The following is a 72,089-nucleotide window of genomic DNA, read 5'->3' as shown; positions in this document are numbered from 1 at the left end:
CTGAGACTGTTCATCTGAGAAAGAGACTAAGGGGGGATTTTATAGAAGGTCTACAAAATCATGACTGTTGTGGAGAAATTGAATAAGGAACTGTTATTTACCCCTTCACATAGCACAAGAACCAGGGGTCACCTAATGAAATTAATAGGCACTAGGTTTAAAACAAAAGGAAGTACTTCTTCACACAACATAGAGTCAACATGAGGCTGTTACCAGGGAGGTTGTGAAGGCCAAAAGTATAACTAGGTAAAAAAAGAATTAGATAAGTTCATGGAGGCTAGGTCCATCAATGACTAGCCAAGATGGTCAGGGACACAACCCCATACTTTTGGTGTCCCAAAACCTCTGACTGCCAGAAGCTGGGACTGGAAGACAGGGCATGGATCACTCGCTAATTACTCAGTTCTGTTCATTCCCTCTGAAGCATCTGGCATGGGCATCACAAGACAGAATTCTGGGCTAGATGGACTATTGATCTGGGCTAGATGGACTACTGATGGACTATTCTTATATACTTAAGGTTCTGGACTTTCTGATTTAAGCTTTCACAAAATGTGTACGTGTTCAAATCTGGGGGGTTAGCTCTCTTCTAAAGATTTTACCACTGTATACATTGCATGGAATGTAAGTTATCTGAGAAACTGAGCTGATCCTGCTAGTATTTGAGCCTTCAGGGTCTAGATTACTGCAATGCAAACCTGAAGTTTAGGTTTCTAAGCCACAAACACATGTTAGAAAGACACATGCAAAATGATATAGTAGAACTCGTTAAGTGGGCGGTGGAAAGTGAAATTTTTAGATAACCCTAGATGGGTCTGTTGCATACCTGACTTTGAGTTTTTCAAGTTCTGCTACCAGTTTATCTATCTCCGTCTGTTTTATTTCATTCATTTTTACTTCTGCTTGGTATTTCTGGAGTGCACGCCTCCTCTTCACATTACTTTCTGTAAGAAACTTGTCAAATTTAAGAGCTTGATTCCTGCTCTGGCAAAAAAAAAAAAAAAGGACATATTTAATAAACCAGTGCAACACCCCATTCAGGGAAGAGACTTTTTGTAAAATCAATTAAATATGTGCATGCTCTGCTTGCTTATCCTTGTTAAACTAAAGTTTTACAAATCTACAAAGCCCCAGGTTTGTTTCCATTTATATTCCTGTAGGATGAAGAATCAGGTTCACACTAGGTACCTGACACCAACATTTATGTCACTGCTGAATTTAGCCCTACATGTTTTACTGCATAAGCAAAGGGGAGCAGTGTCAGTCTATAGAGGCTTTCAGGATCAACCCAATGCTGATGGAGCAATCTGAAAGCCATTCTTATCACTGTGAGTATGATCAGACAGAGAGCGAAGGAGAGCACATTGCTTTCACTTGGGAAAAAAGCATACCAGGCTGCAGCTCTTGCCTGCTCCAACATGACTCTGCCAAGCACTCAAATACACCATTGACTGCACCAAGCCCAGAAGCAAGTATGCAGATAGAGAAACCACCATAGCAGAGTCCTGGGAATGTGAAAAGACTGGACTAACTCCTCAGGGACCCTGAATGCTCTCTTCTCATAACACAGATGGGAAATGATGCTTACATCCTGCTGCTTTTTGGCAAATTGTGCTCTCCGCTGAGCCACAGCTTCCATCCGCTCTTTAAATTCCTGTCTCTTAGCAATCAGCTCTGCCGTGACACGATCAGCTTCAACCTCTTTCTTCAGAACCAAGGTTTTTTGCAAAGAGTTTGCATCAGTCTCAAGAATCTTGCTGGGGGCCTACAAGTGGAATTGGGTTTTCAAATCAATAGAGGCACATAACAAATTCCTGTGAAGTTCCCTTGGGTCTTGCATAAAATCAAATGCATCATTACTTTTTGTCTTAAAGTATTAACCAAAATAATTATTTTTATCCCCTTGCCCTCAAGGTACGGATTAAAATAAGAAAACAAGGATTCAAACAAGAACATGAATGCCACAGTTTTAAGGCCAAGTCCTGATCCTATTAAGGCAAATGACAGAGCTCCCCTTGACTGCACTGAGAGCAGACAGTGGCCCAGAGCTCCCAACCTGCCAAATGTGACCACAGTGTGGGAAAATAATTCATATAGAGGGACATAAACTGTACATCAGTGCAGGGGCTTAATATCAGCTGGGCTGTATTTATTTCCTAACAGACAACATTTTCTAGAATCCAGTCTTGATGGTGATACAATGCACACAGGACCTGATTCTCTACTGGTGTAAGTAAAAAATAACTCCATTTTGGTTAATGGAATTAGACTGGGGTAAATGAGAGAAGAATCAGAATTTACCGTGTTGGATAAGATACTTCAGAAGATGGTGTTAAGATGTGACAGGACATCCCAACTACAAAGAAGTGATTAGCTGAGGTACAGTGTCAGGTGTCACAAAAGCCTCAGAAGTTTGTCATTGACTTCTTCTTAGCCCAATCCTGAAACCCTTACTAAAAGCCTGCTCTACTTTCTAGTGAAGTCCACAGCAAAGTTCCCATTCAGGTCGGTGGGAGTCTTCCTAACTAAAGACGTCAGGATTGGGCCCATGGTTCTTGGAAGCTTGAAGCTGAAATTTCCTTACCAGAATATTTTTTTCCTGCTTGGTGCCCACAATGGTTTGTTAATGCTCTTTGCTAATTGGCCTCTCGTATTTGTGTGTTCATGAAAAAAAAGCACTGAGATGTTTTTGCAAAAGAAATCCCCCATATAAAGAATGACGTGGCTTGGTGAGGGGTGAGAGGCCCATGTTTGAACAGAGCTCTTGTAGGAGCTGACTGCAGCATCCTTTCAGCTGCAACTGTCATCACATCACCTCAGCAACTGATACATGGCGCTGAGGTAATTTTCCTGAGGAAAAGGGTTCCACGGCCTCACCTACAGGGTCGTCTTTAGGATTTATGGGGCCCTATGCAGTATTATTAAACTGGTGGCCCTATGCTGGTGCAACTGGTGCCCCTGCACCGGCACATTCGGCTCTGTGAATATGGCCCCTGCCTTCTGTCTAGGAAGGGGACTGCGGTGCGCACTGGGTGTGTGGGAGCCAACCTGCTCTTACCTGCTGTCCCAGTCATAGGCGCAGACTCCGTGGATGTCATGGGGAAAATTTAGTGGGTGCAGAGCACCCACCAGCCCCAAACTCCACCCCTCAGCCCTCCTCCCCCCACGCCTCTTGCGCACCGGCAGCCCCGCGCTTACCAACTCCTCCCCCTCCCTCCCAGCGCTTCCAGAGTGCTGCGAACAGCTGATTTGCTGCGTTCAAGCTCCAGAACGGATGGGGAGGAGCAGGGATGGGGCGTGCTCGGGGAAGGATGCAGGGCAGGGATGGAGCAGGGGCGGGAAGAGGTGGGGCAGAGGCGTGGGGGAAGGGTGAAGTTGGGGGCTTGGAGTGGAGCGTGCGGTCCACCATCGCCCGGCAAGATAAGAAGTCGGTGCCTACGGTCCTGCTGGTGCCCCAAATTTTTAGGTGCCCTATACAGCTGCATATGTCCCTGCTCATCTATCCAGCCACCAAACTCAGATCCTACAGCAATGAGGGCCATACAATTCCCATATAGACAGACACAGATGAGCTGATTCTTGATGACACATACACAGCACCCTGTTGAAGGGGAAGCTCTTGAAATATGTTCCCTGTGACACACACACAAAAGAAGGAGGCATAAAAAAAAACACATCTAACCTCGTTGATGATGGGGATATGAGTAACATCTTTATCCTCTTCTTCCCTGGGAAAACAAATGAGAGTCACCTTTACATGGGGAGAATTAAGGACACTTTGACAAGCCAGATCAGAGTGATAGAGTTTAAGGCCAGAAGGGACCACACTCGATTGTTGAGTCTGATCTCCTGTATATCACAGGCCACCAACACCACCCAGCACCCACACACTAAACCCAATGAAGAAAATGAGACCAAGGTAAATAAGACCCACAGGAGATCAGACTATTGTGTGCCACAGGCTGAGAATAGGAGGAACTGATGCACCAATGCCCAAGGCTCCAGCAATGGCAGGGAACTGATTAAGTGAGATGGACCCTGGTGTAGTTGGCAAGTGACCCACTGTAGAGGAAAGCAAAAACCTCCCAAGGTCACTGCCAGTCTGACCTGGGGGAAAATTCCTTCCCAACCTCACACATGGTGATCAGTTAGACTCTGAGCATGTGAGCAAGAATCAGCCAGCCAAGCACCTGAGAGAGAGAATGCTCGGTGCCCCCTCAGAGCCCTGGCCCACCCCACCATTGTACCATCTCCAGTCATGGCCATCCCTGATGCTTCAGATGAAAGAGATAAAAATACCCTCCCAGAATATATTCAGGGGAAAATATGCCTTCCTGACCTCTACTGGTGACTGCCTGAAACCCTGAGGGATGTGCTTTTAGTAATATAAACTGGCAGTGAGTCCCAGGGCTGTTGAGCCCTCCCCACCCTCACCATCACAAGCACCTCCATCATACAATTGTACTCAAATTTGTCCAGCTCTCTCAAAGAGAATTAAGTTGTTTGCCCCCACAATTCCTACTGGGAGACTGTTCCAGAACCTCCCTGCTCAGATGTTTAGAAACCTTCTTCTAATTTCCAGCCTGAATTTTTTCATGGCCAGTTTATAGCCACTTGTTCTTTGACAGTATTATCCATTAGCCTAAATAGCACTTCATATTCCCTGGTATTTACCCCAATGTAATTATAGAGAACACTCATAACCCCTCTGAACCTTCTTTTTGCTAGGCTAAACAAGCCAAGCTCTTCCAGCCTCTTCTCATAAGATAGGCCCTCCATTCCCCTAATCAGCACCTGGTCCACTTTAAATTCATCTTTCTTGAACATGGGTGGCAAGAACTGTACACAGTATTCCAGATGAGGTCCTATAAATGCCTTGCACAATGGCATTAATACTTCCCTATCTCTACTGGAAATGTCTTCCCTAATACATCCTAGGATTGCATTTACCTTTTTCACAGCTGCCTCACACTGATGGCTCAGTTATTCTATAATTGACCCCCACATCCAGGTCTCTTCCCTTTTTTTTTTTTTCCAACTGATGAGCTCTTAGCTCGTAGCAGAAATTCTTATTATTAGATCGTAAGTGCATGACCTTGCACTTTGTACTATTGACTTTCATCCCATTTCTGTTATTACAGTCTTCAAGGTCATCCAAATCTTCCTGTATAATATTCCAATCCTCCTCTGTATTGACGATGTCTCTCAACTTTGTATCTTCAGCAAATTTCATTTGCACACTTCTACTTTTTGTGCCAAGATCATTAATAAAACTTAAATCCACATGATCAAATCCCAATAAGGTAGACTCACTTCACCTTTCTATAGCCAATAAATTGAGTTCAATGCTCTTTACAGTGTGAGCGACTCCTGAAAGAGATCTCTTGTGTCCACATTACAGGTTTCCTGGCACTTCTCTTAAAACTAGAAGTTTGCCCTGGTGTCCTTAGTTAAAAAACTGTATAAAAGTTTAATTTAGTGCTCTCACAACACGCAAGGACATACAGAAGTATTATCAAATGTTCAGATAAGTACCTGGAGAGATGAATATTATTTTTGTTTTACAAATACGAAAAGTGAAACATTGGCAGTTGGTGACCTGCCCCTGGGCAAAGAGTCAGGCAGAACTGGAACAAGAATTTAGGTTTCCATTACAAGATTAATCCCACTGCAAAGTGTCTCAAGTTATCATTTTCCACTTTGGTTTGTTTGTGTTCATGAGGGTTGTCATACTGGAGATTGAAATCCTTGAGTCCAGGGTGGTATAAAACTCTAGATATGACCCTTAAATGTGCATAATTAGAACTAATGGGCATGTCTGGTATGTTACCTATTCTTTTGAAAAGATGTTCTATAAAAAAAAGAAATGGCTGCCAAAATACATGAGGACTGTGCATCCTTGACCTCTCATGACTTTTTAGACAACCAGCAAGTCAGCCAGATATGGTAGATTCATACGTGTGTCACAACTTCAGTATGTTGGCAAGCGGAAACCACAGTGATGACCACATTACAAACAGCAAACTAGACAGATTAACAGGGCACACATATGCAGCAGCTGCACATATTCAGTTTCCCAGATTTGTCCTGGACTTTTCCAGGCCTGAGTTTGCCAATTGTGCATGTGTGTCACATTATGCATGGTGGGTGTTTTTTTTAGAGACTCCATACTATCTTCTATAACTTGTAAGTTTAAATGATTCACTGCCTTGCTGTCTTCTACGCTACTCCGGGTTTGCAAGATGGATTCAGTTACAATAAATGGACACGTTCAGATGTTGCAAGCAATAATTTTATAGTAGAAATTGAGAAGGTTTCAATCTCACTAAATTGTCCAGCCTAAGAGCATCATCCTAGATAGCTCAGCCTCTGAGAGGTAAACTCCACAGTCAACACAGATCCCCGGGGGAGGGAGCTATTTTTATATGTCTACCATAAAGGCTACTACAATACTAATCAATCTGTTCTTATTCTAAATGCCCTAGAAACACACAGGGAAAGGGGAGATCGATTTCAGAAACTCAGATCTCACAGGCACATTCACTTTAACACTCCCCTTTTAGACTTTAGATTCCAAGAAATAAAACGTGAGTGCAAGTGACATCACCTACCTGTGTTCCCCTAACTGGGTCACAAAAACGTTCCTCCTCCTGTTTTCCAGCTGCAGTGAATACCTAGGATCATCGTTCCTTGGCACTGCCAGGGACTCCATGTAACTCATGATGAGCTCGGGAATCTAGCAGGCGACTTTCCCTACCTGCAATACTTCATACACAAGCCATGTGCGTTGCAGTGTCGTTCTCCTTCTGCAGAGGGGAAAGAGTTTGCAACAGACGTCTAACTACAACAAAGCAATTAGAAGCGTATCGTTTTAACTGCACGAGAGATGCAGAGCAGTCTATCTTAGTTGCAACTTCAGAATTTTGTATTGCAAATCTCCGGCAGAGCTCACTCACAAGAGTCGGGGGAATGCGAGCGGGTGAGCGTCTGGCGGGGGGGGGGGGGGGAGAGGGAGGAGGTGAGTTTGCTGTTGCTACAGTTACCTTTCAGTAGCCGTCCTCTTCTGGCGTTCCCCTAGCAACCCTGGGCCGCGTTCTAAAAGAGAACGCGGGACACAAGTGGATCAGGGCCTCAGTACCGGGAGAGTGTCTTCTCTGAGGGTGACTGGCTGGGCTTTGCTTGCCCAGGGGATAACTCCGCTGCATAGCTATGCACAGCAATCTCATTAAAACACCCTCTTTTTAACGCAATTCGAAAAGGAAATCACCCCCTCCCCCGCCTGACATCTGCAGTAAAAGAGCCCGGTCCAGATGCACTGAAATAAAGGAAAAATAAAAGCAAATCCTGAATACTTTAAGGATACAAACATTAAAAATGGCAGTTTGGGGTAAGATTTGTTTGAGCTTTCGGAAGCTGTTTGGCTTGCCTAATTCTGTCCCTTCCCCACAGTTCCCAATCTTTTTGCAGCATATCCCTTTTTAAAACCTCTCAAACTTCTAATGAGTTGATAGTGGACTAAGAGACTTGGGCACTGAGGTTCCCTTTCTGCAGAGCAGGTTGTGGCTATGCAAGTTTGGGAACCACCCTGGCTCCTGCCCCCACACACTGGGACCCCATCTAGGGGTAAGGAGGTTCAGTCAACATGATTTTTTTTTTTTTGAGGCAGCAGGCGGGGATCTTTCTGAGATGCTTACAGTGGTTCTCATCTGGATGATGATTTTTGTCAAGAGGACACCTGTACAATTCACACTAGACTGTGACCCACCAACTCATGACATCATGACCACACACAGCCTTAAGATCATATATTTTGCACAATATCAATCAACCTTTGTTGAATTCAAACCGTCAACCTCTGTGGTTAAAGGCTCCTTCTCCTATTCCCTTGACCCCCTGCACAATTCTTTTTAAAATAACGAGTAGCCTGGAATCTTCTGTGGTTTTTCTTTAACTAGATAGAGTTTGTAATCCAGATTTTTTAAAAAAAAAAAGTACAGAAAATGTCACTAGAACATCACATGACTAGTCAGTGTATGTCATTTGTATGTTATGTTATTTAAGATTTAAAATATAGTTTCCAAAGCCCTTTGAAAGAACCCTTGAGACTCTCTCAAATACTTTCTGGGTCCAAAGACACTGGGCTAGATCTTCAGCTGGGATAAATGGGAATAGTTGAATTGAAATGAATGGAGATGAGCTCTTTTAAATCAACATTGGAACTGGCCCAATAATTCTGACAAACACTTCTCATGATAAAGGGACACATCCTCTGGTCCACTCCATACACTTTACACCATGTAAGTGCACATAGTGCAAAATTGACTAAAAGCATCTGGAAATAGATAGTGACAAATTCTACCTGGGCAGGGGAATTCTTCACCAACAGAAAGCTGGCAGAGGTGGCTCCTGGGCCAGTTGCCATCCCAATGTTACTACTCTTCTGCCACTTTAACTTGTGCTGGGCAGCTCAGGATCATGGAACCAACATCCTCCACTGCATCCAAGCAGAACTCAGGTGCGGTGAAGAATCTGTTCCACGAATCTGTGGGGGGAAGGGAGATCTAAAAGTAGAATACACCTATTTCCTTCATCACTTTTGTCACATAGCCAGGAAAAACTGTCAGCGGTTAGGGGACTATTCTTATTTTGAGTATTTATGTATGTAGCTTCTAGTTAATCAAAAGGGGACTGTATTTGTGTTTCCATTGATCTTCTATGCAATCTGTAGACCAAATGTTGTTCTCAGTTACTCTAGTGCAACCCCACTAATTTCACAGGATCTGCCCTAATGTAACGGAAAGCAAAATTTGGCCCTAATGGCCTGTAACACAAGAGTGAAACCCAGCAGCACTGGACTGATCTTTAGTACTGACACCAAGCATGTGGGATGGGTTAAGGTTACAAAAGGCAATGCTCATGTCACATGCCAGGTTCCGTATCCTCCAAAGGCTCCAGTGGTTTCTGTTACATCTTTTTGGTTGCTTGTTTTTTTCTTTTAAATCAAAAGCAAATAGACATGATTATGAAACACTCCAGCTCACCTAAACACTGAACCAATAACCACAGACATGTTTTTATCCTGATTTAAAATATCTAGAGATTTTCTTTTTATAACGTAAGAGCTTTGGTTCTGATTATACACTGCAAAATGAAAAACATGGATAAGGAGGTGCTGCTGTAACATTAGTGGGTCTCTGTCCAGGCTGCCTTTCTGAGATATTGTTAGGGTATTCATTGGCCGGCAACGGTGAACAGCAGCCACTGGGAGCTATGGGAGGGCGGGGCGGGGGGGGACTGCCTGCAGATGGTCAACGTAAACAAAATGTCTCGCAGCCTGCCTTCAGATTACCCTAATGGGCAGCGTACCAAAGGTTGCCAACCCCTGCTCAAAATATTAGGTTAAAGAGGAGACATTCCTGGGGCAGGGGGATCAGATTTATCCCACATCTGCCTAATGTGTGGTTTCTTGCACCTTCCTCTGAAGCATCTGGTGTTGGCCAGTGTCAGAGACAGGATACCAGACTAGATGGACCTTGGGTTTGATCCAATCTGGCAATTCCTATGTAACTGAAAAACAGGTAATTAAACTAGGCAAGAGATTAATATCTATCTATACACACACGCACACGCAGTGCGAACATGACTAGAGTACTTAAGTTATAACAAAAACAAAAGCCATTTTTGCATGATTTAAGTGCTCATGAAATGTGCTGTCCTCACAGCCCCAAAAAGCAAAGTCTTCTAGTATCTATAAAACAGGCACAGCATGGACAATATAAACATCCTAGCAGTGACTTGGTAACTTCAGCTCTGACCTTGAAGGATCCACTCTACATATGAGGCAGGCCTTTCTGCTGAGCTCACCCAAAAGGGTCCAATTCGTGCAGTTGTGACGGTTTTTGTGATGTGAGCATCTATCCATTGCTATCTGGATTGGGACCTCCAAATGTATCTCTCATAGGCTACTGTACAGCTTTCAGATGGCAGCAACGTCTGATCAGTGCTAGGCTGGATTTGGCCTGGGAACCTAGAGAGTCCCTATATCCAGTTTCTAATCCCTTGAAACAAAAACCTTTCCTTTCTCAGCAGCCACGTGGAAGCTACTAAATTCCACACACTCCGTCACCACATTCTCTGATGTTCTTATAGCACCTCACATGCTGCTTATACCCATAATATGTCCCGAGCATACACCATCCAGAAGCACTATTAGATGCTGAGCTTAGACTCGTATATAGATACCACTGTGATGGGTGCCTGGGAAATACCTGGCGTAAACAGATGTACTAGGACCACTTTATACACTATTGAAACGGAGCCTTCTTTGGGACAGAGCATAGCAGCCATTCTTTACCAACCGTGCTGTAGGTCACAACTGGGTTTTAGTTAGTGAAGAAAAATGCATTTATCACACGCTGCCGAGGGAATGTTGGCAAGCAGAATTTATTCATCCACATTATTTATCTCTAGTCCTCCAAAAGGGCCACAGGCTGCTTAAAGGCAACAAGCGGCCAGAGATTTCAGCTTTCTTCTAAAGATCGTGGGGCAGATCCTCAGCTGGTATCAATTTCAATGAAACCAAGACAATTTACACCCGCTGTGGATCTACCCCAGTACTTGTAGGAGCAAAAGGACCCTCAGCATGAAGCAGGGCCATTGGCTAAATATTGACTTAGAAGGAACAATTTTTAAGTACCAAGATGATAGGAGTAGGTGCCTTAAAAATACCACAAATGGATAGACGGATAGTGGATGATAGAAATGTGTCACCAGTACTACTGTCTGTGGCATCTATTGTTGTCTAGCCAAGGCCAGATGAAGTCCCGATCTTGCTTACCTCATGTGTTTGGACAAGACACAGTGGTCTGTTGGCAGCTCAAATGGAAAAAAGACCCTGAGTTTATTAAAATATTAAGAGTATGACACAAGTCAAGACATTTCAGGGTTGATACTTCAGCATTAGTGTATGTTTTTGTGCCTGTTTTACTCTTGTCCATAACATGGTTTGGGTACTTTTGCCATTTGTGCAACAATCTTTTCTGTTTTTGAGTTTTCCCTGGAGGGCTAAGAGGACTCTAAATACAACTAAAACAAAGCTGGGGGCCAGTTGTAAATGTATTTGGTGAGCAGATTCTACTACCTTCAGTCAGACCATGTAGTACCTTACTCCACAGCTAGTCACACAGAAATTAAGGGAACCACATGTGTAATAATCTGCTATACAGTATGAGCAAGGGCAGAAGAATCTGGCTATTTACAGAATAGGGATAGGAATTAAACTAAATCAAATTAAGGCCACTTGAATTCTGTATGAGGGTGTTCACACATGAATTTAATGCAGTTTAACTAACCCACTTCAAGAAAAAATAATCCAAATTAACTAAAGGTGTGAATTTGATGTCCCTGAGTAGGCAAGCACTCAAACAGTCTCCCTGCTTGCCCCTTCTCCCTACCCAGTCATTCCACAGATAGGTTTGGAGAGGTCAGCTGGCAGGCAGGCTTCTCTAGGAGCTCCTCTTTTCAAATGAGCTCTGGTAGCCTTTCAAGTCCAGGTACTCATTAGTCAATCACCAAGGTAGTTACTCAGAGGTGGCTGAGATGGGCCTATTCTCTTTGAGCAAGCCCATCTCCCCTTAAAGGGGCCAAGCCCCACTGTGACAATACAAATATGTTTAAAAGAGTCCGCCTGCTTCTAAAGAAATGACTATGGAATGATATTTAGTATTTATCTAAACAGGGAGACTGAATTAATATAGGAAAGAAAAGGGGGAGGTTATGTTTTCTTGAGTTTATTAATCAATCTTGTCCCCTTGCATATTTGTGTCTCATTATTGTACCGTCTGTTGATCATTGCAGTGGATAAAATCCAGGAGCCTGCCAAATTACGAGGTAAGCATACAGTTATTTTTAACTAAATTAAATTTTACTCGTTCCATGGCACGTTGTGCAACAGACATACACTAGTGTCAGATGACATTCTGTCCAGACACTTATGCTAAATTTAACTCCTCTTGAGAGATATAGGGCAAACAATTAAATGTCAGCCCTGCAAAACAAACCTGTTGCATTATGATTTGCATTTAGAAGAGAAATAAAATCCTTCTTACCTTCTCATCCATAAACAAAGTAGTTGGAGGAGGATGTCTAAGCTTTCTCAGTGGTTGTAATTAGACTTCATTTGGACTGGACTTTAAATGATGAAATTAGACACATTTCAATTTGGCTGTACAGCAGTGAGTAAATAGAGATGACAGTGCATTGTCCTTCAGCATATGCTGTTCTATTCCTTTTACAGCTCTCTTCACCATAGTATGAGAGTGCCTTCTAGAAGTGCATTAAGTGACATGACTACACAACTGTCCTGCATGGTTCTCCTTTTTCTCCCCATATTATACATACAGAGGGCCCAGTTCTGCCCTCAATGAGGCCCCAATCCAAAAAAGCCCTTCATCATATGCTTAGTCTGAGCATGTGAGTAGTTCCAATTGAATTCCATGAAGCTACTCACATGCTTACGGTTAAGGACATGCTTATCAGCTTTGCTGGATTGTGACTTTAGGTGGATGTCTCTCCTATTGACCAGGCTGGCCCACAACATTTTGGCACCTGAGGCGGGGAGCTCAAATGGTGCCCCCATACCCTCTCGCTTGGGAGAAAACTTTGAAACTCTGGGTCCTAGTGGCATCCCTCCCCCCCCACACACACACAGTCTGGCACCTGAGGCGGGCGCCTCAGTTCGCCTCATAGTAAGGCCAGCCCTGCTATTGACTTCAGCAATAATTTTTTCTGACCCTTAGGAATTTGAAGGAAAGCAGATCTGGTATGCAGCAGACCTATTTTCATGTCATTGAAGGAAGGGGAAGGCAAGATTGACAGTAAAAAGTCACACATAGTCCTACTATACACAGTGGATGGAACAGTTGAAAACAGAACTTCCAAATCACAGCCCTAAAGAATGAGGTTTCTGTAGGATTTTTAAAACTTGTCTATAGAAATCTAGAGCAGGGGAATTGTTATACTCATAGCCTATAAACAGAAACGTTAAATAACATCAAATACTCTTGCTGGAAGGTTGCAATGTAAAACTAATTCATTTCTTAGAATCCAGAACAATAACACACAGTAACCAATAATAGAGAGACAAAGCAGGCTGCTCCTTAAGGCAGAAAGGCAAAGCTCAGCCCACCTTTTTCTGAATTGGCTCCTTCCTGACTGAGATCCCCAGATCACACACTTCACTTTCACAACAGAGAACTCACCCACACTCTTAAAGGGATAGCTTGCAATTCCAACAGTTTTCAATATACCACAGGTGAGATTCTCTATTAAATTCTACAGCTTGAGTTAAAAAGACTACTGAAAGGATACTTTTTGACCTGCCTCCAGGTAGCCACGCTAGTCACTAGCATGGATAGGGGCCACTAAGGGCCAGAGTTAGCTCCCATTCCCACCACTCAGTATAGGCAATTAGGGATAAATATCTCCTTATAAGATCAAAGGTACACCTACATTTTGGTTCTCAGGACCTCTGAAAACTGACTCTGTAGGGTCAGCTGCCTTATTCTTTTAGGGAAACGTCCTATAAAAATTAATAAAGAGTAAACCAACAGAATTCTATAGAAATTCTACAGGGTACCATATAAATATCTCAACAAACTATAAAATTTAGTAGAGACTGATATCCTTTCTGTCAAATTTTAAGCCAGCCTATTGGGGTTTAATAGAGAAGCACATTCCTACTATAGCTTTCTGTAGACTGGTTTAAAATTTGATCAAAAAATCATTTTCTGTCACATTCTGTAGGATATCTCCATTAGGGCAGCGATTCAGAAACAGTGGCTTTGGCCATTATGTTCATTGTATGTAGTAGAATGATGTGGAACATATTGCCATTCTTGCCCTCATCCTTCCCTCTAATAATGGGTCTTCAGCTTCTGTTTCTGAAAGGTCAAGGAAAAGAACAAACCTTTCACTAGAACTCCTGATAAATCTCATTATAAAATATAAATGATATTTGCCCAACAAAGAATAGCAGAAAGGTGATGTTTACCCAAGTAAAAGGAACCTGTCTTTGTTTACATAGTCATGGAGGTTTTATTCATTGTGCATTATGATTACATATTCTCCTGTACTTTAGTCCCTTTTCATTTTGAATCTGTGTACTTGACCTTCTGATGATATTTGCAGAGAGAGGCTGAGACTGTAATAACTGCAGATTCCTCCAAGGTTTATTGGCTGTCAGGTCCAGCCTGAGTCAGCAAGCAGCTAAAATGGTGCTGAAGAGCTTATATATTTGTTGTTCCCCTTGGTGCTAATATGCTATCTCCAAAGAAGTGAGGACTCCCTCTGGACTGTAACTGAGATTCAGAAAGAAGTCCCTATGCAAAAGTGGATATAGCACGCTCAGCCACTATGCTGAATCTCTGAGGCAGTGGGCTCTAAAACACACCAAAATAAATCAGAAGCCATTCCACTCAAATCATAGGACGTACACTGATTTCACATTAAGGTGAGAGGAAACTTGAGTCTTAAAACTAATATAGTCTGAGAAACTTTTTTTTTTGGGGGGGGGGGGGAAGCAGATTCAGCAACACCAAAGCATTTTGCAAATTCATGGCAATTCCACCAAATTGCTGCTGTTGAAAAATATTTCTGAAAAAAAAAATCAAAACATTTCATTGACATTTTGGAAATAAAACATTTGTTTTTTCATTCAAAATGACTGTTTTTTTAAAAAAAAATGTAGCAACAAATCAAAAATGGTTTACATCAAAATGAAACGTTTCCGTTTTGTCAATATAAAACATTTCATTCAACCAGAAATGAATATTTTTTTCAATTTTTTTGAAATTCCCAGTGAACTGAAAAATCACCAGCTCTAATTCTGAGTTGATTGGGGTTGGAAGGACTTTGCAGCATCAGGGTCTTAGATAGCAGAGCCACCAAGAAATAATATATTCTGTAGACATCACACCTTAGCAATTACCCAGACCTTGGCATATTCGATATCTCACATCTTTTTTATTAGAAGTGTCATAGAATTTCAGGCCAGAAGGGACCATCAGATAATTTAGTCTGACCTGTATATCACAGCTACCAACATCACCCAGTACCCACATACTAAAGTGCTGCTGGCTTATTGTCACCATCATATAAGCATGGCCAAAGCAATCACTTCTCAGCCCATTCTTGCTATGGGAAGAAATTGAAACCTTCATCTATTGAAATTCTTGTCCCCTTGCTAGTTGGATGGAGTTTTAGTAGCAGCATGTGTGTGTGTGGAGAGAAGAATGGTCTGTTCTACAGAAATTGAAGCTAGGAGCTCCTGAGATCTAGTCCTAGCTCTAACACTGACTCCTTCTGCAGCTCTGCCCTTCACCCTTCCGCCTTCCTTTCCCCCAGCTACAATGTTGAGCTAATAATAGTCTCCTTTCCCTGTTGTTAGGGTCCGTCAATGCAAAGCACTGCATAAACACTGAGTGTACGCGTTTCTCCTCTTTCACAAGTGCACTTCAGTGTATTTTATTGGTTGGCATTTTTTGCTACTATAACTCTAAATGTGAAAATTGAAATGTATGGTGTAAACAATGTTTTTAAATTAAGAATTTGGTTACAGGGTGTGTAAGTGCTGAGGAATCAAATAGAAGGCAGGTATTTGCCAGATGGTATAAAATAAAAAGCCATCTAAAACAAAATGTAGGGTCTATTGAAAATCATTTGCTTTTTCTTTGAAAGGGATCAGGATTGGGGGGTGAGTGTGGGGTAGGAGAGATGCACTGGAGTTTGCTGGTTATCTCTGAGAGTGTGCGATGGTAGTGAAATATAGCAGGCACACCAAATATCAGTTAATAGCGGAATCCCTCTCCCCATCGAAACCAATGGGAGTTGTGACATTGACATCAATGGAAGCAGGAATTGGCACCAGATTTTGATAAAGATGACTGTAAAATATGAGAATGCATGCATTGCACATTTTCTCAATGAACTACAACACCCATAATGCATTGCACCTAAAGACTAAGCCAAAGTTTAGAAGAGCTCTATGTTACCCATGAACAGTGTCACGCTCCAGGTAACCAATAGAATATCACCATGGACTATAGCTTAGAAGATATTGTGGTAAATGCTGTGACTAAATCTGCCATAAGAAATTCAGGTCAGGCAGAAAACCTAATTAAACAGCTGCTCTGCAAATGCATAATGTAAGAGATCCCATTAACTGGATCTTCTTGCATCTCATATTCCATGTGTCTTTTCAGCGCCCACTTTCTGCATTTGCTAGAGAACTACCATGTCTGAATGGCCAGCTGAAATGAAGTGGTTAGGTTGCCTATTGGAATTACAGTATCCATCAGACACAGTTAGTCTGTTGCATCTATTCAATATGTTCTTGCTTTCTTGATGGTGTCTGAATTCATCTGATCCAAACTCTCGAGTTTAGGCATCATTAATACCATTCCACTACTGAAAGGATAGCATACATGATGCGTTCATACTCATTTGCACATGAAGATTTCTAATCATAAGACAGCAAAAATGTTTCTATTTTCTGACTCCAAACGTAGAATCAGTTTCTAGTCTCACTGGCTTGCATGCACAAATTTGGTTTCTAGACTAGTCTTAGCTGCATCCACAGTAGAGGATCCTGCTGAGAAACAAGGCCTAAGGGAACTGAAGAGCTGATTAGTTAAAACAAAGGGAAGGTGAGCTTGCAAGCAAATGTAAAGCTGAAGCAAAGGTTAAAGAGGCATTTAGAAACTTCTGCTGGCTACTTTTGAGGAAGTAGGAAAAGGAACCTGCTTTTTTTTTATTTACCAAGTTTTCACAGGGTCTCCTCTCTTCCTCTTTCCTCAAACTCAGTTTTCCCTTTATGTGACCCATTCATGAGACCCTAATCCACTTCCCATAGCCACAGTGAGCTGGTTTATGATAGTGTTTTTCAGAGTAAAGAGAAAACAGATATTAATGTGCAGCATCCGAGTCTGAAAGCATTCCCAGAAAATGACATCGCATTTTATATTTATTTTTGCTGGTGACATTTTGTAATCTCTTGGAATTAAGTATTAAATTAAGATGCACAACTGGATGCGTCTTTGGGAAAAATATAAACACTTCTTCTACAATCATGATTGTTACTATGCTTTGGATGTGTTGTAGCAGACTTACAGCTTTGCTTTATTGAAAAATAAATAAAATGTATTTCTGTACATTAGTACTTCAGCAACTAATACTTCAAACTTCCAGAGGAGCTCCATCCAAGGATACAAAAACAGTTTTCCCTCAGGTAAATAGTCCTATTGGCTTCACATCAGTGAGATGTCAGGACTGAGCCCTACACATCCTTATGAGGTAAGTTAGAGCCATTATTTCCATTTGGAAGTGGGGAAACTGAGGCACAGAGAACTTAAGTTGCTGCACAAGGCTTCAAAGAGAGTCAGTGGTATCTGGGAATAGAACCCAGATCTCCTGATGCCCAGTCCTAAGCTTTAGTTATAAAATCATGCTTCATTATGGGAAAACTCTAAGGAACTACCATACCAGATCAAACAAATGGTACACATACTCCAGTATCCTGCCCTCAGCAATCAGCTGTACTGGATGCTTTTAAGTAAAACAAATACCCTTTATACAACTGTGAATATCTGCACAGGCTGCAGAGTTCTCTCTTTTATGAGTATTTATCCAGGATGCAAAATGGGGGCTCCTAACTTGTGTACAGGGTGGTTCTAGTGATAGCAGGAAAGGTCACTGCTGACAAACTGCAGAAAAATTGCATTACTCAATGTATGCTGGTCAAAGGAGCCTAACAGGAAGACATAAATGCTACATTAAAAAAATAACCTAAAGGTGAATACATTTTTACATACTAGTAGACACATTTTCAAAGCCATTATTCCTACCACTGTTCTGCAAGAGGGTTCTCTCAGAAAGTTCTAACTGCTGCCAGTTTTGGCCCGTCTCTTGGGCAATGGATCTATGAGTCCACTGTCCTGTCCCTCATGAACCCACCTGGGAGGAAGCTAAGTGTTCTTTACAATAGTGCCATTGGCCAACAAGCTCCACAGGTCCTCTGGGATCTGCATGGATCAAAGGGAATCTGTGGCAGTCCACAACCAGCTGTTGAGAGGCCCTGTACCTCTGCACCAGCTCTGTATCCCTTATGGGTCATCCTTCCTGCATTCCAAGGCAGCACAGCTCTGATGGGGGATGATACATGTCCTAACCTGCCTTGCTCCACCCCTATCCCTTTCCCACTGCCTCACCCCTCACAGACCCCAGGACCCATAGTGCATCTTCCACAAGGTGCATGGGGGAAGGTAGGACAGTGCCATGGAGGCAGTGCTGCCCCGTTTCTGCAGGAAGAAGACACTGGTACATGGAAAGTCCTTTTCTCCTGTGGATCTTGGGACCGGAATCTGGCCCCAATGCCATTTTCTAATTAAATGCTTAATCCTGCAAGGTACTGAGCACTCCGGCCCCAATTCAGCCAAGCGGTTAGGCACGAGCTTGACTAAGTGCATGAATAGTTTCATTCAACTCAGTGGGACTCCACACAGCCAAGTAGATCTGATGACAGGGTCAGAGCCTGAGAAACAAGCAGCAGGGCAGTTTTACAGAGGAAAAGAAAAAGAAGAGGAAAGGCTCTACATGTTAAATGAACAGTGGTTATCATTAAAACTAACTCAGAGAAGGTTTTAGGTTATGCTTAAAGGTGGAGAAGGGATTGCTGAGATGATTGTCAAAGGTGTGCAAGGTTCACACCCTAGGAGGTCACTGCAGCAATTGCTTCTTTGACTGCTAGCATTAGTGGTGGAATACCTTAAATGTGGTCTGAAAATAAGAATTGCTCTAACATCACGCAGTCGTGAAGGACAGAACATTCACCAGACAGCAGCTTAGAAGGAGGATGCATGATGAGATGGCCATCTGCATCACACCAGAGCAAGCTGGTCAAGGAGAAGGAACAAAGAAGGGGTACCTCTGATGTAGAAAGCATCTAAAAGAAGAGCAGGTAGACTGAAAGTAACTGAATAGATGAAGGGATATTACTAGGGTGGCTCCATCTAAGGCCACCTTATTGAGCATTAGTATGATGGGTATTTATGCTCTGCGACCAGGCTGAGGCTCAACAAGGTGTTGACAAATGAAGGAAAGGGCCACCCACCATGAGCTTGCCCTCCATTTCGCTCATGGCACCAATATGGTAAGTGCTGGGAGAAGGAGTATTGGTATCAGCTGATTTCACACTTAGGTTTCTTCTGCCAAGGGCCTGGGGAAGCCTAACAGTCACACCTGTTTTCCCTCAGGTCTTCCAGTGACAAGACTCCCTGTTCACCTCTGGATCTCTTCCTCAGCCAGCCCTCAGGTTAGAGCATTCATTCTCCACTCCTCCCTAGTCAGCCTCCTACTGGTCAGCATTCTTCCTTTTAAGGCCCACATCCTGCCCAGGTGTGGCAGGGTGGGGCTAACTGAATGAGACTGACTGGCCTTAGGTTTCCCAGGCCCTAAAGGGGCAGGTCACCCATGTCTAGTTATTTTCAGTCCACCTGGTCTTCTTTTAGACTCCACCTGGATCCATATTATCTACTCCTTGAGCAACTTCTCTAAAGGCCACCATGAGGTATATGACCACCATGGCACATACACTGGCCTTAAGCTGTCAAGGGAATGGGACTTTCCTTCATGTTCACATGCTATTTAGAGCAGTTCTTTCTCTGTAGTAAATGTTTATGGAATCATGTGTGGGATTGTTTCACAAGTGCTTCTGTGATATCTTGGAAGTTCTAAAGACTCGGGCTCCATGAATTCGAGTAGCCTTAAAATACATTAACCACTGTAAAACCTCAGCCAGCACCCACTGTCATGTTTGCCCTATTCTGTTTATGCAGCAGCAGCTGCAGCAAAAGCAGCTACAGTAGAAAATCTGCCTGCACCTTTCACCAAAAATAAATGAAACCCTCCAGGACCGCATACTTTATATCAAAAATATATTGCAATTTCTTTTTTCCCTTTAAGTTTCAGAAAGATATCCATATATGGTCTACTTGTCAAGGACAATAAAGAATGATGTAATAGAAAGGTCAACCTTGTGTCATTTAGCTACAGGATGCTTGATGAAATGAAGTTCTACAAATTAAAGCAACAAAGAAGAACTTTAGGATGGGTAAAAGTTTCTCCAGTGCATCTTCCAGCAGGAAATCTGAGATTCAGAACAACTTATATTTTGGCTGGTAATCCTTGATCATGGGGTGATCCAGAAATAAACTACAGGCTTCACAGTGAGAGCATTTCAAAGCTGCCCTGCAGTAGATCAGCGCACCCAGGGAAAGGCAAGAGATGAATACTAAAGGGGATTTTCTGTACTGAGACTTACCCAAGGAGAGAACTCTTTGCAGCATTATTGTTTTGTTTCAGAAACCATCAGGTAATGCAACTGTGCATGCTTTAAATTTACTTATCTTATGCAGAATCTATTGACGTGTTATGGGTTGTGAAAAAACTTCCTCCTATAATATTTTGTAAACTAACCAAGACTTTTTTTAAAACGCTCATCAGTTAAATTTAATTTGGAAATGGTTGGAAAGAATCATAGCTGCATAGTTTATTTACTTTTCCTTTACACAGAATGTGCACTTGGAATGTTTGCATGTCTTGTTTCTAAGGCACATGGAAAGATAGTTGCTGATGTTGTTGTGACATATTTAAGGTACTGTAAAGTGAATGCAGTGTACCAGGTATAGAGTAAACTAGCAAAATGATATTAGCAAATGGTTCCCTTCACTTATATCTCTGAAGTTGTTATTGCACTTAACTCTGTACTGGGATCCAGTTTGGTAAGAAATAAACCCTTTGCATCAAAGAGTTTGTGCAGACTCATGGTTTGACGGCATTGTGAGATATGCCAAGCTTACTTCATAAACAGTTAGACATGTTCTGACAGCTGGGGCTGAAATGGATTTGTTTACCTGGAAAGTTCCATCTGGAAGCCTATAGTTGCTTTATTCTGCATCGTGCTATAACTTGACCGGCTTGCATCAACCGTTATTGCAAAAGTATACTTGGCTGCTGCTGCTGCTGCTGCTGCCCTACATTATTTGTTTTCCCTCTAAACACGATAATTCTGCATGGTTTCAAATGGAAAATCTTTTCATTGTTTAAAAAGCCCATGATATCCTTAGCAGTAAACTGCCATAATTTACTCGGAAAATTGCAGAGGTTTGACTGGCAATTTACCCAAAAAAAAAAAAAAAAAAAGCCAGATTCCCAACTGGTGTAAATCAGCGTAGCTCCATAGACTTCAACCCCATCTGAGGATCTGGCCCTAAAGCATGAAGACCTAAAGGCACAAGTAATGGCCTCGACCCCGCAAAGACTGAAGGACATACATAACTTTGCACATATGAGCAATCCTGTTAACTTCATATGTAAAGTTAAGTATGTGTGGAAGTGTTTGCTGAATTGGGGCCTTAAAAACTAAGAGAAAAAGAAACAGTAAGCCAAGAAATCCTCCTTAACTCTTTCATTTGGAGTCTCTTAATCTTGTTGTTGTTGTCAGCATGATCAATGCCATGTAATGAAGCATAAACCAAAGAAACTGAAGTTCTGTATCTACCTACAAGTTGAGCAGAGTGAAATCAGTGCTAAGGCAAGATCCCCTCCACTGCTCCTTTAATGACCTCTTCATTATCCTTGACCTACTATCACCTTTTCTAACAGTAAGCTGCAATGCTGCTTTCTTGAGTCTTTTGAACAGGGACTGGCTGTCTTGATACATTATGTTTTATGGGAGGTGCGTTCAGAGGCGACTTGTCGTTTCATATAAATTGTCATACTTAGTCACTAATTGTACTGAACGGTGGTTCAAGAAGTTAATGACCAACTTTTTATTCCCTATACTAATATTATTTATTTGCATTGGGTAGTGGCTAGAGGACCCACTCAGGGACCAGGGCCCCATTTTGCCAGCCACTACACACACACACACACACATACAACAAAAAGGAGGTCTCTGCTCCAAAGAGCATACAGTCCTATAATAATGATAACTACAGATGTCCATGGTTTTTTCCACAGAGGCAGATGGTGAGTCTTTACTCACATTGGTGAGCAGTTACTCACATGAGTAGCAACCTTGATTTCAGTGGGACTACTCATACATAACTGCTCATTCATGCAAAGAAGGAAGTCATGACCTGGCCTACAATGTTAGCACTTCATTCCTTACCATGTACTTTTGTCTCTGTTTACGCGTAACATATCCATGTACATTATGGGTCTGATCTTCTATGCCTTACTTAGACAAACTTTCATTGAAATCAATCCAATAAAAAGAAGAAGAATACTTAGCAAGGGGGAACTCTGCCTGTGCTGAAAGTGCAGGAGCAGACCCTACGTGGAGATGGCTGTGAATTAAAACCCAGGAGGATCTTGTTAGACTGAGATATTAAATTATAGCACAGTCAGCAAAATGGTACAATGAAAGAAGAGATCAGTAATGCAGCAATTCAGAATAGAGGCAAAGGGTTTTGGTAATGAATAGTGATGGGCAAAACGCCTCAACATTCAGATTCTGTTCCTATCAGGCACAATAGGTTCATCATAATTGTGTGAGCACAGGCTCTTGTGAGATTCTCAGTATTGCTTGAGAATTCAGGGGACATTCAGAAGTTCAAATCCAAATAAAATGTAGTCATTTTAACAGTTAAACCAGTAGTTTGAAACCTACAAGCAAGATTCATTTTCAATATGAAGAGATGGCTTGAATTGATTCTTACTTTAACTAAACTGGTTCAACCATTCCTAGCCACAAAAAGTTTTGATGGCACTAATTTCCCTTGCAGTGGATGTGGAATATTCAGTTTATAGGGGGCATTCATAAGGTCATTTTGGTAGCTCACCACTAAATTAAGGCAGCTCAGCTACATATCAGAAAAGCATTGTGAGAGGGAACAGTAACTTACCAGCTCTTGTGCGGCAGTAGACTGCAGGTTGGCTCCAGTCTGTAGAAAGAGAGAGGAAGGCCTGCTTCTTGCCTCAGCAGACTTAGTTCTGATACACCTGTTGCCCAGTCTTAAAATGGAGCAGTTTTGTTTTCTATCTTTGGTGGATTCTTGCTTAACTAGTCCTCAGGAGAAGTGTGTGTCCAGGCAGGATGTGGATGAAGGTGGTCATTTGCTGGTGCACAAAACAGGGAGACTGTTCTAAACATAAGGCACGTCATGAGGACAGGCATGTGGGCCAAGATTTTCAAAACTAGGGATGCCTTTTGTAATTCCAGACACTCACTGAGGTGCCTACATAAGGACAATAGTAGCCTAACTTGAGGCACCCATGCCTGAAATCCTTGGCCACAGGCAGGAGCTTGAGAAAGATGCAGAGGGGGCAGCAGATGGAAGGGGTGGGTCTGTCTGAGCAATGGGAGTCAGAGGGGGAGGAAGAAGATAAGAGAGCAAAAGAGAGAAGGAATGGAGTTATGTGGAGTGGAGTTATGCAGAGCCTTCTGGGCCCAAACCCTACCCATATACTACCCATATGCTGTGGGTGCAGAGGGCCCCTGACACAGCTGAATTGGCATGATTCCTCTACATGAGTAGAGCAGCATGTCTACACAGCAGATCATGCACACTGTTTGTGCCAGAGCTAACTCTCTGGGGGCAGGATGGTGACAGGCAGCATTTGGGGCTGGCTGGGGTTGGAACATCCAATGCTATGATGATTCTCGCAAAAGAGGCATGATATGGAGCCTATTCCAACCCTTTTGCTGAAGTTGAATGGAAAAAAAGGATTCCTTCCACCTCCCGCTCTGAAGGGCCCCAGCATCTAGTCACGTTACTTAGCTCTGGGCCATGGTGATTTGGGATTGTTTATTGTTATTTATTTGTTTAGCAAGGACAATATAACTTGTGATGCAGGATCGAAAGCGCCTATTTGTTTGGTTATGATGACACCTCTGCTTTAGAGTACAGTTGTCCGGTAAAAATGTGACCTTGCTGTCAGAGCCCTGGATGTGCATGAAAAGAGAGACCTATTAGCAGAGAATGAGTGAGAATCAAATCTGGACTCTCGTCAGTAAGGAAGCAGAATGTCCTCAGCTTTCTGTTACTTCGAGCCTGTCTGAAAATTCCTAGAAGTCAGGAATTTGGCTTTGGCTCCCTCATCCTTGGTCCTGCGAGTTCGATGAGAGAAACATGACTTACTAGTAAAAAAACTCTCTCTATTTTGGGCCCCATACCATTTCTCTCTGCAGGATGAGTCAGTGGTTGGAGCCGCTGCCAACGCTGTTGTTTCTGCACTCGCTGGGACTCTTGTCATAATATTTAGATAAGCGGAGAGCATCAATATGGATTTTTTTGCAAGTGGGTGGGATTGCTTAACCCATACAGAAGACGCAAGAGAGAAAATAAGAGCCGTCCCAAAATTCATGATCCCATATACCCCCCATTACACACTCTGCAGGTGATGAACCAAAAGAAAAAGGGGGAGAAGGACACTAAGAAATTACCTTCATGTCTAGGTTGTATGAGGCTTTCTATCATACAAAATGCCATCCAGCTACTTTGCCATGTACAGTCAGACAATGCGGTCTCCATACATCCACAGCACACAGACACCAGCCGCCAAGCAAGTACAGTGGATGATGGAGTGTAAAACAGCAGAGCAACATGTCAGGAGTTCAACTAGCCCGGGGCAAAGAGAGCCATTGGGGGAAGGTCTGTGTCATGGTACTTGACTTGTCTGTGGCACTAATGTCAAAGCATGGATAGGTAACAGAGTGGCTGAGAAGGGAGGTAGGGCCACTGTGGCTCTGTTCCTGCAGCTGTCAGCTGTTTGGTGGCTTGGCACAGATCCCTTGGATGCACAGGGGTCATAGCACTGGCCTGAGGCTGTCACTGCCTGTGTGCCAGCTATCACTGAAGACAATAATCAAATATCAGCCTTGTGAGATCTGGCATAAAACAGGGTTGAAGAACTTCAAGCCTCCAACCTTTTACTTAGACAACTGTTGTGGGGTACAGTTTGCATATTGTACTCCTTAATAGTCAGATTACCACTCCCAGCATGATTGAATACGTACAAAATCAAGGGTAACTCTCCGCCCTTAACTTTCCCTCTTTTGCTTTTGTGGTGCTTGGAGGCTGAGATCAATGCAGGCAGTAATCACATGTGTTATATACCCTGTGGCACTTTGCACAGCCATTATAAATGAGAATAAAGGTGAGTCCTTAAATCCACATTTCCTTGCTTTTGTAGGTTTTACTCAGGCTCTTAAATTTAATGGTAATCAGAGAAAACATCCCACGTCTCAATGGAAATATGAATAGAGACCGTCTTCACCGATTTTGACATATCCCTCCGCCACTGTAAAATCGAGCATCAGGGCTGTCTCCTCTGCCCTACAGACAAAGTCTATAAAGGTTGCTTAGAGCAGTGGTAACATATTGTAGCTGGAACATGAAATACTTTAAGTTCATGGGACCATAGTGATATGCCTGTGTGCCTGGCTCTGATGCACCACTGCTGCTCACATTCTATGCATCTGTACTTGCCATAACCCCTACCAGAGGGTTATGTTCTCCTCTAGCTGCAGTCTAGTGATCCAGAGATCGAAATGGAGAGTGCACAGTTACACAGGGGGCTGGCAGAGCAGAGTTCTTGGCCTAGTAAACTGGTACAGACACCTAGAGTGATTGGGAATGAATGGTGGTCTAGAGCAACAAAAGGTTATATGGCTCCCTACAGTATGTGCGTGAGAGAGAGACTCTGGGGCAAGAGGGGTGGGCATTTACCAGTGTGCTTAGAGCAGTACAAATGCTACAGGCCTGTCAGTGCCTGACATCTCTCCCAAGAACCCAGGCTTTTCTCTTCTGTTAGACCTTGCACACAGCTTTACAAAGTAGCAGCCGTGTTAGTCTGTATACGCAAAAAGAAAAGGAGGACTTGTGGCACCTTAGAGACTAACCAATTTATTTGAGCATAAGCTTTCGTGAGCTACAGCTCACTTCATCGGATGCATTCAGTGGAATAGGGACATTCCGTTCAGTGGAATGCATCCGATGAAATGAGCTGTAGCTCACGAAAGCTTATGCGCAGATAAATTTGTTAGTCTCTAAGGTGCCTCAAGTCCTCCTTAGCTTTACAAATGTGACTCCTCACCCCAATTTTGAGCGAGCCCGTTATTTTGTTTATGGCGGCCTACAAAATACTTGGGAAAAGTCGGTTGCAATCGAACAGTCAGGAGAGCACCTAAAAAGGGATGCAACGTAATAGCCCTAATGAGAGGCCCTCATGGATCCTGCAGAGCTGATGGAGATCTGCACCAATGAGACTCAGTGCAAGGAAAAGGGACTCACCAGCTTTCAGATATCAGAACAGGGTGACCAGATGTCCCTATTTTATAGGGACAGTCCTGATATTAGGGCTTTTTCTTATATAGGCGCCTATTACCCCCCATTGCTGTCCCGATTTTTCACACTTGCTGTCTGGTCACCCCATATCAGAAGTTCTCTTTTGGCACAGTTGCACCTGGCTCTTGTTTCGCTATTAGAAACCCCATTGCTAGCGAAGTCATTTCCACTAGAGTAGCAGCATTAACCAGCTGTTTGCTTTTTCAGCCTTGTGCATTACTTCCTCTAAGGAGCCCCTTCCTGGGTCTCTCCCACTCCCAGTAAGCTGCTTTTAAGCATCTTGGGAGGGTAGCGACCTGCCTTTAAGGATTAACCAACAGGGCACTTCTGCAAGCCCATCAGATTTTTTTCTTTCTTTAAATGCAACCTCTCCTTATTTCTCCCAAACAGGTGATTATCTAGGAGTCATATTCACTCCTCTGCTAGTGCCAGAAGGAGGAATGCTGTCCCCGCTGCATGCTCCTTTCTTCCCCCTCCCCCAAATCCTATGGGAGACACACGGGTGGTTTTAATGTTGGGGCTTAGTGTACATTTGAGGAAGGAAGGAGACAGGGTGGAAGACACACTGTACAGCATGCTCCCATCCAAGTGGATATGTGAAATGAACTTGAGCTCTTTGAGCCCAATTGTCCACCAGTCAGCGCCTTGTATAGTCTCATATACCGTACCTGCAGAGAGTGAATGCAAAGCAGGCATCAATCACTGCCATTCAAATTGGGTAGCATTTTACACCCTCTTTGCACACGTGTAAATGAGTGCACAAAGTGTGGGGGCAGCAGAGAATCAGCCCTTGTGTCTGCACGGCCCTGAAAAGCCAGGGATTTAGCACAGGCTAGGGGTGGATGATCAATGGGAACATGGGCCTGCAGAAGTGCTGCTGTCAGGAGAGGGAGCAGATGTGCAGAAGTGAAACTGACCAGTATCTTTTTTTGTTGTTCAAGCTGAGTGCACTACAGAAAGTAACCTAATAGCCTAAAGGGTGAAAAGGGCATGGCAGGCCAGCTCCTCAGCTAGTGTAAATGGGATTAACTCCATGGAAATCAACAGTTATCTTGCTTTACACCATCTGGGGATCTGGCCCAGCAACTTTCATCTTCAATAATCAAAGACAAGTAAGAGTAACACAGAGGGGGGACATGTGAATGTTTTCTTTGATTCATTTTTAAACTGACAGTGTTTTCTTAATCCCTCGGGGCATTTCCACTACATCTTATTGCCCAGAGGTGCCCTCACCTGAAGGAAGCAGAAGAAAGTCTGCTTTACTCATTTGTAACTTCTCCCATTTAGCAAGAGATAAATTAGCTGGGTCCGCGAGGTGCAATTATTATAAGAGGGCTAAAAGAGAAAAAAAGAAATCAAGCCCATTAAATTTAAATGTTGCTTCTAGTGGATTCATTAAAATGTGTTTTCTCCTCGACTGAAAATATGCTAAGGACTCTGGTCAGTATAAGTCAAGGGGCAGATCTGACCCTGGACACAAAATGGTTGAACGTCACTTGCACATTTTCAAGATTTTGATTTTTACAGTTTCTTCTTATCCCCTGGTACTAGGCAAGCAGAGGATGGCTACAAAGGTCACGGCCACAACAAACACCCAGAGAAAAACAATAGGTCATGAAGAGTACAGTCTGTACAGTAGCATGAGTGAAGACGAGCTTATTCAGCTGGCCATAGAACAGAGCTTGACAGAAGATCCCTCAGGTCAGTCAGCTGCCCAGAGTCATCAGAAATCGGTCATGACAGCCCCCGGAGAGCCACCTACGTTGACTCGTCCTTGCTCTCATAACCCACCAAACCAGATTTATCCTTGGCACAGGTGAGTGTGTGAGTGGCTGGAGCTGTCACAAAGCCCACAGTGGAAAATGGCTTTCTAAACAGGTTTATAGACCAGCACGGAAACGCGTTTAACAGACCAGTTTGTAATTAATTTACAGTGGTCAACTTCTGATCTCATTGCCACTGGGGTAGGTCCACTGGAGTCAGTGGCATTACTCTGGCCTGACACCATTGTCAATTAGATTAGAACTCGGGCCCGAATGTCGGCTAAAAGTTGTGGATCTTTGCAAAACACTGGACCAGTCCTGCAACCTTTTCTTACCTAAAGAGACCTCACTCAGGTGGCAGCCTCATCACGCCGCAGGGAGCAGAGTGCTTTCCTGAGTTAGTTCTAGTCAGGTGAGGCTTGCAAAATTTTTATGAAAAAATGTGGAATGGTTCTGATTTCCCCCCACACACACACACAAAAGAACCAAACTACGTATATAAAACACACGGCTGTAAACACGACTGAGATGTCACAAACGTATTGCTTTTGTTTACTTCGGCACAAATTCTGAGCTCATGTACCCCCAGGTGCACTCGAGTAACTCCACGTCTAGGCAGACCCCTCTTACCACACAATGTCGCATTCGGGGCCAATGCCTAAGCAGCCCACTGGGTTACAGGAACCTGCTGTTTTAAAAAGCAAACATTTGTGATTTTCATTTTTAAAAATGAAAAATTCTCAAAAAAGATGGAAAAGGTCATTAAAAAAATCCAAATAATCAAAAAATAAAAGGTGTGTTTCAAACCCTGCAAAAGAACAACAATTTGTATATATTTTGTGTATTTTTGACAGCTGTAATTGTAATCTTATGACACCACATTTATTACAGGCCCCCAAACAATGTGATGGGTGTCATGGGTGTTTTATATACACAGAGTGAAATCCTGGCAAAATTTCCATTCATTTAAATGGGGCCAGGATTGTACCCACTGTGATTGTTGTAGTGTTACACGATCTGGTGGAGGTACTTCTGTACGGCGCCTGATATAAGACCTGTTGTGTGGCTTGGTCATGTTGCTTAGTGTCTGAAGTGGGGATCTGATATGGGGCAGCTTCAGGGCAGATCTGTCAGCTTTGGCCCTGCACTCCGAAGGGTCCCTTGCCTCCTGCTGATTTTAGCACAGGACACCATCTGCTGCTTTGCACACTGACTGATGCTCTCCCACCTCTGCCTGAGCTCAGCAGTTTAGAGCTCCTATGCTCTGCAAGGGCACAGCCTGCCCACCCTATTACTAGGCAGGTATGGGAGCCTGCATGAAGGTTTGTGGCCCCAGGTCTTTAGCTGGCCTTGGACCTTGGTAGGGTAAGGTCCAGCATGAGGCCCGTTGCTGAATGCACAGTGCTAATGACCCTATTTCAGCCCCTCACCAGGCTTCCTCATCTGACTGTGCTCTCAGATCCTCCTTTCCTTGAGGTGAAGAATGTCATCTAGCTCTGTATCTTCCTCCTGTGTAGTGTGGGGGGGTTAACCTCATTGTTGTCTTATATGGTCATTCAAATCCCCTGACACTTCCTCAGTGGGCCAAAAATAATTCAGAGCTGAGAGAGCAGCTGAGTTCTGCACAGAGCAAGCCGTGGCCATCTGCTTTCATTCAAAGCCCCGGCGGCAGGCTCCTTCTCTCTGTGTGTCTCTTTTGGCTCCTGTCTTTATTAAGGGGCCTGAAAATGACCTGCTTCTCATATGCAGAGTATTTCTCTTTATTTCATTCGTGCCATCGCTACTCCAGGTTGGCAGCCCAGTCCGGAGGCCAAGCTCCAGGGTCATCTTGGGGGGTCAGACGAAGGTACAACGGCAGCCTGTTCATCACCCCCCAGCCTGTGTAAGTGTCTCCGTCTCGCTGTGTCTTGCTCCAAATTAGCCTTGTTGTCTGTCTGCCCTCACTCGCCAGCTGGAGGCTTTTGGGTGGCGGGGGTTGTGGCGTTATGTGTGTTGGGAGGAATGCATAGTACTGCCTGAGGGAATCGTATTCATTTCCTCCCTTGTCCACCCTACCTGCCCTCTCCTGCCCGCTCCCGAGCCCTCTACACACACTCAGTCACTCCTGGGCTATTCAGCCCTACGGCTCCCCGCACTCTACTGTGCAGGCTTCTGTGGGTCCCTAGACATCTGTGAGATGACAGGGGAGAGAGGAAAAGGGATGTGTGTGTTGTGGTTTATTTATACACACTGGCTTCCATGTCGCAATCACAACGGAATCAGGCGGGTGTTATTTTTAACTGCATCATGAAGTTCAGAGTTCGAGCCTGGGAAACAGGAACATAAACATGTCAAAGGGCATCAAATCTGAGTGAAGAAGCCTGATCCTTATCAATGCGCTTGGTCAATGTGTTCAGGACAGCTTGAGCCTCATCTGTTCACTGTACAGGGCTCCTATGTGCAAGGGTACATGTCCTCTCCCATGCTCTCAAGAGGGGCCGTGGTGTTCCTCCTCGCGGGCTGTGGCTCTGACCCTAAGGGGGAAGCTGCCATTGCAGGCTGGACTTCTTCCTTGTGAAAGAGAGTAATCGTGCTTGGCTGAGTACAGGTACTGTTGGGGAAAACTGCTGGATAGGTTAGATAGAGAGATCAGACAGGGAAGATGTAGCAGGGGGAGGGGACCAAACTGTGCCCATACTCCCGTGAAAGTGCTGGGGGGAGTGAGACCACCTGCATGGTGTTTGCATGTCACAATGCCTGTGAGGATGTGTTGAGGAGAGTGCACTGAGCACTCACTGCAGAAAGAGGCAACCTAAATTACCCTGCCTACCTGCTTGTGGGTGCTAGCAGGAATGTGACTGGGTATGTGTATGTGTGGGAGCCTTGATCACACCCCCAGTTAATCTGGCCATGCCCTTACGAACCCCCATATGCTCAGGGAGAGCCAGTAGCATCATTCTGCCTGGGGCCTGAATGGGGTGCTGGGAAGAGAAGATGGTTCCTGTACCATTTGTGCTCCAGCCCACCTGCTCTGGACTACTCAGAATAGACCCCATCCCGAATCGCTCTTGCAGTTGGAATTCAGCCGCCTGCTACCTGCCTTAGAGATGCAGTAACTAGTCTGAGCAGTTCACAAGATTCAGGGTTTTTTTTAAAACTGCCCGCTTCCTTCCTGCTCCTGCTGCAGAAGTTGTCCTGTTTCTGACAGAAACCAAGCAGCAGAGTGTTTATTCTTTTATAAAAAGAAAAGGAGTACTTGTGGCACCTTAGAGACTAAGCAATTTATCTGAGCATAAGCTTTCGTGAGCTACAGCTCACTTCTTCGGATGCATACTGTGGAAAGTACAGAAGATGTTTTTATACACACAGACCATGAAAAAAATGGGTGTTTATCACTACAAAAGGTTTTCTTTCCCCCCACACCCCACTCTCCTGCTGGTAATAGCTTATCAAAAGTGATCACTCTCCTTACAATGTGTATGATAATCAAGGTGGGCCATTTCCAGCACAAATCCAGGGTTTAACAAGAATGTCTGGGGGTGGGAGGAAGAGAAAACCTTTTGTAGTGATAAACACCCATTTTTTCATGGTCTATAAAAACATCTTCTGTACTTTCCACAGTATGCATCCGATGAAGTGAGCTGTAGCTCACGAAAGCTTATGCTCAAATAAATTGGTTAGTCTCTAAGGTGCCACAAGTACTCCTTTTCTTTTTGCGAATACAGACTAACATGGCTGCTACTCTGAAACCTATTCTTTTATACTGACCAGCTGTGCTGCAGGCAATCACACAAGGGCTCCAATGAGACACTCATTAAACTTTCTGTGCTGCAGTGGAGTCTGCTTGGCTAGTGCATCTAGGGCCTGGTCCACCAAACCCCTTACTGACACCAGTAGTTTTTATTCAAAGAACAACTCATGGGAATGAAGACTACTCACCTGGGTGAGGGGTTTTCAGGAAGGTGCCTTTAGGGATTTTCTAAAGAGCTAAGGGGCAGATTTTCAAGAGCTCAGATACCATATAAATATTTTTAAAAGGACCGGTTTTTCACAACTGTTCTGCATTCAGCAGCTCCCATTGTGATTCCTACAGACAGATTTTCAAAGGAACTCAACATTCGGAAAATCTGGCCACTTATTTTGGTGCCTAAGTGGAAACTGAGCATTTTTTAATACCTAGTCCTTACTGTGTTGTGTTTGGAGTTTCATTGGGGTGGACAGCTTTTCTCTTCCCCTCCTTAACTCAATGGACGTGATTTCAGATCTTTACACAAAGGTTCAGGTATTGATCTGAACTACATTGCTGACTTCTTAGAAACTGGACCAGCTGTCTTCTCAGAAGAGGCTCTCTTGTGAGGTTCCCAGCACTTTCTGCTTTCCACAAGAACAATCCCTCATGGTATTTCAGCGTTTCTACTTCTGGGCTCATTTCTTTTACACAATTAAGCAAACTTGTGCAAACCTCAGAAAAGTTTGGTGCAGGTTAGGTGTGAGTTTGGAGCAAAGCATTGGGAAGAGGTTTCTGGACAGGTTTGACCATCCCGAGTTACCTTTTAGAGGAAAGCAGTACATGGGAGTACAATCACATAGTACTATAGAGCTAGTGTCCATTGCAGCCAGTGCACCCCAGAGCCACCAAAATCTTGCCATTTTAGTTTGCATATGTGGGCTCTAGGCTTTAAACCGTCTTGGTTTAAAAAAAAAAAAAAGCTTTACTGTAATGCTGCAAAATGTCATTGGTTTTCAACATTGTTTTAAAGAGAGCTGGATCCTGTAGTGGAAGCAATCAAGGAAGGAGATGAAAGTGCCTTGCTCAATATGATGAAATCAGGGAAGAACCTTTCCGAACCTAACAAGGATGGTTGGCTACCACTGCACGAAGCTGCCTACTATGGCCAAGCAGGCTGCCTGAAAGTGTTGCAAAGAGGTTAGTAAAATAAAAACAGCTGATTACAAATGGAAGAAAAACTAAAAATATCAGCCAAAAAGAAGAAAATATAACCACTCCCATGTTCTGTTCACGGCATACACACAGAGACAGATTAATACTCTTGCTGAAAGGTTGTACTTGTAACACTACTTTATTTCTTAGATAACACACAAGAACCTAAAACCACAGGGGGACAAAGCAGGCTGCTCCCTGAAACAGAGAGGCACAGCTCACTCCACCTGACTGTAGGCTAGCTGGCTGCAGACTGAGTACTGCTAGGCCCAGATCACACACTTTCCTACAGACTGCAAGCAGGATCAGGAAAAATCCTGAAATTTAAAGTGACAAGCTACAATTTTAACAGAGTTTTAATACATCGCACCAACCTTTGTTCAGTTCCTAGCTAAAAGACCCTTTACTCAAGCTTTGTACATGTGTATGAATTTCACCTATTTGAATAAGCAGCTTGCAGTCTGTACATAATAAACAACAGTTAAGATCTTAAGTGCTGATTGATATCTGTCGCTATTCTGGGTTGATGTAGGCTTGCCCCATATTATCTGGTTTCTTAGGGTATAAAATAGTGGTCTAGATCCTGAGCTGGTGTAAATCAATGTAATTCCAGAGAAGTCAGAGGAACTACACCAATATACTCCAGCTCAAGATCTGGCCTGGCCTCTGTTTGCTAATAGTTAATAATGGGGCTACTGGTTTACTTTTGGTTTCAAGTTCCCATTGGAGAACAGTTGCTCAATTGCTTTTTGAATCACCAGTTGCTATAGTCAACCTACATTTCTAACATTTTAACCTAATTTAGTGTCCGACCTATTATTCTCTAACCTATTTTATAGTCAATCTACAGGATGTTCTCAACCTACTTTGACTTTGTTTATTTGGGGTGAGGGGAGGGACCCTGAAGGATTTTGAAGGGTTAAAGTGCCTCGAAAAAGAAAATGCAGAGCACAGATTTTGGGTATCACAACACATGGATCTAAACACTATGCTCCAAGATGTCAAGTCAAAGGGCATGCTACATACCGATGGTCAGTAGGAGCACTGCTCTGGGGTGCACTGGCTTATGCTCTAACCCTTCCGGTTTATTTCTATTTCATCCAATAAATGGCACCGCCAGCACTGGCAGATACAAGTTGCACCTTTCTGATCCTCATGCAGACTCCCATCCTCTGCCTCCCCTCCCGCTGAAGACAGCATCATCACCCTTCCCCAGGCTTTCCACTGGGGCATGGCAGCTTTACATTGTGGCTCGGACTTCACTGGAGCCTCACCAGCAGAGTATGCCCAAGGGCCGCACTGAGTCATCCTGTTCTCAGGGAATACGTTGGCCACATCTTGCTCCTATCCCGTGCCAGTCACCTTTGCCGCTTGTGCTGATTGGTTATGAGCCCCTCAGTGAGAGAAGCTGGACTGCAGACACTCTGTGCAGTAACATGGTAAATTTTCCACCCCTTTGGGTCCTGGATTACCCCACCAGAGATGATGGTCTAGAGAGGGGCCTGAATTTACATCCAGATTTGGCTTCATAGCCAAACTTCCCCCAAAGCTCAGGATTGTTCAGATTTGGTGTTTCACTTTATCCCATGATACAGGCAGGCCCAGCCCCGAGTCCTCAACTTTGAATCCTCATCTGTACTTGATCTGCACTTCGAGGGGCTTGGCTGTTGTGTTCTGCTTCAGATCCGTTGCTAACATGCTGGTTAATTTCTCCATCAGTGAGATAAGGTGCCTCTTACTGATAACCAGAAAATGCATCACCTCTAAGGCTGAGTGTTAGCCAGCATGTATTGTTATGACTGTCTAAATCCAGGCCAGCTGTATAGATGAAAGCACTTTAATGTGTCAGCAAACTCATTCATGCATTTTTTTAGCGCAGCATTGATTTCTAATGCCATATTTACTGCAGCGTTAATATATGGAGTGATATGTAATGTCATGATTTTATTTTCCTCTTTTAAAGAATCTTTCTTATCAGAGAGTTTTGGGTGGTGTTGCAGAGAATAGTGGAATCTGGTCTGGATGGCATGGCAAAGCCATCTCTTGGGTAATTTCTTAGCATTTGGTGTGTCATGTTTGAAATCATCATAGGAATGTAGAGCTGGAAGGGCCTCAAGTCACCTAGTCCATCCTCCCCACACTGAGACAGGACCAAGTATACTTAGCTCATCCCTGCCCCAAAATGTTTAGCAACAGAGTTCTTCGTTTCAGTTAGACAACATATGCTATATGCCTTACTAACTATGGAACAATGACATCTCATTAGCATACCCTGGAACCATTGATCAGCGTACGCTTCAGGAAGAGACACCGCTGTACATAGCAACAAGCAGGGGAAACCTGGACTGCCTACTTTCTTTGCTGCAAGCCGGGGCTGAACCTGATATTACAAACAAGTCCAGGGAGACTCCACTCTATAAAGGTAAATGGCCTGATTTTCAGAGGTGCTGAGCCCCCTAGATTTCAACTGAAGTGGCAGGTGTTCAGCACCTCCAAAGATCAAGCCCATGTTGTTTCTATATGAGTATGTATGTGTTTTTTAAATTCAAAATTCAAAGCACCTATTAGATATCAGAACAAAAATAATTGAGAACACGTCAGTCGTTCACTTATAGTGTGGGCACAGGCACAAATGTACAGTATTTACTACAACAGATGTATGCTAATATGAAAAAATGCTATAAGGTATCCTGGGTACGCTACATTGTTGCTTTGTGTTGAGCACACTTTATTCAGCAAAGCCACACAAAATCCATGGAATCAGAGTTTGGAGAAGGAGAAGTTCTCTTAGGTCATCAGGTCCATCTCCTTGTGAACGGATGGTTCCCCATGGTACATTTTGTAGTGCTCTGTCTAGTGCCCATGGGACTCACTCTAGTGCTCTGACTAGCCTAGTCTTAAACGTATAGGCCCAGATTTTACAAAGTGGCCACTCTCTTTGAGTGCCTGGATTTATGGAGACCCAGCTTGACACTGGATTTTGAAAATCTGGCCCAAAATAGGCTACCAGATTTAAGGGACTGTTTCACTTTTCAGTAAATATAAAAGATGGGACAAAACATAGCATATGGAAGCACACCCAGCCTTAGAAAACTGTTACGAAAATTTATTAGTCTCAGCACAAAATCTGCTTGCTCACAGGTGGCAGTGTATTACCCAGGCAGCATATTACCTATTTCTTGGTGGGTCCCTTTAACTTTCTTATCACCAGCTCCACTGGGCATGGCTGCCAAAGTCTTTCAAAGTCAAAATGATCTTAAACTCAAACTTTGATAACCAACAGATTTCTTCCCAGTGCTCCTCCTGGCTGGAGGCATTTCTCACTTCTCTTCCAAGGCCTCACAAGGAGAACCCAGGTCACTCCTGCTCCTTCTGTGAGTAAGGGTTGAAGGCTTACTAGCAGAACAATCTTTCCTTATGTGATGCCTTATGTGATGCCCTTCTCCAAGGGTTTTATTTTGACTGGTTGGAGGCTTGATTGGGAGAGAAAGGAGCATTGCCCCACCCTTCATTACAAGGCTCCTGGTGCCTTAAAGAGACAGTCATATCTTCTCAGCAAGACTCAGTCTTACCCCAAGACCTCTCCCCCTCCCCCCAGCCAGCTCCTCCTCCCCCCCAGCACCTCCTGGCTGCCGGCAGCCCCACCGATCAACTCCTCCCCCTCCCTCCCAGTGCCTCTACCCACCATGGATCAGCTGTTCCACAGCATGCAGGAGGTGCTGGGAGGGAGGGGGAAGAGCGGGAATGGGACACGCTTGATTAAAGCTTTTTACAAAAGGAAAGTTGGGGGTGGAACTGAGTGGGAAGAAGCAGGGCAGGGGTGGAGCAGGGGCAGGAAGAGGCAGGGTGGGGATGGGGGCTTGAGGGAAGGGGTGGGATCAGGGGTGGGAGTGGGATCAGGGACAGAGCAGGGGTTGAGTATTCCCGGGGCAAAGAAGAAGCCGGCACCTGTGCCTGTGATTCTAGGTACCTCAGGTTCTAGCATGTTGTAATGGGGCACCCAGAACTGTGGCACCCAGAGTTAGTGGCCTCTTGAAAAGTTTGGCCTAAATGACCTGCTTTTTGTTGAAACAGCCTGTGAACGCAAAAACGTCGAAGCTGTAAGGATGCTGGTGCAGTACAATGCTGATGCAAACCACCGATGCAATCGGGGATGGACTGCTCTCCATGAGGCTGTCTCCCGGAATGACATAGAAATAATTGATATCCTGATCAAAGGGGGAGCCAAGATTGAAAGCAAGAACACCTATGGGATCACCTCTTTATTTGTGGCTGCCGAGGGTGGGCAGTTAGATGCTTTGAGATACCTTGCCAAGTGTGGTGAGTACAGTGGTGCTGTTCATTTGCTTTATATATTATGGCCTAAATATTCAAAAGTATCCACTAATTTTGGTTGGCTCAGTTTTTCAGTAGCCAACTGGAGATGAGACCTAGTTTTCAGAGGTGGTGAACACCTGTTGCTCCCATGGAAGCTTCTAGCAAGAACAGTCCACATGGGTGAGAAGGGGGTGCTGCTGGTTAGAATACAGGTGCACAATGATTGTGTTTCTTCAGTATCAATGGACACTCGGTTTAGAAGCAATTTGGTGCCCTTACTTTGTGCGGCAATGATGACACAAAAATTTTTGTGACTCTCACTGTACATGTGTATCATAAAAATTCAGGGACAGAAGAATAGGTCACAGACAGGGAAAGATAAGAATAAGATCAGAGTTAAATGTTAGCCAGGCACGGTCTGCTCATGAACATTCGGTAAGATATGACTTGAGCAAAGCTAGTTCTCCTCAAATATTATATCACTTTGTCCTGTTTTCCATAATGTTGAAGGTTCACAGTATGCAATGCTGTTGTACCTATGTCAGGATATTACAGAGACAATGTCAGTGAGGGAATATCTTTTATTGGACCAACTTCTGAAGTGAAATAAATAGATATTACCTCATCCACCTTGTCTCTCAGAAGGTCACAGGGAAGATATTTTTTTCCCATGGTCAAGGGACTCCCTCTTGTGGCATAGGGTAGTTCACTGAGGCTCTATTGTAGCTTTCAGCCATAGCCCTGAGTAGGAGTTTTGGAGCCACAGGTCTCCAGTGGGAGCAATGAGGGGCACAAAGCCTCCTAGAGCTCCACATCATGCAGAGAAAGTGCAGCATTGTTCATCTGTAGGAGGGTGCAGCGTACACTCCCTTTCTCGGACAGCCAGCTCTGTTGGCTGACAAGGTGGTAGGAGGGACCTTAGCTTGGTTCCTTCCCTCCCTATCCCTTTTCAAGTGGCTTGTGCTCCAGAAGGCAAGGATCAGTCTTTGAAATCTATGTGATTTTTGTCCGACCCTTTAGCAAGGGGCAAGAGGGGAGAAGACTTCTGGTACCTTCCACACTTGTACACCTGCGCTGGGGCTGGTCACCTCGTTATCCCCATTTTACAGAAGGCGATACCATACTCACCATTCCCACCTCATAGGGGTGCCAGGAGGATTAATGAGGAGGTGTTTGCAAATCACTTTGCAGTTGAAAAGCACTAAATACATTTATTAGTGTTAGGGAGGGGGGAGGATTTTAAAGTCCCTAGGTAAGGCCAAATCCTGCTCTCATTACTCATGTGAGGAGTTAGTCCCTTTGAAGTTACCATGTCTATTGTTGTGAGTAAGACAAGCAAGATATGGCCCAGGAAGAATATATTTCTTAGTCAGTCGGAGGAAGAATAAGAATATTTTGATTCTCATAATGAGTCAAGAAGTCACATCTCATATTACTTCCCCCCCAGAAAGGTCTTTTAGAATCCAGCTCTCTCCTGTAGTCCCATGAGTCTTTGTGCTCACTTCTTCTCAGGTGGGTTCATAACCTTAAAATCTCTCGTACACATGCACCAGAGCAGATTCCTGGCACTTCATGATGCATGTAAAACCAACCCTTTGGCTTCACCATCCCTTACAAAGAAATGATACATCGGCCCCTTTCAGCTGTGAACAGGCCAGCAAATACAAGGAGACCATGCTTAAGCCTGTCGTTAATGTCCAGTGCAAACAACAAATTTTATGTAGTTTATCAAATAATAAAGATTCTCAGCTGGTATAAATTGGTGAGGCAGCATTTAAGTTAATGGAGCTACACTGATTTACACCAGCTGGGAATCAGCCAATATGTGGTGTGTCAGTGTGTTTGTATAGATAGATAGAGTGGGCCTGATTCTCATTTACACTAAGGCCACTTACACCACTCTAGTCATGTAAAAGGAACTTAAAAGTGGATGCAAATATAATTATACTGAATATAATTTAATCTGTCTCCTTTACACTGCCAGAGCAGCGCAGCCTCCTTAGAGTAAAGGAGAATCAGACCCAGCATATAGAAATGTTGCATATAGAGTCCAGCGAAGGGCAACAAAAATGATTAGGGGTCTGGAACACATGACTTATGAGGAGAGGCTGAGGGAGCTGGGATTGTTTAGCCTGCAGAAGAGAAGAATGAGGGGGGATTTGATAGCTGCTTTCAACTACCTGAAAGGGGGTTCCAAAGAGGATGGCTCTAGACTGTTCTCAATGGTAGCAGATGACGGAACGAGGAGTAATGGCCTCAAGTTGCAGTGGGGGAGGTTTAGATTGGATATTAGGAAAAACTTTTTCACTAAGAGGGTGGTGAAACACTGGAATGCGTTACCTAGGGAGGTGGTAGAATCTCCTTCCTTAGAGGTTTTTAAGGTCAGGCTTGACAAAGCCCTGGCTGGGATGATTTAACTGGGAATTGGTCCTGCTTCGAGCAGGGGGTTGGACTAGATGACCTTCTGGGGTCCCTTCCAACCCTGATATTCTATGATTCTATGATTCTATGAAATATATTGATGAAATAAGAACTAAACTGCAATGAAGATAAGAAAAATCTCTAAAGAAAGATATGTGGCTGTAAAAATACAGATTGCAGTTATGGCTGATAGAGAACAAAAGATATTGCTGGCTTTCCAGTTCACTTTTTTCACAAGTCAGCTTTATGCGACATTGAAAACTAACCAGTTATTCCATCGTGATTTAAAACACTGATTTGAATATAATTTGTGGTTCAACTCAATTACATGTTAGTATTCCCTTAAAGTTCAGTTTTGAGGAAAGTCCAATAAAAGTGCCCAATATTTCCCAGCCATAAAAGACCCGCTGAGAATCTCAGTAATAATATAATTGTATTTTTACAATAAGCAATGTTTGCCATAAATAAAAAAGAAAGATTTCATTTATTTCTCATTAAGAAAGTAGCTCTGTTTTGTGTTTTGTCATTGAAATTCTCCTGGTGTTTCGAGCTACAGTATCTTTAAATTGCCAAACAAAACACAGATGTTTCAGCTAGGGGGGAAATGTTCTCTTTGGCGGGGAGTTTTCACGGCCAAACAAAAGACTGATTGGGTGTACTTTTTCTTTGTTTGTTTCTTATCAGAGTTTGGGAAGCAGAAAAACAATGGATTGTAATTCTCTTTTAAGATACCCATAGATCAGGCAGCCTGAAGGCAGAGTGGCACTGTGTATTACAATCGAAGCCCCAGTTTGGAAATTGACACAGGTTTTCAGGTCCTAAAACTGTGCCACAAAAATAGCTACATTTCAACGTGGTTGTGGCCCAACAATATTTTATCAGGGTTTATTCTTGCTGGTGTGCATATTAAACCATGTAATGACTAGAGCTAGTCAATACAAAAAATAAAATAAAATGCAAAATCCCTACCATGTTACAGAATCATCTTTTAGCCTGGATATATGCACAAGGATTAAAACATGGTTCTTCAACACAGGGTTATATAACATGGGACTTTCTCTGTCCATGCAGGCAAGAAAAGGCCATGTTATAACATGATTTCTCCTCAACCATATTTAACCATGGTAAAGAAGCTGGGGAGGGTGGGGCTGGGCTCGTGACCAGAATCTAACTGTAGACACCCTTTGTGGGTATTATCCTGTGGGTACTGCTGTTTAATCTCTCTTCCTATGTAGTGTATTACCACTTATATGCAATGGTTTGTCCTTGGTGGAGTGGCTGGCCCCAGGGAATACCCTGTTACACTCAGTCCCTCAGCACTGGGGAAAACATTTACCTCATAGCAGAAACACAGTGAAGAAGACATAAGCTGTTCTTTTATTGCCTTGACCACATTCTCACCCCACCCCAGCAAATAGTGCTAGGAAAATATGAGCAATCACTTGACCTTACTGACAGTTTTGTAGTTGAAACCTTAGGTAAGTCATGGAGACTTGGGCTGTTGATCCAAAATATGTTACATCTGATTCTAGCCATTTAGCTCTTCAATGTTTTTTGTGCTCTTAGGAGCTGATATCAACACCCAAGCCAGCGATAGTGCCTCTGCTCTTTATGAAGCCTGTAAAAATGGACATGAAAAGGTGGTGGAGTTTCTCTTGTCCCAAGGTGCCGATGCTAACAAAGCCAATAAGGATGGGTTATTACCTCTTCATATAGCATCCAAAAAAGGCAACTATGAGTAAGTTTTTGGTGTGTTTTTAATCACTTTATTGTATCATTTCACCCTGTAGAAAGGAATTCAGATATTTTATTAAATTAATGGCCCAGATACTCACATATTTATGTCAGTATATCTCCATTAAAGTCAATAGAACAACACTTATTTATACCACCTAGGAATCTGGCCCTATATTCACAGAGTTTGGGTTTCAAATACTAAACTCAAGGGTGTGTTTGCTGGGATGGTATAAGCCAGTCATAGGGCCTTCCCTTCCACACCAGGGATGGATCCTGCTACCTCAGCTGAGATATTACTTATTAGTGGTGGGCCTTCAGAAGCAGAACATGCTGCCCAACTCTTCAGTGTGTTCAGATTTTATCACCATTTTTAGAGAACAATAACTCAAAGGCTGACAGGCGAGGAGTGGATAAATGACAGGCGAGGAGTGGATAAATGAATCTCTATGGCATTAGAGAGACCACAGCTGGAATACTGTGTCCAGTTCTGGTGTCCGCACTTCGAAACGGATGTTCAGAAGTTGGAAAGAGTTCAGAAAAGAGCTACAAGAATGATCTGAGGTCTGCAGAATATGCTATAAATTATAGTAACAGTCTAAATAAGATCAATCTGTTTTGTTTAAACAAGAGAAGGTTAAGAATTGATTTGATCACCTTCTGTAAGTGGGGAAAAGACTTCTGATAGATGGCTCTTTAATTTAGCAGACAGGCATAACAAGTTCCAGTGGTTGAAAGCTGAAGCTCGACAAAACACATTTTTAATAATGAGAGTAATTAACTATTGGAACAACTTACCATAGGATGTGATGGATGTGTGTGGCCCAACAATATTTTAGCATGGTTTATTCTTGCTGATGTGCACATTAAACCATGTAATGACTAGAGCTAGTCAAATAATGCCAAAAACCAATGCACTTGAAGTGTTTAAATCAAGGTTGGATATCATTCTAAAAAATATGCTCTTGTTGTAGAAACCACTTGGTGAAATCTATGCAGTTATGCAGGAGATCAGACTAGGTGATCCTAATCATTCCCTCTGGCCTTAAATTCTATGGATCTATTAATTTTTCCAGAAAATCCCCAAATAAATAGTAGAATCAGAAACTAAATACAGCTGCAAAATGTGTGTATGGATTTTTCCCATTTCATAGTGCATGAAGAACCAAACCTTTTTGACAACACCATGCCTTTTATCCAAAGATCTCCGTGCACTTTGCAGACATTAACTAAACTTCTCCATATTACTGTGATGTATATAAGGATTATTATTTTCTGTAACTGTACCGTTGTGGAGGCTGTATGTGCTAGGAGGCATCCCGGAGTGAATTTATGTAACTGATGTATATATTGCTATCATGTGAGTAGGAGTAGCTATTACAGCCTTTTGCTGGCATGACTCAGAATTCTCTCTGGGGTTTAAGTTAAAAAGAGATTTTCTTAAAAACAAACGTATTTTAAACTAGAAAAGGGTCAGAGCAAAAACCCGTTCCAGTCCTCCTTTCCTAAACTCTGGAAAAGTGGCTCTGAATCTGAATGCCTATACTAAACCTGAACAAGACCTCTCAGTTTGAACACCCCCAAAACCTGGACAAGTTTAACTTCAGTTCCAAAGCTCTCCAACTTGAGTCCAACCCCACTTTCAAAATAAGGGGCCTGATCCAAATCTCTCACCAGTCATTGCTGATTCCCATCAGTGCAAATGAGTTCAGAATTAAGTCAGAAGTCTTAGTTCCTTCACACTTAAAAGGTTGAACACATTTTTTGGTTTATAACTGCTGTGAACTGAAGTGAAACAAAAGTATCCTTTCTTTAGCGGCCAAAATCAAATATTTATCCAGATGACAAAGCTTTACCCCAAGTGGCCAGTCGTTCTTAATTCCTTTGGTATTCAGTATAATAACACCCTTCATGGTGACCTCTCTTTATATTCCTGCGGATTTAATATGTAATTCTCCAGGAATTCCACATTCAGACTTGCTGCCAGAACACGGAGGCTTCATAACGTCAAAAAGCCAAGAATGTGGTCCCAGGGCTCAACATTCAACTCTTATTGCTTGGTGTTTGTTTATTTTAAATGATGCCTTGTCAATATTAATGTAAAATGAATTTTGTTGGCATGGAATTCATAATTGTGTATCATCGGTGTCATGATCATAGCAAGAGGTCACTTAACCCCTTTCTTCCCAGTGCTCAGGAGTGGTGGTGGAGAAGGGCAGAATTTGTTTGTGATTTATTTTGATTTTTTAAAGATGGCAGTCAATCACTAGGTGCATTTTTATTGGTATCCTATTATCTACAGCAGCTGGGAGGCAATGCAGCCAGCAGTGGCATTGGAACAATTTGTATAGTGGGGTGCTGGAAGCCATTGAACAAAACTGAAAACCCTGTATATGATGAAAACCATTTCAAGCCGGGGGCGCTGCTGCACTCCCTGTGTCCCTAGTTCAGGCATCCCTGGTCTCAGGTGGCAGAAAGGGTCAGGTGGTAGGGACCATGGGGAATCTAGCATCACTTCCAGTGTGAGTATGGCACTTGGGTGGCCCTGTGAAGGAGGTGGCCTTGGGTGGCCATGTAAAGCAGTAATTGGCTTTGCTTGGATGTCTCTCACTGGGAAGAACCCCCCACCTTTGAATAGGAAGTACAGTCTGCAGCCTTGGAGGCACGGTCATGCTGAACAGAGCCCTTGGGGTCAGAAAGAGAGATGGGCTCCAGCTGCAAAATTAGGTTCCTGATACCGATTTTAGTGTTCCCCATCCCCAATCCTAAAATACATGCAGGGGGCTTTGGATCTGGGCTTTGGGTTTGTCACTTTAGCAAGAGAGGGGACATTTGCAAAATTCAGATCCAGAGCCAAGTACGGATTTCAAATACTCTCGGAGTTCAGGATTCTTCAGGCCCCTCTCAATCAGATACAGAGAGCTGGGCTGAGCACATTCACTTCTTGAGCAAGAGAACAAAAGCAACCCTTAAATCTTAACAAGACCCAGTAAATCACGGGATGACTAATGCTGGCACTTGGCATGGTGTAATCGCAGTGCTGCATGTGCTTTTTTTGCTTTTATGGCTATTATGAAGCATTTGTTGGTGATGGATGATAGCCATCTAAGCAGCACCCAAATCGCCTGGATTCTGGTGAGCATCTTTGTTACATGAGGTCAGTCTCTGCTTTGAGAAAGGCTCTGGGTGGAAATTTCCTCTGTAGGCTTTGGATCTTTTCCTTAAATAAAGACAAAACTTCTTCAGGTATATAAATAATGGTGTAGCTATAAACTTGCCATGGGAGACATCATAGTCCAACATGTAAATAGGCATATAAGGTTCTGCATGTCTCCAACTCTCATTTTAGTCCGAGTAGAGGAAGCTTAGCACCATTCAGGAGCAGCTAAGCACATGGCATCATCAGATGCTTTAAAAGTTATAATAATTACTATTAAGTTGGATTTATCCTGTAAATATTCTGATCATGGGATATGCTGAGCAGCTGCCATTGCAGTCAAGCTAAAGATGGCCAGTACCTTGTAGAAGGCACCCAACGTCTTGCAGGATTGGGCCCTAAATGGGTTTAAATGGACCCTAAGGGGGTTTAAATGTTTGTTGTTTATTTGTTAGTTATGATGGCTTAGGAGGCTCAAGAGCTGAGTGAAGGAATGGGTTAGTTGTTAATTAGTACTTATTCACCACCTGCTGTATAATTGCTGCGCAGGGATGGACCCAGGCAACAAGATTCAGATCTAGATTTTCTCAAAACACACACAAATTCTGGGGGTATTTAGCAGAGCTAGTCAGGAAATCTTTATTTCCCAGCAAAAAATTTCACTATACATGATTATACTGAAATTTTTCAGGTTTTTGTCAAAAGCCCCAGACCCAAAAGTGGTGGGGTTTTTTTTGTTTTTTTTTTTTTTTTTTTTTTTTTTTTAACGTTGGCATTTGGTTGTTGAGACCAGAAAAATTTTGGCCAGTCAGGCAAAAAAAATTCAGTTTTACTGAAGACTTTCAATTGATTTGCTGATTTTTCTCTGGTTGTGTTGCTAAAAATTTTCATTTTGGGAGTTTTCAGCAGACCCTCACTATCTTTTTTTTTTGTCATCACAAACAGACATTTCCCATGAAGATGACCATTTTGACAGAAAAAAGCATTTTTTCAATTAAAAAAATTTGTTTCTCAAATAAAAAGTTTTGACCAGTGTTTTAGATCTGTTTAGAGCTAGATGTGTTTTGATCAGGAATTTTGGCTTGATTTGTTAGAGAAGGGGGCCAGATAGGAAATTTGAAGCAGGTTCAGATTCTGAACCACACAAAAGCTGGGGTGTTCTGACGTACGGCTTTAGCTCAGGAACTTCTCTAGTGCTAAGTATTATTAATTATCCTGCCCACAGTATGACCATTATTTATTATTACTTGTTTTTATCCAAATCAGTGTTTACATCCCTAACTATCCTAGTTCAAATAAGAGAAAAAAGATTAAATGAACTAAAGTTTAATGCCATCTGATATAGTGTGTTAGTTGTCCATATCTCCGAACAAGCTTGCACACTTTTCAGAGACATTCTGAAGAACTAGCTAGCTTCTCGGGTACATATAGCAGTGCCTTCTATGAACTGGAATCAACACTGCTTATCTGTGTGTCGAAGACCACATGCTGCTATCACTTAACAGAGATTTTTCATTAGCTCAAGTGGCACAGGCTTATGCTTTTGCTTTTGGCACAGGATAATCTAAATTCTGCTCCCCTCCCCCATTGGAAAATTCCAGATAGCTACAATGCAGCATGGGGACTGCTAGAGCTGGGTGAAAAATTATTTGCACCTTTAGACCCCCTTCTAAGGAGACTTTTGCATCATATTCAATGTCTTTTCATTCACTCTTTACAAACCTTCATGTATTCATACACCTGTTTGTGGAAGATACATTTGAGGCCCATGAGGAGATTACTTTAATCCCAAAATTTGTTTCACAAATGAACTAAATCTTTGTTGGACAACAGTAAGTTATAACAGTTGGGTTGTCTAGTTCAGAGAAGAGAAACTGTGTCCTGTGATTGAGCTCAGGTAAGGAGTTAGAAATAGTGAACGCACAAGGGAATACTTGCTGCGTCCAGCAACCCATAGGTTGAAGAATGCTCACAGAAAACGTACGTCAGGTTTGAAGCATGAATACATTAATAAAAAACCCAGTCTGCTATTGATTTTCTCTTCTGTGGTGCTCATCACTATTAGTAACCAAATGCCTCACAGACTTCAATGAATTTAGACTCACAGGGTAAGTGTACGCAGCAACTAGACACCCGCGACTGGCCCATGCAAGCCAGCTCGGGCTCTCAGGGCTCAGGCTGTGGGGCTGTTTCATTGCTGTGTAGAAATCCGGGCTCAGGCTCGCACCCAGACTCTGTGAGGTGGGAGGAAAGTATTAATTATCCTCATTTTAGAGAGGACAATACTGAGGCACTGAGATTAAGTGGCTTGCACAGATTTCTTGAGGCCTCAGCCTAGCGCCGTGACCAAAAATCCCACCTTCCTGTCTGTTTGCAGATGATTTATAAGCAGGAAGAAGGGCTAAACTCACTGAATAAAATGTTCATTGCAAATTGCGTGCCCATAGTAACAACTATGAAGACCTAAAAGCAACCATGGATTTGTTATTATATGTTTAATACTCATCACACTTTTATTGTTAAGGCTGTAGGATGATGGCAGCTCTATTTGAGTTGTTAAGGAAGCACCGTTGTTTCCAATAGAAATTCCTGTTTACTGAGGTTTATAATTTTGCTGTACATTTTTTTTCCTCTGGGCTAATGCTTGGCAATCTGCCTGGAAAACGGCTTTGGTTCTTTGTTTTATTTTAATTCCTAATTGTCCTTTTGGCTCATCACAACCAGACCAGCTTGGGTTGACTCCGATAGCCCCATGGAGTTGCCCCTCCCCATACCCACAGAGTGAAGGGCTCCAGAGTGGTGCCCAGTGCAAGGAGTTGGATTTGGTACCTGAAGTGTAACGCTGGCTTCGATCCTGGACCTGAATATACTCCCGAGATGAGCTCAGAACTGAGCTTCTGGCTTTGCTCTCTCCCTCTCGTTTGAAGCATTGTGAAAACTCAATGCATAGAAATGCTTCAGGGCCAAAACTAATCCTAATTTTTAAGGACTAGGGTGAGACCTAATGTGGGGGCAGATTATCCTACATCTGCTGGGTTCTTACTCCTTCCTCTGAAGCATCTGATGTTGGCCATTGTCAGAGGCCCCTTGGACCACATGGACATTGTGTCTGACCCAGTCTGGCAGTTCCTCTGCTCCTAACCCCACCCTGTCAGGATGAAAATGCACTGGCTGAGTTGTGGAGGATAACACGGCTCATGCCTGTGTTATCAATCCTTCACTTTCATGAGCAGCTGGCTCACTCCTGTGTCTCACTATTATTTGCTGTAGATTGTCTAAGGCTAACAGCTATCCACTGAATCCCCTACTTGCAGGATAGTCAAAATGCTGCTCCCCGTGACCAGCCGCACTCGGGTCAAGCGCAGTGGCATCAGCCCGCTCCATCTTGCGGCAGAGCGCAACAACAACGACATCTTGGAAGAGCTAATTGAGGCCGGCTATGATGTGAACACCACCCTCTCCTATGAGAGAGCCCGGCTCTACGAGGACAGGCGCAGCACTGTCCTCTACTTCGCCGTCATTAACAATAATATCTACGCCACAGAGCTGCTGCTGCAAGCTGGCGCCAACCCCAACGTCGATCTTATCAACCCCCTGCTAATCTCCATTCGCCACGGCTGCCTGAAAACCATGAAGCTGCTTCTAGACCACGGGGCAAATATTGATGCGTACATTTCTAGCCATCCCACTAGTTTCCCAGCCACCATCATGTTTTCAATGAAGTACCTCAGTCTGCTCAAATTTCTAATGGATATGGGGTGTGACGCCGACTCCTGTTTTAAGTGTCAGTATGGAAATGGCCCACATCCTGTGCTGGATCATAGAAGGGACAGATTGGATGATACCCCAGTGAACAAACAGCCAAACATAGTACAGGTAAGTCCAACGAATCTAATTGATCTATGATATTTATATGGCCACCATTAACATAGTCTCTGAGCCCCTCACACTCTTTAATGTAATTATCCTCCCAACACCCCTATGAAGTGGGGCAGGGCTCTTCTCCCCATTTGACAGATGGAGAACTGTGTCACAGAGAAGCTAAGTGACTTGCTGAAGGTCACACAGGAAGTCTGTGGTGGAGCTGGGAATTGAAACCAGATCATCAGCTAGTGCTCTAACCACAGAACCAGCCTTCCTACGTAGGCATTGATACCACTCTCTTTGCCTTGGTATTTGAGCCATCATGAATTAAATTACCTTGCTAGGTAGCACTCCCTGTTTCGTCTGGGATTTGGGCAGAAGAGATCTGCCTTGAAACATTTTCTATTTTAGACTTTTTCAATTAAAAATTTACTGGTAAACTTTGAAGATCCATTGCGTGCTCTATTGGGCTCATCCCCCAATAGTCCATTGGATGATGTGTGGTCTATTGTTCTAATGTTCCACTGTGTGCCAAAAGAGTGTGCTCTTTTAGTGGTCTGTGCCAGTGGTTCTCAGGCCAGCCTATGTCAAGAGGGGCCATGCTGCTCTTTTCTGGAGCAGGGTGGATGTTTTGACTCTACCCTTTTGATTAAAATCAAATTTGGTTTCTAGCCCTTCTAGCTGGGAGAGTAACCTAGTGAATGTTCATAACTGCAGTAATCTGGTTTACTGAATGTATAGCATTAGAGAAAGTGCGAGTCACAATATTTGCAACACATATATGTAAATTATAGTTGAGGTTCTCAAAGCCGTGTAGGGGAGTTAGACACATAGGCTGATATTTGCAAATCCACTGAAGGGATTTAGATGCCCAGTTGTGTAAATTAGCCATATTTCTGATATAGCCATATCTTCCACTATCATTAATGAAAGATTCCCCTAGACTGCTTTGAGAAGTCTGATTATACATTTTAATATATTTTAATAAGTAAAATGATCAAAATGATATGCACTGAATGGAAAGCTTTTTTTGGCCATATATGGAACAAGCAGTGTCAAGCAGTTAGCAATTATGTATTTTGGAGTTTGGGGGGTTGTTTATTTGCTTGCTTCTTTGGGGCAGAAATGCCACAAAGGATTCTGAAATCAGGGATTTTTATCCCTTTCCTTTTTCTTCTCCCCTGCACAGATTCATTTTTTATTATTTTTATTTTTAATGGTAAATTGCATTTGAAGAAAGAATGAGGTTTTAGGGATAGTGAAGTTTCTGAGAGTGTGAGAGATGTTGCTATTGTTGTAGGAACAACTGGGGAACCCCCTCCCCCAGTATTTCCATGCATCACAATGTGTGCATATGTGGCAAGGAAGTTGGGGAGGATCCTCTTATCTTGCACTCAGCCATCTGCTAATGTCCCCACCCAAATTTGCAATGCAACATGCATCCCTATAAGATATCCCGTGACAGCCCTTCCCCCACAAAGTCACAAGGGAGAAGTGGCTCCCCTTGATCTGTAGGGCACATTCTGTCTGGTTTAGTATCAGCTTATAGGGGGGTCAGAAGAGAATCCATCCAGCCCTCTGTGCCCAGAAGTATGGTCACTGAACAATGGCCTTTGAGGATGAAAATAGTAAAGGAAAGCATGTAGGGGATCCCCAGGAGTCAAAAGGCACTTGCAGGACCCCACAGCTCCTCCTGGAAAAAGATCTTTTCTTCAAGACAAATCTAGAGTGAAAAACCTTGCTGAAGAATGTAGGAAAGGTACACCCATAATAGCAATACACTGGTCCCAAACTAAGCGTGTGCCTGTCAGTGGATGTACTGAGGCAGGCATCACTTGTGTGTCATGGTTTTCTTCAAGAAAATAACAAAACAGGGCCCATCAAGTACAGAAGACACGGATGAAACTCAACATAAAGTGTAGTGGTTAGAATTCTAAGGACAGAAGAAGGTTTTTGTTTATACCCATCTACGATTTCCAAGCCACTCAGAACCAGCTGACACTGTTCCCATGTAAATAGCTCATTTCCCATTCTGGGTCTCAACTAATATTATAATTATTATAGTGCCTAAAATTGTGCATAGTGTCCCACAAAACTAAGCCTCTGCCCTGAAGATTGTTCAGTTTAAACTTGACATGACAAAGCTAGTTAAAGTCATGTAAAATCCTATCTGTGCCTAAAGTAAAAGAGAAATCATTGTCAAACTAATTCTAACTGAGCATAGGAGGCATTTTCCTCTTTTTGTTATAAAATTTGCTTCTTGGCACTAGGGGATTGCTTAATAGAAGATGGGTATATATGGTTTAGCTTGTTAATATTTTTGAATACCTTTATACTTTGAAATAAAGTCCAGGAGATCATTTGGGACCTTCACCATTAAACTTCTCCTCATAAAATATATGGACTCATTATTTCAATCATATGAGATTACCTGAAATTACAGACATCCCAGACTTTTCACCAATAACTGTTTACAGACCAACAGCTGATAATAGATCTGAATTATTAATCTTTAGCCAGAAAAGATAACTAGATATCGGAAGATGAATTGAAAAGTACATCACTTGAAGTGAGCTGTAGCTCACGAAAGCTCATGCTCAAATAAATTGGTTAGTCTCTAAGGTGCCACAAGTACTCCTTTTCTTATCACTTCATACTATTACTATTGTTGCTAAAGTTTATTGTTCCAGTCTACAGTACTTAAGACTTCTATGAACATTAGGATAGGGAGATCAGTCTACAAATATATTAGCTCATGATTCCATAAAATCTTCCATTTACCTATGTAAAAAGGAAACAATTGGTTTCTTCTCAATTCACGTATTGAGAATTAGAATGTTGGAAATATGAAGATGAAGAGTAATTTATTGTAATGCCACAAGAGGACCTTTTGTAGGCCTGGCTTGACATGCATAATTGGACATGGCAAGGCCTCATCTCTTGGGAGACTGGATTAGGGAGAAACAACGAGGAGTCCTTGTGGCACCTTAGAGACTAACAAATTTATTTGGGCATAAGCTTTCGTGGGCTACAACCAACTTCATCAGATGCATGGAGTGAAAAAAACAGTCAAGCAGAATATATATTATAGCACATGAAAAGATGGGAGTTGCCTTACCAAGTGGGGGGGTCAGCTAACGAGCCAATTTAATTAAGATGGAAGTGGCCTATTCTCAACAGTTGATGAGAAGGGGTGAATACCAAGGGAGGGGAAATTACTTTTGAAGTGCTAACGAGGCCAATACAATCGTGGTGGACGTCGCCCATTTCCAACAGTTGACAAGAAGGTGTAAGTATCAACGGAGGGAAAATTACTTTTTGTAGTGACCCATCCACCCCCAGTCTTTATTCAGGCCTATTTTGATGGTGTCCAGTTTGCAAATTATTCATTTATTCTTTTGCATAGAGACTGTCCGGTTTGACCAATGTACATGGACACAAATCAGACATCAAGAATTGTAACATTCAAAAACCAGTAGGTGAACACTTCAGTCTCTCTGGACACTCAATAACAGACTTAAAAGTGGTAATTCTTGAACAAAAAACCTTCAAAAACAGACTCCAACAAGAAACTGCAGAACTAGGATTAATTTGCAAACTGGACACCATCAAATTAGGCTTGAGTTTAATCAACTCAGTGTAGCTTTGCTCTCTGCCAAATTAAGGAACCTGAGTGACAAGAATGGAGTAGAAAAGTCCAGAGCTATACCAGCCCCAGTGTAATTTTGTTTCTGTAACACTCACATTTCCTAGGGTTGCACTCTGTGGTTCCCCCCCGAACATTTTCTGTTAGTTTATTTGATGAGTGTTTGAATGTAGTCTGTGTATATGCAGAGAGGGTGGCTGCCAGAGAAAAGAAGAAGAATACCATTAGACACAGGATCTGCTTCTGCATTGTCTTGCACTGTGTGTCATCATTTAAACCTGGACAAAGTGGGTATAAAGTGCTGCCATTTGGATGTGGTAGCACTTTACACTCACTTTGTGCTCCCTTTAGGCAGGTGTGAATGCCAATACCACGGGTAAGGAGTAGGAAAATCAGGCCCATATAGCCCAAACAGAACTTCTTATAACCGGAAGAGCAGGAGACCCACTGAAGTCTACCGGGGACCTTGCAACACAGATCTAATTTACTTGTCAAGGTTCCTTCCCCACTCTGAACTCTAGGGTACAGATGTGGGGACCTGCATTAAAACCTCCTAAGCTTACTTTTACCAGCTTAGGTTAAAACTTCCCCAAGGTACAAATTAATTTTACCCTTTGCCCTTGGAATTTCCACTGCCACCACCAAACTTTAACTGGGTTTACTGGGAAATGTAGTTTGGACATGTCTTTCCCCCCAAAATCCTCTCAACCCTTGCACCCCACTTCCTGGGGAAGGTTTGGTAAAAATCCTCACCAATTTGCATAGGTGACCACAGACCCAAACCCTTGGATCTTAGGGCAATGAAAAAGCATTCAGTTTTCTTACAAGAAAACTTTTAATAGAAGTAAAGGAATCACCTCTGTAAAATCAGGATGGTAGATACCTTACAGGGTAATTAGATTCAAAACATAGAGAATCCCTCTAGGCAAAACCTTAAGTTACAAAAAAGACACACAGACAGGGATAGTCATTCTATTCATCACAGTTCTTTTCTCAGCCATTTAAAGAAATCATAATCTAACACATACCTAGCTAGATTACTTACTAAAAGTTCTAAGACTCCATTCCTGTTCTGTCCCTGGCAAAAGCAGCATCCAGACAGACCCAGACCCTTTGTTTCTCTCCCTCCTCCCAGCTTTTGAAAGTATCTTGTCTCCTCGTTGGTCATTTTGGTCAGGTGCCAGTGAGGTTACCTTTAGCTTCTTAACTCTTTACAGGTGAGAGGATTTTTCCTCTGGCCAGAAGGGATTTTAAAAGGGGTTTACCCTTCCCTTTATATTTATGACACTTGGAAAACAGTCAGATACTTTGGTGATGATCATGACATGGCCCCCTAAAAGAAACAGAAGGATGGGGTTGGATTTATGTAGAAAGATAGGCCATATTTTTTAAATGGGTGCTGAAAGTCAGGCTTCTAAGATTGTATTTAGACACCTAAATGAGTGGCCTGATATTCAAAGGTGCTGAGCGCCCACCAGCTTCCATTGACAACGAGTTTTTCCTGCTTCAGGAGAAAGTAAGGGGGACGGCAGGCTTTAGGCCCCATATTAGGCCCAGTTTGTTTTTTGACACAGAATAACCTACATAGTGAAGCAAAAGCTCCATGTGGTTTATCTTGTAGCATCTCCACCAGACTGTTCCTTAGCCAGGAGTTCAGCTGCCCCACAAACCTGAAGATGTCAGGGAATCTACTGGAGGCATCATCCTTCCTCGTTGAAGTCCTGTGCCCCTGCACTGCCTACCCTGCCAACTGCTACCTCAGACTTTCCCCAGACTAGGATCCCAAAGAAAAGAAAGGGAACATGCTAAGGGTGATAGAGCCTAAGGTTGTTCTGACTTTAAAGCAGATGCTCTGCTGGTATCCATGGAAAGCTGTGGGCTCTCATCCAAGCACCCAGCCACTCATGGATCCTTGACTACCCTGAGGACGCCTTTTTGGGTGACAGAGGATACTGTGCCCTATAGGTGGTTGATACCTCTTCCATGCTCCAGAGCCAGGAATCCACTGGGATTTTGTTTCTTTCACGCACAGTGGGAGAGGGGATGATTTTGCCCTCAGCAGCAATAAGGGGTTTTTCGTAGAAGTTTTCAGAGGGAAAATTAAGAACTGTCTTTATCCATGGTATGAAGGCATAACCAACATGATGTCCTGACAGTGTCTCCCCCTGAGGAACTTATCAATCTCACACTTACTGCAGTAGCTATGGTTTTTGTTTCAGTTTTGTGATATGGTGTCTGCTCCGGAGATGAATCGCTGGGCTGGGCCTATTATCGATGTTCTCCTGGATTATGTGGGCAATGTGCAGCTCTGTGCCCGGCTAAAGGAGCACATAGACAGCTACGAGGACTGGGCAGTCGTGAAAGAGAAAGCAGGTATGACACTGGGCTGAATTACATTACACAGGCCAGAATCGGTACCAGGGAAGTCACATTGCGGGGGGACAGCCTGATGGTCATAAAAAGCTTCAGCAGTCAGAAACCACCTTCCTTCACAGGTAGGACGCTCTATCATTGGATCCCTTGTGGAAAGGTAGGGTAGCTCTTTAGTGCAATTTCTACTGAACTGTATTTGGTGTCATGCTTATTAAATTCTGTCAGGTTATTAGTGGGAGGGTTTAATAGTGGGAGACTGAGTATAGTTAAGACAGGGATAGTCATTCTATTCAGCACAGTTCTTTTCTCAGCCATTTAAAGAAATCATAATCTAACACATACCTAGCTAGATTACTTACTAAAAGTTCTAAGACTCCATTCCTGTTCTGTCCCAAAAGCCGCTCAGCAAGACAGTAGCAGACTCTGAGATGGACTTCAGGAGTCCTAAACTCTAGTCCCCTCTTTCAGCACTACACCTAAGTGCCTGGGCAGCCACTGATCTCAGTGAGACTTCGCTGTTCTAGAGACTCTTTTGTGTTAATCCCTCTAGCTTTTATCTGGTTTATATTTGCATCTCCACCTTTTTGCTAAACAGTGTTTGCATTAGGGTTCAGCTCAGTTGGGGACTGATCCTGCTTTGAACAGGGGGTTGGGCTAGATGACCTCCTGAGGTCCCTTCCAACCCTGATATTCTATGATTCTAATGACAGCTGAGCTGGCAGATCCTCATGGCTCGCATTTTGTAATGCAGGGGATTACTTGGTGACCTGGCTCATTGGCACAAGGGTTCACCCTATTCCCCCTCCACACTTACAAATCTCCTTTTTTCCAGGGGATTCTTTCGGCCCTCTTCAGAATCCTGGGGATCCCTAAACCATTTCCCCAGCTACTTTCAAGGCCTCATATTGTGCCTACCATTGTTCTGGCCAAGGAGGGCTGAGCATGGTTCCTGGCTGAGCCAGAGGGGTTGCCACAGAGCTATCTGAAGTATTTCCTCTCTTCTTCCTCACATTGTGTCTCAGTTCCCGCCAGCCTGCGAACCAGGGGCATAGCTCCCAGCCCCATGTGGCAGTGTGATGTGTTAGCACATGGAGCCAGCTGTCCTCCCCCGGCAGGTCTGAATCTAGAACTTGGCCGGGCTGCAATGTCGGACAGACTGGAAGCAGGCTGTGGTTAGTGCGGGGCATGTATTAAGGTGCAAATGCTCATCCACCAGTAGCATACTTCAGCAGGTGTGTCAGGCACTGAGAAGATGAGCTGGGATGAGGGAGAAGAGAGGGAAGGAATCTCACCCCCCATCCCAGACAGCAGAGACACTCCACAGCCACAGCTGCTCCCCCATGCCCCCGCTATCTGATCTGCCCCACCCCCACTTGCAGCACACCTGGACCTGTCAGGGAGCTGAGCTGAGTGCTGTGCAGAGGATGTACACACCATAAGTGGCTCACCTCACAGTTCATCCCCTTTGACTGCACTGACTCCACTGCTGGGGGTCCTTCCTCCACAGCCCCTAATAAATGTCATGGCTCAGCATGTGAGGCACTGACCTAGCTTAATAACTCAACTGATCTGAAAATGCCCGACTAACATTTAGGTCCTGTCTCTTTTCCAGAGCCCCCCAGGCCTCTCGCTCACCTTTGCCGGATCAAGGTTCGAAACGTGATTGGGAGAAACCGCATTAAACTGATTGACACTTTGCCTCTGCCGGGCAGACTGATTCGATACCTACAGTATGATTATTCACAGTGACCTCGTGCAATCCTGGTGATCAGCAGCTTCCTGGTGCAACAACCCAATTCATTAGAGAGGAGAGTATTCACATGATCATGTTGAATGGACTGCATGATGGGAAGGATCACCCCATAGCTAATCTATGTGCATTACAATGCTGGAAAGGGAGAGAGAAGAAAGGGAGGGTGAAAGACACAGGGTGACACAAACAGGACAGACTACCCTTTGATTTTTTTTTCCCAAAAGAAAACAAGTGCTTTGCAATGTTACACACCTGAAAGCTCTGTAGGGAAGGGGACAGGAAAGCCGGCACTGAAAAACTAGCAGAGCCAAAGCCAAGTGACATTGTGGGATTCAAAAAAGACCTGAGGGTCTTTCCAAGGTTAGAGTTCTTCAATGCTCAGGAGTCAGTAATTGTCAAGAATCTGCATATGTGGGGAAACAATCACATTTCCCTGAGTGTTATTTTGTTTTCTGTCATGTTAGACTGAGCTGTTTGCTGGTTGCTAATTCTCTGGTACCTTGACATTGTCTCTCTCACCTATTTATTTTTTGTTTCTTTTGGCCTTTCTTTATGAACAGTTCACTTGATTTCCAAGCGTTAAAAACTCAGAACTTTTGAGATCCCGCCCCCCCCAGCAAAGACATTTTGTAAATATTGGTGCAAACCAAGAAGACTTGACTCATCCTAAACTCCTGTTTAAGTCAGTGGACATTTTATTTGAGTAAAAATCTAAGGACTGAAGGATTTAGCTCACAGTAAATACTGCTTGTGGTATATTAAAAGTGTATAAGAAGTAGACAGGGTTCTGGTGTAAGTGAATTTCTACAGTGAAGATCCAAAAGCAATTCTGAACTCCTTTTAACTGGTATAAATCCGAAATAGCACCACAGAAATCAATGGATTTTCTCCACCATAAAATTGCTGTGAGAGCAGAATCAGGCCCTGAAGTTCAGGTGACAGATTTAAGTGAAGCCAAGACACTGAGCTACTGTTACTTGTAGAAGAGTGAGATTATTTCAAAATTATAAACACTGGCACTAAGATTTTCAAAAATGGGTGCTCAAAATTAGGCTCCTATGTCCTTATTTATGCATTTAAAATAGTGCCAGATTATGATACACTTACATTAAACATTTACTTATGCCACAAGTAATTCCACTGAAGTCAGTGGGGGACTTGTGCAGTAAGGTGCTACTCAAGGAACATTACATTATCATAAATTGGCCCTAAATGGCCTGAATTTCAAAGTGCTGAGTACCCAGAAGCTCCCACTGACATCAATGGAAGCTGCTAGATTTCAGCCCCTTTGAAAATCAGATAACTTATTTGGCACCTATATAAGGATTTACATTAGACCCCTACCTTTGCAAAACTTGGCCTAGAAATACATAGGCTCTTCATCCTCTTATTGTAAACACAAAAGGAGTTTTGGGCTCCAATCTGATTTGGATTCATACCAGAGATTATCTGCACGTCCAACCATACATACATTAGGTATGATTTTGTGTGTTGACTTGCCCACCAGATACTGATTCAAGATAGAAATCTAAGCAAAGCAGGGGAATTACAGTTATTCCTGACAAACAGGGCTGCATTGCACAAAGGTTTCTTTTTGTAGACTTGTACACCTTAACACAAAACTATTAAGTGTATTGCACACATGCATGTCTGTTTTTGCCCAACGTTTGGGGTGAAATACCTTCCAGCACTTGCGGAAGGGAATGTACGCAACAGTAGCAACAACTGCAGCTAATTGCACCTGGGTGTGTTGACTGTCCCCTTCCAAAATGCAGTGGCAGTTGAGAACCCAATGCCCTTTCCATTCAGATGGAGCTGTGCTCCTCTAGCAGAGCTTTGAAGAAAGTGATTAGTGCCTGGCCAGCTCCGCAGCTAGTGAAAATGGAGACAGCTCCACCCGTTGTCTTCCTTTACTCCCGCTGATGTGCTGGCCCCTCATTCTCAGGTCTAACAATGATGCTGACCATTTTCCCTCCTCCGGTGGGTATCTCCTGCACTCCAGACACACTGTCAGGGTAGAAAGGGAGATGAAGGACAGAAGAGATGCCAAACACCAGGCTATTTCCCACTCCAAAAACAATGATGGGCCAGATCCTGCAAGATGCTGAGCAGCTCGATATAGAAACCTCAGAGAGAAAATAATTCAGAATAGGCGCCCGCTCCGCAGTTAGTGTAAATGGGCACAGCACCCGTTACTCCAGTGGCGTAACACCCATTTATACCAGCAAGGATCCAGCCTTTGGTGTTTGCAAACAGTCTGCTGCAGGGAGCTCTGAAAATCACCCCTGCTGCCTGGTAACTCATCCCAGCAGCATGGCGCTTCAGAGAATTTTTACATAATTCTAAGAAAACAATTTTTGACACCACTTAAAACTCACCACATTTCCCCCTGTCAATAATGAACCATAATTTGCCAAGAAACATACAATAAAGAATCAGAAAAAGACTCACCCTGGGAGCTCTACTTGTGAGGCCAGGCACATTACCGCCTTCCTGAAAGGAAGCCGTAGAGCTGCTCAGACACAACCTTGCTTTTGAATATTTAGCATGAACATCCTAGGTGAACAGATGCATGGCCTGGCCATACAGCCCTTACTTATGCTGGTGAACACTTATTTCATTGAAGAGACTTATGCCTGCGAGTAAAGTGCACACCCACATGTGAAAGGATTCCACGGGCCAGCTCAAGTAGTCCTAACAGTACTGTGTGAACTAAGTAGCTTTTGATATATAAAAAATCACCTGTTTAGCTGGCATAGCTCACACCTGTGTGGGTTGAGCCTGGAGGGCCTGGTTCTTGCTTACTTCCACTACTATAAATCAGGAGCAACTCCCCTGAAATTAAACCAGTGTCACAGGCTAGAATCAGACTGAGTTGCAAACAGATATTGATACTGAAACCTGGCATGGAGGAGATGGTTTACCTAAATACCTATTTGTTGTATAATCAGATTATCCGAGGCCACCTTTTTGGTAGAATTATCTGCAATCACAAACCATGTACATGCAGTAGTGCTGGGATTTCATAAGCAATCCAAAGCTGTGGAATACTATGGAGAGGAAACCTTTACATATGCAAAATGATCATGGGATGCAGGATTGTTCTGTTTTGTTGAACCTGGAAAAACTGAAACTGGGTATGGGTTGAGCAAAAGACGTATTACTCCTTAACTGGATACCTACAGGCCTGATTCCTCTATCATATTTGTATCGGTCAGGATAATACCGTCACTGAAATCAATAGAGCTACCCTGGTGTAAAATTAGTGCAAGCGAGAGCAGAATCAGGCCCGTACTGTGCACATAAACTGAGGAGAGATCACTCCATTGAAGATTTGACCTGGCAATCACAATATTACTTTATCCTTTCTGCTTGACCCTCACTGCCAGTCTTTCCACAGTTGGTTTACATTTATTTGCACTAAAACAGGGTAGGCTACCTCTCTCATACCCGATGTCCTGAATCTGTACAAATTCTCCTTTCATTTATAAAAATGAATACAGCTGTGAAACGGAAAAAATACTTTGGAGCCAAGGCTTTGGAACCAGTTCAGTAGTTCCAATATGCAATAAAATGGTATATTTTTATACATCAGGACAGACATCTTCAGTGATGAGAATTGTTTCAGCTGTTCCAGGAATATTAAATGGCCAGATTACTGTACTTTTTTATTGCAACATGTGCAATTCACTTTATGTTCTTGTGCACTTTTTTGTATAAAAGCTTTTTCAATTGTTTTATTATTTTTTGCCATTATTTATAAAATATAGTGTGGGTTTAATATTTTACATTTGCATTACATTTGAGCAAATGGTGGCTTTCCAATGTTATGTTTTTCAGCTTCTAAACAAAAGGCAAATAAACTAACATTCTAAAATGTTACCTGCTGCTCTGAGGACCTAGACAAAGAGGTATCTGGGGAAAGTTTGAACTAATCAAAGCAGTAATAAGTTATAATCTATAAACAGTAATCACAGGAAGAGGAGACTTGTATTGCTGGAGGAGAGACTGTAGCTTCCCAGAAGGCTTAAGAAGAATGTCTCACACAAACATTTGATTTCGCTGGGGATTCGTCCTGCTTTGATGACCTCCTGAGGTCCCTTCCAACCCTGATATTCTATGATTCTATGAAACCTCGTCAGTTACTTCAGCTACATATAATGATGTCATTCGCGTTCTGGAGCACTGCTGCTTCACTTCTTAGGATACACCAGAACTCCATGAAAGGTCCCAGCCCTGGAACTAGAACCATCCAGAGGTTGGGCTTTCCGTTTCGTGACAGATTTTGAAATTTGGCGTTGTTCAAACTTGCAAAGGAAAATTAAAAAAAAATAGTTTTAGGGTGATAAGTTTCATTTTGACATTTTGTTCCAATTCTGATGTTCCAGAGTTATTGTATTATAGTGTTAGCCATGATCCTACAAAATAAAAAGTTCTAAATGGAAAGTCACTTAAAATAAAAAAAAAAACAGAAGTGGTTTGACGTCAGAACTCTCCCTTCCCCTCCCCACCTTCCTCTGAAATGACATTGACCCAGTTTCATGAAGTGTTTCCATTTTGATGGAACCATACCTTCTGAAGTGGTTCCAGAGAGCCAGGTGCTGATCCCAGTCATCCTGCCTGCTGGCAGCCTGGCATAACACCAGTGAAGCTACGCTGGGTTCACACAGTTGTTGACTGTTCAGCATCTGGCCCATTGGTTTCAGTCCGACTACAAGTGTGAGAAAGGGTCACTGATGTGAGAAAGAGCTACAGGAACCCCTTGTCTGTAGCTCTGCAGCTTGCCTCTCTTGGGCCCATTTCTCCTTCTAAGAGGGAATTTTGAATTTCACTTCAATGGATGCAGGATCAAGGACACTGCCTCTTCATGGAGTCTTTTCTGAAGCAAGGAGGAGGTATTGAAGTGTGAGAGAGGAGCCAGACCCACACTTCCATGCTGGCCCCCAAGACTTTATGAACCTGATTCTTCTGGACCTTATGCTATTATTTACAACCATGCAAAGCTGGTAAAATGCTACCAAATCAGAGAATTGTGTTGTATAATGCCTTCTTTGCACAGGTGTAAATGACTTACAAGGAGAAGGAAGTTAGGACTCAAGCCTGGTTCATCTTTCATGCTGTTACTTTTAGACTGCAGGACTAATCCACTCTGGCTTCACTTCTGCATAAGCTACTCTCAGGGTTATCATTGGGATGGCTGCGAAAAAATGGGCCCACAGGCCAGAGAATTATCTGCATGCCCTTAATAAAAGTTTCAGGCAGTATACAAGACCAGATCCTCAGCTGGTGTGAATGCATGAAGTGCCATGCCCGTTTATACCAGCTGAAGAGCTGAGGATCCATTCCTCAGGGTTGTTTAGCTGATCGTTTTCTTTACGATAGTTAGGCCCTCAAAAGGTGTTGAACCTGATTCTCCTCTCACACAGGTGAGAATCAGGAGTAACTCCACTAAAGTCAATGGCACTACACCAGTGTAAAGCACCACAGTAACAGTAAAGGGACCTAGCCCATCTACCACTAAAATTATGGAAAGGTTCCCATTGTCTCCAGTGGGAGCTGGATTAGGCCCCGGATGCACATGGCCTGATTCTCCTGTCCCTTTTATACTAGTGTATCTCTATTGACCTCAGTGATTTACACCACTAAGTGACTGGAGAATCAGGTCCATAATATTTAATCGTAGGTCTCCTGTCCTATTTAACATCACTTCTTTGTAGGCTTTAGAGAAGTTTAACAAAACACTCCTTTTAACCTTTCAGAAGTGATTTCATCACACATGACCAGCTTTGCAAGTGAATAACTTGCAAACTACTAGAGTACTTATTTATCTGCAGCTTTCCATCTTAGAGTCAGGGCATGGCTACACTTAAACCGCTACAAAGGGACAGCTGCAGTGGAATTCTTCTGTCCACCTTGTGCTGGTTACACCGGGGGTTAGGTCAGCATGGCTACATCACTCGGGACTGTGGATCACCCCCGAGCAGTGTAGTCATGCCAATGTAAGCTCCTAGTGTAGACCAGTCCTCAGGCAGAGTAGAGAATTGTCCCTGGGAAGCTCATTGCCCTGATCAACTGAGGCTTGGTCTACACCTAAAACATAGGTTGACCTAGTTATGTTGCTAAGGAGTGTGAAAAATTAACCCTCCCCCCGAGATACATAGTTAAGCCAAACTAAGCCCCCTTTGTAGACACCTTTAGGTCAACGGAAGAATTCTTCTGTCAACCTGGCTGCTGCTTCCTGGGGAGGGGGATTTATGACAGCCCTGGGAGAAGCCCTTCAGAGCCTGTAGTAAAGTGTCTGCCCTACAGTGCTGCAGCAGAGCAGCTGTGTCACTGTAGCAGACAGACCCGGAGGCTTTAGTGCCAATGTGTTCACGCGCCGATCTTCTCTCTTATCTCACTAGTTTTGCACTTACGTGTTCAAATGCTAAACCATTTCCAGTCTATTCGCCTAGTTGTCACAGGGGAGGTCTGCTCTCATTCACACCAGTTTTAAACTGGCTAATTTCATAGCCTCCCGTGGAGCTACTCCTGACTTACACCACTGTGAATGATGGGAGAATCAGGCCCCCGTTTCTGAATGACAACGCCTTTACAAACTGAACCTGAACCTACTCCTTGGGAGGAAAATAAACATGCAGTCTGAACATACTTGAGATGTGGAGACAAATAAAATTACCTGCTTTATTCTTTTAAAAACTCTCTTGATATTTACACAAGAGAAGAGCTGAAATCGATTTACAAACTTATCTTCTGCATGAAATACTGCCCTATTGGTAAAAGAAAGTGACCTGAAAACCTTAACTGATTTCTTTAGAATGACTTTAAAGTACAAGAGACGTTATCAGTTTAATCACGGCATTGGTGCTGGTGGTACAAAGTGTCCCCCTAAAGACAGTCCCATATGGAAAAGGTCTCGTAGGTGTTACAAGTGCAGATTCCAAATGGTTCTTAGCCTGACACATCCTGGCTCAAACAATTATCTTAAATACAAGAGGCCCAGTTCGCCTGTCATTTAACTGCACTGGCTTCCGTAAGAGTTATTCCTGAATTATACCAGTGCAGTGAGGGGAGACTGACACCCAAATGTATTCACAACCACTATTTAAGTCAGCCAGCTTGTGCCTTTCCGATTAAAGGAGCAGCCGGTAATGGCTGCCCATCTATAGACAGAAGGAAACGACAGCATATTCTTCCCCGAAGAATTGCTCCACAGTGTGACTAGCTGATGGGCCAATGTCTGAAGTTACATTTGAATTTCATTTGAAAGAGCTACCGTACACAGCACAAAATCCCCTCCCCTCCCTCAGGCTAAATGTATCCAAACACATTGAAAATAGGAGGTGGCCCAGCCGGCTTGGTAGGGATGGGTTTCAAAACCACTGGTCTGTATAGTTTCTGCCCCATACTGCCCACCTCCTTGCAGAAGTGTTGGATCTCCCCTGTGGGTGCTGTGCTTTTTCTCCATAGCCCGAGGCCTGGAAACGGTGACTGAGGTAGGGCTCCATGGGTTTGGTAAACAGGTTGTCCATGGTACTGAAATGGACAGCAGCTCCAGGCATTCATCCGGCCAGATAAGGATGTCCCGGGCACTTTGATAGGCTCCTTCTCCCCACTGGGTTGGGCAGGCAGAGGGGGGCTGCCTGGCTCTGTGGTATCGGGACCCTTTTTGCTTTTCTTGCCCTCGTAAGGAGGAAGGTCCCTGGAGTTTGGGAGCCCATCCAATCCGGCAGGAAAGCTCCCGACCAGCAGACTCTGAGTTGGTCTGGGCTCTTCCCAGAAGGAAGCAGGCAGCTGTCTTTTCCTCATGGGCACCTGATCTGGCCTTACAGACTCTGGGCTTTGCTCCTGCAAAACCTGTTCCCCACTGAAGTTCTCCTCCACCTCTGATAGCCTCAGGGCCTTTTCACTGGAAACTGTGCAGTGATTTGGATCCGTGCCATCTGGGTCTGAACTGCGATTTCTATCCTCTGCCCCCTTTTTGGAGCTGGATTCCATGGATTTGCTGGGGTGGCATCTTGGGATCCTGGAATATTTTTGAGAAAAACGTTTGAGCTGCTTCTGCAAGTATTTTCTGTGGTCAACTGAGCGGCGGCAGGGAGCAGACTTGTCCAGAGCGGCTTTGATGTCACTAGAGGCCAGGTTCACAAAATTCAGTAACGTTTTCACCTCACTGTCTGATGCCATTTCAAAGAGGGACCTTCCTGGAGATTTCCATCAAAAGTTTATAATCCCACTCCACACACCTGGGCAAACCTGTGAAAGCAGGAGGGACATATTCATGACTTCAAACCCAAATGCTCCCCTGCAGCAGGACAAAAATTGAAAGCATCAAGTAGATGAGAAAAACAAGAACAAATCAAACTTCTCAGCTGACCAAGCAAGGTGTCAGCTTGTCATGCTAGCCAAGTTTGAAACATCTGCCGCACATCCACATCCTTGCAATCACAAAACCTCTGCATGCACACACACACGCACCCAGGACAGCTTGTTACTGCTGAGAACCAAATGGTTAATCTTGTTAGACAGGTAACGTTTAAAGCGTAAGCAGAAAGCTCAGCAGCACTTCCATGCCTCTGTAACCAAAACACACACACTGAGTAGATTGTCTCTCTAATATTGATTGTTACTGTATCACTGCTGAGAAGAACCCAGTTCCCCGGCTAATCTTGTTATACAGGTTATACACTACCAACCTTTAAAGAAGCAACCGGAGCCTCTGAGTGTTTAGAAGCAGTTTAGCAGCACTTGAGTAAGCTGAATGAATATCAACTCCTTCTAGTTAGGGGGCTTTCTCAGACCAATCAGAAGCCACTTTGCCAAATACAAAGCATCCCAATCAGGCATTAGGCTCCCCCGTTCTCACATTCTTTGTCATCACAAATTGTCACCATGGGGACAGCCACAGAAAGACAGCTAATAAATACGACCATTTCCCTGTGATTTCTACCATTCTCCACTCTTTCCTCCACCCCTTTTTTCCTCCTCCACCCCTGTGAGGGCCTTCCCTTTGCTTCCCCCCACCCAACAACAACACAATCCAACATGATATGCTGCTGATGAGTAAAGAAAGTTTAGACACCCTTTTCTCTAAACTACCCCAAAGCTGTCTGGAGGCTGGCAGTAACCATGCTTCAATGACACAGGACAATGCTAGTTTGGGAGACCAGGCTAGCCTGCTTTTAACTGTTCTTGATCAGGGCTTTTTTTTTTTTTTTAAGGGAGGATGATGTCAGGAAAAAAGGTAGGAAAGGAACAAATCTCTAAAGAGATGTGCAGATATCCATGGAAAGGGAGCTTGAGCGCTCAAGAATCTTGTCTTTATGTTTGCCCCCTCAATTGAGCCACACAAAAGCTGAATTACCCATTCAAACTGCCCGGACAAAAGGATGGAGTTGGATAGTACTCTTGCATCTGTAGTCAAACAGTTAGAGACTTAAATCGAGTCGTCATGATGGAGAAAGAGTTAGACAAAGCCCATAGAATTGCCATCAGCAAACATTTTCCTGTGTCATATTAATGGGTCTCCATGACTCCCCCTGGCCTGGGGACAATAGCACAAGTTTGCACACTCGACTACTGTCACCCTGCCAACGCTGGCAAGGAGCAGAAACAGGACAATCCTTTAAGGGGAAAGCATGCCCACTGCAGGGAAGGGAAGAAGAGAGCGAAGAAAAGCGTGTGAAATGCTAATTGAGCTGCTTCCTTTACTGATCCAGAGTTATGCGAGTCCTCCTCCTCCTTGCAGGACTGTCCCAAGGGGTGGCACAATAACTTAATAGCACAGTAAAACCCGGAGTCCCATGATGCACATTATCCCCTTGGAGATCTGTGAGAATAGGAGAGCAGAAAAACCTGCCTCTGGTGAATTTCAGAAATGCCAGCCATTCAGAACTCAAGGCAGTTTGCACTCCCATCCAAACAGCCATCGCCTCAGGCTTGAGCAGCCATCAGCTGAACTGCAGTGTTCAGTTGGAAGACTAATAAAGATTATCGTGCCTTTGAGATGGAAATGCAATATAAAGGCTAAACATTATTACTTATTATTATTAAGAGGGCCCAAATATAATCTCTGGCTCCAAACACATCCATGCTTTGGGGCTGTCTGAAAATCCAAACCCAGATCCAACTTTTGCAAACAAAAATCACTCTTTCAAGGGTCAGTTGCAAAGACCTGAACTTTAAAATCCAGCCAACATCCATATTTTACAGCTTGTGCCCATTTCTATTAATTTTACTTTCCGTACAGGAAAGAAAAGTGCTTGTTTATGCCATGTGGAGTTGATGACGCACTTTAAATTAAATGTCTCACTTGGCACAAGAGCTTGAAGACCTTATTCCCTTTTTTGCTCATCCTTTCCCCAGCCACTTGTGATGTCATCAGGAGTTCTGCACCTGTAAGGGCTATGTAAAAACTCAGGGCCAGATCCTCAGAAGGTGTAAATCAGCATAGCGCCATTGACTGCACTAAATGCATTGTTTTACCCCTGGTTTAACACAGTGTGAGATTGAAATCAAGCCTTAAGGCTTTTTCTTAAAGACTGGATTTACATGCTGGGCCAGATCCCCGATGTACTACAGCCCCTTTGTACAGGTCTCATCAGCACAAAGGATCACTGAAGCTGATACGTCCAGCCAGCAGAGGCACAATCCCTAGGCTATCCTGCTTCTGGTGGGGCAGGTGAGGCCAGTGGTAAGAGGCATGGTTGGAACACTCCTGTCCTCTGGCAATCACCAGCTGCCAAAATGGCCCCAGCTGTTGGTTACACCACTGCAGTGGCTGCTCCAAACTATACTGGAATCTGGGCTGGCACAGATCCATCCCCAGCACGGGTGATCTGCAACAGTTTCCATTGCACTAGCCTCCCAACGGCACCCAAGCATCTGTCCCTCTGTTTCCAACTAACTGAGGCAGAAGAGGGTAAACATGCTTGAAGAGCCAATATAAAATTTCAGCAGACAAGAAGTTGAGATCTACTGATGCAAAGTGCTATATAAGCACAGCATGATCGTCCAGATGGGGCTGTAACTACAGTAGGCTGCCTTGCGTAACCTTTCCCACCATTCCAATTACAGGGGCGTTCCACCAGTGGGAGCGCTAGTGTAGACAACCCTGCCTCAGGAGCCTTGAAAGAAACTCTCTTGAGACCTTAGTCCTGTGTTATTCCATGCTAGAAATCTCTCTGCACTCTTATAATTTCAGTCCCCTACACACACACACTGCTTGGGAATGACAAGCAACCGTCTCTTGATATGTTAATCAGAGACTAGTCTTCCAGTCCCAATTCACACAGTGATCATTTTGCTTGCCAGGTCCAGGATAAATTTTTTATTCTGCACAGGTTAGATGAACAGTGTTTTCGTCCACCCAATGTAAACAGGTACCCTTCCAAGGGCTCATCTCTTTGCTTATTTCCAGGTAACAAAATTATATCTTGTGTGTACTTAACATATGAACCAGGCTGGATAAACTGTGTAAACCCTTGAGTAATGTAATCCCCTCCTAAAGAGCTTAATGGCTGCCCCAGATTTTGGGAAGAGAGTGTAACAAACAGATGGAAGAAGGATTTGGACTGCTCTGGGCTGTCACAGAATGTTAATGAGCTGTATCTGCCGAGGCTTGGGAAACTCATGTAACATAGTGAAAGGTACTACACAGAGCCTCCACTGGCACATGGAACAGAGCCACCTCTACCTGGGCAGCGTGTGAGCCCCCTCAAGTCTCCTCTGTGAAATGATTGCTGGGGCTAAGTGCACCAAGTTCACCCTGGCCTCACTCTAATGATGTGGATGGAGTTACCCTAGGATGGTGTCAGCTCATTCGTTATATGAGCTCTGAGCAAGGAGAGATGCAACACCTGGGAGGGTCAAAGACACCCCTCTGAGTATCAGTTCCTCCCCCACTTCCTTCTAATTTACTGCTTCCCTCAACCTTAGCTACTCTGGCCAGCAAGTGGGGTGAGTTTGTGGAGCTAAGGCTATGCATTCCCTGCCTACTCCTCACCCACTGGCTCCAGTGAGGTGCCTAGCCCAGCTTACTCCCACAGGCCTGGGCCCAAGGGCCAGTTACCCCCTGTAACCCTTCCGTGGGCTTTTTACCCCTTGCTATTCCCTTGGGCAGGTGTGGAGTCTAAGGCCATGTCTACACTACACTGTTAAGTTGACATAAGTCAACCTAACTGTGGAGGTAGACGCACTGCAATGCTCCTCCCGCCAATTTAACTCTCCTGCTAAGTCGACATAATAAAACCACCTTGAAGAGAGGCATAGCGCTTATGGTGACGTATGTAGAGCAATACAGTGTCACTGTAGACACTGAGTTGCTTATGTGACCCTAAGTGGCCTCCAGGAGGTGTCCCACAATGCCCATTGTGACCGCTCTGATCACCAGTTTGAACTCCGCTGCCCTGCAGCCAGGTACTCAGGCATGGGCCCCTCCCTTTTTAAAGACCCAGGAATTTTTGAAATGCCTCTTCCTGTTTGCTCAGCCTGGAGAGCTCACATTGCATCTGCCCAGCTGACCATGCCGGCTCCCTGCAGCAAACTCACTCCTGCCTGAAGTACACTGGAGCGGTTGGATCTGCTGGGTCTGTGGGGAGAGGAAGCTGTGCAATTACAGCTCTGCTCCAGCTGCAGGAACTTTGATACCTCTGGGCAGATTGCTCATGGCATGGAGGAGAAGGGGCATGATAGAGACATGCAGCAGTGCTGTGCTAAGATCAAGGAGCTGAGGCAGGCATACCAGAAGGCAAGGGAGGCCAATCGTCGGTCTGGTGCATCATCAAAGACATGCCACTTCTACAAAGAGCTGCGCACCATCCTCTGCAGCAACCCCACCACCACTGCTAAGAGCCCTGTGGATAATTCGGGGTGTGGGATGGGGGGGGTGCTGGAGACAGTGGCCAGCAGAGTGAAGCCTGAGGATGACATGGTAGACGAGGAAAGAGTTGGAGGACGGGCATCAGGAATGTCTGGTGGCCTGGTGAGCCAGGACCTCTTCTTAACTCTGGAAGGGTCTAGCCAGTCCCAGCATTCTGGCTCTGGCAAGCCTGATGCAGAAGAGGGGAGCTCTGGTAAGTATTCATTGTGCTTTGATACTGCAGGGAGGCATGATGTAGAGGTCTCCTTTTTTTAATCAGGATAGAAGAGGGATTGACATAACCAACACAAGCACCATTTGTATCTGGTTTCATTCCCCTACGTAGCTAGGCATGGGGGCCCTGCGGAAAAGTTTGTTGATGCACCACAGGATGTCATAGGAATCCTCCATTGAGATTTCTAGGAAACTCCCTTGAAGGTACTCTGCACTCCTCTGCTGAAGCTTTCTTGGGAGGCTGTCTTGCTTCTTCCCCTGCTGTAGGAAACTTTACCACACCAATTGGCAATTACTTCTGCAGGCAACAAAGCAGCATACATGTGAGCAGCATATGGACCTGACTGGCAGCCACATGCAAGCAGGAACTGCACACTAGAATCTTTGGTTACCCGCAGGAATGAGATATCAGCTGCTATCACCTGCACCTGTGGAAAATGGTGCCAATATTCAGAATAGTGGCCGTAGGCGCTCATAGTGATACCCCTCTGAAACTCCCCTCTGAAACAAGTTGTGTTTCTAACTTGTCTGCATCAAGGTTGTGAGTGCACTCACAATAGTGCCTCTGTCGTTTCTTTAGCTTCTGCAGTTCTGCCCTTGACTGTCTCCTCCTGCACACTGGCTGAGTGGCTCCAGATAAGGAGGATGAATCAGGAGTAAGGAATACATGTTCTGGGAGGTGCTGCAATCCTCTGATGCTTCAGATTGTGAGCAGAGAGCACGGAGAGAGGCTATCAATGAGAAACTATGTATGGGTAGCCGGGAGAAGAAACAAGAGCAGGAGCAGATGACACAGCTGCTACAGGGCCAAACAGACATGCTGAGGACCCTGACTGAACTGCAGACAGAACACATCCATTCTCACCTCCCCCTGCAGCCCATACAGAACTGCCTTCCATGCCCTCCCCACTCTCCACCCCCACATTCGTCGCTTATTCCCAGGCCATTTCAGTACCCCATACACTCCACCTAGGGGGACATGTATCACAATTACAGCTGGACATATACCCAACTGTGAGAGCCTCATTTGAAAATATGTCCTTTGTTTTCAAGTCCCTGGCACAACATAATAATGTTTGTACCACTGTTGAATAAAAATGTATTTATAGAAAGATAAGGAATCTTTGCTTGTGTCCTACAAATGGTGGTTGCTGCTGCTGAAATTCATACACAGTGGCAATTGGTGCATTTGCATTATAAAATTAATGCACACACAGCAATCATAACAAGGTTCATACTACAGTGCAAGAAAACAGTGTCCGGCTAAACGCATTATAGACAGAAACATTACTGGGGCTCATTGTCAAACGCTCCTTCAAAGCCTCCCTGATTTGAGTAGTCCCCCATTGAGGCCCTCTAACAGCCCTGGTATTTGGCTGCTCAAAATCGGCAGCCAGCCAATCCACCTCAATGCTCCACCCCTGCAGAAAATGTTCCCCCTTAGCTTCACAAATGTTATGCAGAACACAGCAGGCTGCTATGACCCTGGGAGTATTTTCCTCACTGAGGTCTAACCTGACAAAAAGGCAGCACCAGCGAGCCTTTAATTGTCCAAAGGCACATTCAAAGGTCGGTCTGCACCTGCTGAGCTTACTGTTGAAGTGCCCCTTGCTGCAGTCAAGGTTTCTGGTGTAAGGCTTCATGAGCCACAGAAGCAAGGGGTAGGTTGGGTCTCCAACGATCACCATGGGCATTTCCACATCCCCACTGGAATCTTTTGATCTGGAAAAAAAGTCTCTGCTTGCAGCTTTCTGTACAGGCCAGTGTTACTTGAAGATGAATGCATCCTGCACTTTCCCTAACCACCCCGCGTTGATGTTGGTGAAATGACCCCAGTGATCCACCAGAGCTTGCAAAATCATAGACAAGTAGCCCTTTCTGTTGATGTGCTGTTGCAAGGTGATCTAGGGCCAAAATGGGGATATGCATGTCATCTGTCGCCCCACTGCGGTTCAGGAATCCCATTGCCACAAAGCCATCCACTAGTACCTGCACATTGCCCAGAGTCACAGTCCTTTGTAGCAGGAGGTGATGCACACTTGCATCACTACAACCCCCATGGTGGACTTCCCAAATCCAACATGACTGATCAGTAGTAGTCTGGAGTTGCCAGCTTCCACAAAGCGATCTCTACTCACTTCTCCACCATTAGGGCAGCTCTCATTCTGGTGTCCCTGTGCTTGAGGGCTGGGGCGAACTCCGCAGACAGTTCCAGGAAGTTGGCTTTTCACATCCAAAAGTTCTGCAGCCACTGTTTATCATCCCATACCGGCATCACGATGCGATTCCACCGCTCAGGGCTTGTTTCTCATGCCCCGAACCGACAGTCCACTGTGTGCAGCTATTCCATGAATGCCAAAGGCAATCTAGAATTGTTTCTTTCCACAGCAGCCAGAAGAGCAGACACCACGGAGTCATTAGCAGATTCACAGCTCCTGAAATACTGCAGGATCAGCCGTGTTGTATTCATACTTATCACAATACTAGAGAGAAGTGTAGGATCCATGCTTTGAGACAGAGATGGTGGGCACACAGTTTACAGGGGCTGTTGAAAAGAGGAAGAAAACGTAATCAGAAGCCCATGGAATGATGGGACGGAGAGCCCGCCACCATGAAGCACTGTGAACCCTTCCTAGAATACC

General features: G+C 43.8%; 3 protein-coding genes across 5 annotated transcripts in view; 1 reads left to right on the top strand and 2 right to left on the bottom strand.

Moving 5' to 3' along the window:
• CCDC197 (coiled-coil domain containing 197) overlaps positions 1 to 7,097 on the bottom strand; it is a 24,907-nt gene extending 17,810 nt beyond the window's left edge. Inside the window, exons 1-5 of one of the 3 annotated variants that reach the window (XM_084630177.1) lie at positions 7,044 to 7,097; positions 6,612 to 6,806; positions 3,683 to 3,728; positions 1,589 to 1,765; positions 827 to 984 (exon numbers count right to left, since the gene is read on the bottom strand). In XM_084630177.1, coding sequence (XP_084486303.1) covers positions 827 to 984; positions 1,589 to 1,765; positions 3,683 to 3,728; positions 6,612 to 6,721 — 491 coding nt within the window. In that variant the 5' untranslated portion in view covers positions 6,722 to 6,806; positions 7,044 to 7,097. Of the gene's footprint in view, positions 1 to 826; positions 985 to 1,588; positions 1,766 to 3,682; positions 3,729 to 6,611; positions 6,984 to 7,043 lie in introns of those variants that run through there. The other 2 variants (XM_084630178.1, XM_084630176.1) reach the window with 2 other exon arrangements.
• An 18,512-nt stretch (positions 7,098 to 25,609) lies between these two features.
• On the top strand, positions 25,610 to 56,865 carry ASB2 (ankyrin repeat and SOCS box containing 2; the record flags this gene model as incomplete). Its single annotated transcript, XM_084629819.1, has 10 exons — positions 25,610 to 25,739; positions 27,957 to 28,221; positions 29,886 to 30,050; positions 32,908 to 33,074; positions 35,356 to 35,511; positions 37,164 to 37,409; positions 41,394 to 41,565; positions 48,033 to 48,594; positions 54,448 to 54,601; positions 56,214 to 56,865. The coding sequence occupies 10 exons, from the start codon at positions 25,610 to 25,612 to the stop codon at positions 56,348 to 56,350; spliced, it is 2,154 nt and encodes a 717-aa protein (XP_084485945.1). The 3' UTR covers positions 56,351 to 56,865.
• A 6,174-nt stretch (positions 56,866 to 63,039) lies between these two features.
• Positions 63,040 to 65,200, bottom strand: FAM181A (family with sequence similarity 181 member A). The gene is made up of 2 exons (XM_084629784.1): positions 65,051 to 65,200; positions 63,040 to 64,610 (listed from the first exon to the last, which is right to left on the bottom strand). The coding sequence occupies exon 2, from the start codon at positions 64,539 to 64,541 to the stop codon at positions 63,666 to 63,668; it is 876 nt and encodes a 291-aa protein (XP_084485910.1). The 5' UTR covers positions 64,542 to 64,610; positions 65,051 to 65,200; the 3' UTR covers positions 63,040 to 63,665.
• Between the last annotated feature and the right edge of the window lie 6,889 nt (positions 65,201 to 72,089).

Source organism: Lepidochelys olivacea (genome assembly GCF_965140295.1).
Source record: "Lepidochelys olivacea isolate rLepOli2 genome assembly, chromosome: 6".
NCBI classification, from domain to species: Eukaryota; Metazoa; Chordata; order Testudines; family Cheloniidae; genus Lepidochelys; species Lepidochelys olivacea.
This window is presented reverse-complemented; position numbering and strand designations above follow the sequence as displayed.

Bases quoted from the DNA above. Each gene is read 5' to 3' on its own strand.
- FAM181A (XM_084629784.1), bottom strand. From the start codon at position 64,541: ATGGCATCAGACAGTGAGGTGAAAACGTTACTGAATTTTGTGAACCTG.